Below are 72,089 nucleotides of genomic sequence, written 5' to 3'. Positions count from 1 at the left end.
GAGGGGGGGTCCAAGAGACTTTTTTGTGCATCTTGGGGTGATACACATGTGTGCCAATTTTCGTGACCCTACTCAAAACAGGCCACAGGGGCAGGCAGAAAAACCTATGAAAACACAACATTTTGTGTAGCCAGTAGGTGGCGCTCTGTCAAAGCTTCAATATTGTTGTATAGATGTGTTTAGGGTCAGACTCTGATCATACATGTGACATTTCGTACAGATCGGACAGAAAACGAAGAAGTTATAGAGACTTTCTGTGTCCTCAGAAATGGTCAAACTTTGAGGCCACGCCCCGGCCACACCGTCAGACTTTTGTAAGAGTTTTGGAATGCGTCTATTCCCTATGGTGTCCTGAGTGGACACGGCGAATTTCAGCTCAATCCGTTGAAGTATGCGAGGCGTGAAAAGTTTGGCAGCAGGGTCACACATCGCCAAAAATGGCCACAAACCTTCAAATGGCGGACTTCCTGTTGGGTTTGGAGGGGGGGTCCAAGAGACTTTTTTGTGCGTCTTGAGGTGATACATATGTGTGCCAATTTTCATAATCCTGTGTCAAATCGGCCAGAGGGGCTACGCGTTGGGGGCGCTATAGAGCCATTTTTATATGTGCATTTCAAAAGTCAGCAAATTTCAAAATTTTTCGGGCGAATGAATTTTTCTACCAAGTTTGGTGAGTTTTTGGGCATGTTAAGGCCTCCAAAAATGCGATCTCGGAGGGGGAAAAAAAAAAAAAAAAAAAAAAAAAAAATAATAATCCTAAGGGTTTCAATAGGGCTCTTGCACCATTCGGTGCTCGGGCCCTAATAATCCTAAAGGTTTCAATAGGGCTCTTGCACCATTCGGTGCTCGGGCCCTAAAAATTAAAGCTGCAAGCAGCATTGCGGGCCCTCGCGCACCTTGCGATCCACGGGGCCATCGCTGTCCCCTCTCCTATGCTCTCGTCTCCTATATTCTCCTGTCCTATGCTCTCCTGTCCTCTCATTTTCAGAGATGCACAACAAAAACATGTTTAAAACACAAATTTCCTGCTGCCAGTAGGTGGCACTATGATCATATTAGCATATATATCTGTTCAGGCTCGGGTCCATAGCAGTACTGTAAGATTTTGTCCACATTGCATAAAGTATGTTGGTGATATGGCAGAAAATACAGTGTTTCTTTGTAATGGCGAATGGTCAACTTTGAGGCCACGCCCCCGCCACACGGTAATACTTTTGAAAGAGTTTTGGAATGCGTCTATTCCCTATGGTGTCCTGAGTGGACACAGTGAATTTCAGCTAATTTGGATGAAGTATGCAAGGCGTGAAAAGTTTTGTAGCATGGTCACAAATAAGCAAAAAATGGCCACATAAGTCAAAATGGCGGACTTCCTGTTGGGTTTGGAGGGGGGGTCCAAGAGACTTTTTTGTGCATGTGGAGGTGATACATATGTGTGCCAATTTGAATCAAACTGGCCAGAGGGGCTACGCGTTAGGGCAATAAATACAGTGAGTTCCTTTGTAATGGCGAATGGTCAACTTTGAGGCCACGCCCCCACCCCACCGTCAGACTTTTGTAAGAGTTTTGGAATGCGTCTATTCCCTATGGTGTCCTGAGTGGACACGGTGAGTTTTAGCTCAATTGGATGAAGTATGCGAGGCGTGAAAAGTTTTGTAGCAGGGTCACAAATCGCCAAAAATTAACAGAATTTTCAAAATGGCGGACTTCCTGTTGGGTTTGGAGGGGGGGTCCAAGAGACTTTTTTGTGCGTCTTGAGGGGATACACATGTGTGCTAATTTTCATGAACCTACTCAAAACAGGCCAGGGGGGCAGGCAGAAAAACCTATGAAAACACAACATTTTGTGTAGCCAGTAGGTGGCGTTCTGTCAAAGCCTCAATATTGTTGTATAGATGTGTTTAGGGTCAGACTCTGATCATACATGTGACATTTGGTACAGATCGGACAGAAAACGAAGAAGTTATAGCGACTTCCAGTTTCCTCTGAAATGGTCAAACTTTGAGGCCACGCCCCGGCCACACCGTCAGACTTTTGTAAGAGTTTTGGAATGCGTCTATTCCCTATGGTGTCCTGAGTGGACACGGTGAATTTCAGCTCAATCCCATGAAGTATGCGAGGCGTGAAAAGTTTGGCAGCAGGGTCACACATCGCCAAAAATGGCCACAAACCTTCAAATGGCGGACTTCCTGTTGGGTTTGGAGGGGGGGTCCAAGAGACTTTTTTGTGCGTCTTGAGGTGATACATATGTGTGCCAATTTTCATAATCCTGTGTCAAACCGGCCAGAGGGGCTACGCGTTGGGGGCGCTATAGAGCCATTTTTCTATGTGCATTTCAAAAGTCAGCAAATTTCAAAATTTTTCGGGCGAATGAATTTTTCTACCAAGTTTGGTGAGTTTTTGGGCATGTTAAGGCCCCCAAAAATGCGATCTAAGGGGGGGAAAAAAAAATAATAATCCTAAGGGTTTCAATAGGGCTCTTGCACCATTCGGTGCTCGGGCCCTAAAAATAATAATCCTAAGGGTTTCAATAGGGCTCTTGCACCATTCGGTGCTCGGGCCCTAAAAATAATTAAAGCTGCAAGCAGCATTGCGGGCCCTCGCGCACCTTGCGATCCGCGGGGTCATCGCAGTCTTCTCTCCTATGCTCTCGTCTCCTATACTCTCCTGTGCTATGCTCTCCTCCTCTCATTTCCACAGATATACAACAAACACATGTTTACAACCAAACTTTCCTGCTACCAGTAGGTGGCGCTATGACCGTATCATCCTATTAGCATATATATCTGTTCAGACTCGGGTCCATAGCAGTAGTGTAAGATTTTGTCCACATTGCATAAAGTATATGGGTAGTACTGCATAAAACACAGCGAGTTCCTTTGTAATGGCGAATGGTCAACTTTGAGGCCACTCCCCCACCACACGGTAATACTTTTGAAAGAGTTTTGGAATGCGTCTATTCCCTATGGTGTCCTGAGTGGACACAGTGAATTTCAGCTAATTTGGATGAAGTATGCAAGGCGTGAAAAGTTTTGTAGCATGGTCACAAATAAGCAAAAAATGGCCACATAAGTCAAAATGGCGGACTTCCTGTTGGGTTTGGAGGGGGGGTCCAAGAGACTTTTTTGTGCATGTGGAGGTGATACACATGTGTGCCAATTTGAATCAAACTGGCCAGAGGGGCTACGCGTTAGGGCAATAAATACAGTGAGTTCCTTTGTAATGGCGAATGGTCAACTTTGAGGCCACGCCCCCACCCCACCGTCAGACTTTTGTAAGAGTTTTGGAATGCGTCTATTCCCTATGGTGTCCTGAGTGGACACGGTGAGTTTTAGCTCAATTGGATGAAGTATGCGAGGCGTGAAAAGTTTTGTAGCAGGGTCACAAATCGCCAAAAATTAACAGAATTTTCAAAATGGCGGACTTCCTGTTGGGTTTGGAGGGGGGGTCCAAGAGACTTTTTTGTGCGTCTTGAGGGGATACACATGTGTGCTAATTTTCATGAACCTACTCAAAACAGGCCAGGGGGGCAGGCAGAAAAACCTATGAAAACACAACATTTTGTGTAGCCAGTAGGTGGCGTTCTGTCAAAGCCTCAATATTGTTGTATAGATGTGTTTAGGGTCAGACTCTGATCATACATGTGACATTTGGTACAGATCGGACAGAAAACGAAGAAGTTATAGCGACTTCCAGTTTCCTCTGAAATGGTCAAACTTTGAGGCCACGCCCCGGCCACACCGTCAGACTTTTGTAAGAGTTTTGGAATGCGTCTATTCCCTATGGTGTCCTGAGTGGACACGGTGAATTTCAGCTCAATCCCATGAAGTATGCGAGGCGTGAAAAGTTTGGCAGCAGGGTCACACATCGCCAAAAATGGCCACAAACCTTCAAATGGCGGACTTCCTGTTGGGTTTGGAGGGGGGGTCCAAGAGACTTTTTTGTGCGTCTTGAGGTGATACATATGTGTGCCAATTTTCATAATCCTGTGTCAAACCGGCCAGAGGGGCTACGCGTTGGGGGCGCTATAGAGCCATTTTTCTATGTGCATTTCAAAAGTCAGCAAATTTCAAAATTTTTCGGGCGAATGAATTTTTCTACCAAGTTTGGTGAGTTTTTGGGCATGTTAAGGCCCCCAAAAATGCGATCTAAGGGGGGGAAAAAAAAAATAATAATCCTAAGGGTTTCAATAGGGCTCTTGCACCTTTCGGTGCTCGGGCCCTAAAAATAATAATCCTAAGGGTTTCAATAGGGCTCTTGCACCATTCGGTGCTCGGGCCCTAAAAATAATTAAAGCTGCAAGCAGCATTGCGGGCCCTCGCGCACCTTGCGATCCGCGGGGTCATCTCAGTCTTCTCTCCTATGCTCTCGTCTCCTATACTCTCCTGTGCTATGCTCTCCTCCTCTCATTTCCACAGATATACAACAAACACATGTTTACAACCAAACTTTCCTGCTACCAGTAGGTGGCGCTATGACCGTATCATCCTATTAGCATATATATCTGTTCAGACTCGGGTCCATAGCAGTAGTGTAAGATTTTGTCCACATTGCATAAAGTATATGGGTAGTACTGCATAAAACACAGCGAGTTCCTTTGTAATGGCGAATGGTCAACTTTGAGGCCACTCTCCCACCACACGGTAATACTTTTGAAAGAGTTTTGGAATGCGTCTATTCCCTATGGTGTCCTGAGTGGACACAGTGAATTTCAGCTCAATTGCATGAAGTATGCGAGGCATGAAAAGTTTTATAGCAGGGTCAGAAAACGGTAAAAATTACAAAAAAAAATCAAAATGGTGGACTTCCTGTTGGGTTTGGAGGGGGGGTCCAAGAGACTTTTTTGTGCGTCTTGGGGTGATACACATGTGTGCTAATTCTCATGATCCTGTGTCAAACTGGCCAGCGGGGCTACACATTAGGGCAATAAATGCAGTGAGTTCCTTTGTAATGGCGAATGGTCAACTTTGAGGCCACGCCCCCGCCACACCGTAATACTTTTGTAAGAGTTTTGGAATGCGTCTATTCCCTATGGTGTCCTGAGTGGACACAGTGAGTTTTAGCTCATTTGGATGAAGTATGCGAGGCGTGAAAAGTTTTGTAGGAGGGTCACAAATCGCCAAAAATTAACAGAAATTTCAAAATTGCGGACTTCCTGTTGGGTTTGGAGGGGGGGTCCAAGAGACTTTTTTGTGCATCTTGGGGTGATAAACATGTGTGCCAATTTTCGTGACCCTACTCAAAACAGGCCACAGGGGCAGGCAGAAAAACCTATGAAAACACAACATTTTGTGTAGCCAGTAGGTGGCGCTCTGTCAAAGCCTCAATATTGTTGTTTAGATGTGTTTAGGGTCAGACTCTGATCATACATGTGACATTTCGTACAGATCGGACAGAAAACGAAGAAGTTATAGAGACGTTCTGTGTCCTCAGAAATGGTCAAAGTTTGAGGCCACGCCCCGGCCACACCGTCAGACTTTTGTAAGAGTTTTGGAATGCGTCTATTCCCTATGGTGTCCTGAGTGGACACGGCGAATTTCAGCTCAATCCGTTGAAGTATGCGAGGCGTGAAAAGTTTGGCAGCAGGGTCACACATCGCCAAAAATGGCCACAAACCTTCAAATGGCGGACTTCCTGTTGGGTTTGGAGGGGGGGTCCAAGAGACTTTTTTGTGCGTCTTGAGGTGATACATATGTGTGCCAATTTTCATAATCCTGTGTCAAACCGGCCAGAGGGGCTACGCGTTGGGGGCGCTATAGAGCCATTTTTATATGTGCATTTCAAAAGTCAGCAAATTTCAAAATTTTTCGGGCGAATGAATTTTTCTACCAAGTTTGGTGAGTTTTTGGGCATGTTAAGGCCTCCAAAAACGCGATCTCGGAGGGGGAAAAAAAAAAAAAAAAAAAAAAATAATCCTAAGGGTTTCAATAGGGCTCTTGCACCATTTGGTGCTCGGGCCCTAATAATCCTAAGGGTTTCAATAGGGCTCTTGCACCATTCGGTGCTCGGGCCCTAATAATAATCCTAAGGGTTTCAATAGGGCTCTTGCACCATTCGGTGCTCGGGCCCTAATAATCCTAAGGGTTTCAATAGGGCTCTTGCACCATTCGGTGCTCGGGCCCTAATAATAATCCTAAGGGTTTCAATAGGGCTCTTGCACCATTCGGTGCTCGGGCCCTAATAATAATCCTAAGGGTTTCAATAGGGCTCTTGCAGCATTCGGTGCTCGGGCCCTAATAATAATCCTAAGGGTTTCAATAGGGCTCTTGCACCATTCGGTGCTCGGGCCCTAATAATAATCCTAAGGGTTTCAATAGGGCTCTTGCCCCATTCGGTGCTCGGGCCCTAATAATAATCATCATCATCCTCATCATGCATTACTGACATTTTATAGGCGGAGACGAAACACAGAAACAGAGGTCATTCCATCTGTAGCAGTGAAGTGAGGGAGACAGAGGCATTTTCTAAAGGACCCGAGCTGCTCAAAAGGAACTAGAACCTGGTGTCAAGTTTAAATGGGCCTGTTTAGAGTTAAGGTTGATGCAGCACATTGCAAAATTACCTCCCCTCCAACTTTTAGAGACAGTGCATGCTCTCATGTCACTTCCAACTTTACGCTTGGAGGATAGAAAATGCTCCAGCCTGGGCAATAAAGGGTCGTGACATTCGGCAATTCCAAGATCAGGAGCGCTCGAGAGAGTTGGCTAAAGTGGGAGACAGATTGATCATCCACAGATGAGAGAGAGAGCCAAGTCACTCATAGAGGACTCCTGGGAGAGAAGACACATGACTGGAACAAAAACAAAGGTTTAAAATGTCGGAAATGCATTATTATTATTATTATTATTATTATTATTATTATTATTATTATTATTATTATTACATTTTCCAAAATTATTTGCGAAGAGAAAAAGTATATGCATGTATAAAAGATGTAAAATGAAACATATTTAAATGATAAATGAACAAATTCACATGAAAAATGTTAACATTTGCAAGAAAATACACAAAATTGTACGAATTTGTCCGAAATAAAATATAAGTATGAAAAAGTTTATTGTATATTATATTTTAAAAAATTACAATTAAAATTTCTGACACCAAAATGATAAATTCACATTTAATAATTATTTAAAAATTATCAGAAAGAAAAATAACTAAACCCCCCCCCCCCCAAAAAAAATAAATAATAAATTACAAATAAAATAAAATAAAACATAAATACAGGTATATTAATAAAAAATAAATATCTAATCATATCCATCTACTGATGTACAAGATGTTAATGCTGACAATTGTCGCTGGTGTTAAAAAACTAATAAAATTATTAAACTTTCAAAAACTATTTGTGAAGAAACAATTATATGCATGTATGAAAGATGTCAAATGAAATATATTGAAATAATAATAATAATGCTAATAATAAATTCATATGAAAAATGTACAAATTTGCAACAAAAATACACAAAGTTAACACAAACTTTTACAAATTTGTCCGAACAAAACACTATAAGTATTACAAAGTTTATTGTATATATTATATTTAAAATAAATAGTGATAAGTGATAATAAATTAACATTAAATAATAATTTTTAAAAATTATCGTAAACAATTACAGAAAATGTTACGAATTAACAGTAAATTCGTTTTATTTAAAAAAAAATGCCAAAATGATAAATTTACATTAAATAATTCAAAAATATTCCAAAAAACTTTACAGAACAAAGTTATGAATTCATAGTAAAACAGTAATTATTATATTTTTCGAAAAATACAATATTCGTTTTATTATGTAAGCTTGTAAATATTGTGAGCGGAAGGAAGGAGGATGTCAGCCATGAAGACCTTCTAACACCAGGCATGATTTCCAATCCTTAAATACCTGATATATTACAAGTAGGCTGCTGCTAATAGTAAAACTCCATCTCCCAGAGTGCACCAGACTTTTTTATTATCTAACACTAGCGACAATTGATATCTTGTACGTCACTAGATGGATATGATTACTCTTTCTATATTTATTTATGTATTTATTACGTTTATATTTATTTTTTTGTTCTATTTGATTAGTAAGTTATTATTTGTTTTATTTTTATATTTATGTTTTTTATTTATATTTTTATTTTATATTTATTTATTTTTAATTCAAATTGACTATTAACTCAGCTTTACTGAAAATAGGATCCTAGATTGGAAAAAACGGAATAAAATAATATAAATAATAAATAAATAATAATAATATAATAATAATCTTGTTTGTTATATTTTTTGGATTTTTAAAAACAAAACTTTTAATTATTATTGTTTTTTAAGTTCTTACAGAGCATCTAAGTAAATTGGAGTCCGTTTCTAATAATAATAATAATAATACTAATAATAATAATTGTTTTATTTTTTATTATTATTTTTCCAAGTTCTTACAGAACAGCTGGGTAAATAGGACTGAGTTTTCAATAATAATAATAAGTTTTAAAAAAATCAGAAAAAACTAAATAAATAATAGATTAAAATAATAAATCACAAATAAATAAAAATTAATAAAAAAAATAATAATAATATAAAAACAAATATAAAAATAAAAAATAAAACTAAGTAAATGAACAAATAAAAATATAAATATAAAATAAATTAAATAAAAATAAATACATAAATACATAAATAAATATTGAGTAAATCATGTCCATCGGCTGATGTACAAGATGCTAATACCTCCAACAGGGAGGTAGGGGCTGTGATGAAGAATCTGTCTCGTGATGAAGAATCAGCTTTGATCACCTATTTCTAACCTTTTGTTGACTACCCCCATTGATCAAGCTAATATACATTCCTTTGTTATGGTGTCATTGATCAAGCTAATGCGTGATGAATGTGGAGAAGCGCAAGGGCTTCAGGTGCAGAACACACAGACAGAAGTAGGAAGTACAACTACGATGGACAGTTTAGATGAGCAGCTGGCAAACAGCTCCTGGAAGGAGAAACACGGTGCACAGAGGAGACTGTCTGTCCAAAAGGTGCCGATAAAAATTATTCCCAGTATTGATCACGGTGTTACAGTGGCTCGCACACATTAAACACCGGGAGACGGGATGTATTATTGCAGACAGTCATCCACACGTTCACAGAGTTAAACTCACACAGACCAGAGGTCTGCTACAGTCAGCTACACTGATCTTTTATCTATTGTCATGCTATGCTTTTGGGGACAACAGTGGCGCAGTGGTATAGCAGGGTTGTCTAGTAACCGGAAGGTTGGTAGTTAAATCCCAACTCCTCCCTAGTCACTGTTGTGTGTTCTTGGGCAAGACACTTCACCCTAGCCTGTGGCGCGCCTTGCTAGTCATTGTATGACACTGCTTGGCAGCAGCCGTAAAGAATTTCCCTCTGGGATTAATACAGTATCTAAAATAAAAAAAAAATAAAAAAACATGCGCCCTGTTCCCTGAGCATTATCAGCTCGTTAGGCCAGGTAACCACGACTGTGCTCACAATTTACAATACAACTGCATTGTCAACCTTTTGTGTGTGACGTGCGCTGCGTAGGAGGGCCGTATGAGGAGTTCTGCACACACACGTCTCGCGGAGTATGGTACCTCCATGCCGAAAAGATCTTTTTTTTTACTCTTACCACCCGTGGAGCGAGTTCTCTGTTCTCGTGGAGTATGGAACAGCCTTGACCCCTACCTGTGAACGCACCCACTACCCCCCTACCCCACCTGTATAAAGGCTGTATCTTTCCACTGCTCTGGGTCGGCGTATCATCTCAGACCCACTCTCTGTGATTGTAAGTCCACCGTATACTGGTATGCTATTAAACAACCCACTACAGCAAACTTGGAATACTTTGTTGAGTGAAATTCTTCAACAGCTGCAACGGGTAATGGTTTGTGTATTAAGCTCTTGTATAAATGTGATTCATCAGGACCAAACGTGGTGCATTGTGCTGAATTATCCCCACGAATTGCATTCCAATTCCTCCTGAATACATTAACACTGTCCTCTAGTTCTCCCACAGTGACAAGTGGAAATGATACATATTTATGAGGAGATCAGAAGAGAAGCGGTGCGGTATTACAGATTACAGTGTGATGAATTTTCACACAGCTCCAGATTAAAAGTTAATAGGGGGAAAGCTCAAGATGGGATCTGATGAGGCCATGTTTGCCCGCAGTCCTTCTCCTCCTCCTCGAGGAAGGAGACCATTCTGACTTTGCTCCTTCAAAATCTGTGATTCACAGATTATGACTGCTCCCTCCAGTACTTCTTTGATCATCCGAATCCAGCAGAATCAGACACTGACAGAGCTAATCAGAGATGGAACAACTGCCCATGCAGCTATGAGAAGAGAACACATCCGCACCGACCTCAACACTGCTTACAGCTTTGTATCTGCTCGAGAGATTTATTATTAACCTTCCTATAAGAGCAGGAAGTCGTCCCGGTGTTCTGTGTGAAAATGTGTAAAGGTCAAACGGTGGAGCATTTTGTTAGCGGAGCTAGCATTTTAGCGCTGCTTTAAGCCTTAAGGACTAAGATTCTCTTGTTGCACTGCTAATAAGAAGCATGATGCTAGCACTGAGATAAATAAGCCTATAATTATGATTATGATTTTTTTGTTTTAATTTATTTTAATTTCATTAATGTAATTATGATTATTATTTTTTTTATATGGATTTTTTGTAAAGTTTTAAATTATTTTTCTAAAATAATAATAATTTTTTACATTTTTTTTAAAGTCTCATTTATTTTATTTTGGGGGATTTTAAATTTTGTTTTTTTAATTATTATTATTTTTCAAACTTACAGAACACCTGGGTAAATAGGAGCCAGTTTTTAATAACAATAATGGATGAAGGTTCTCTTGAACCTTCACTGCTAACAAGAATCATGATGCTAGCACTGATAAGTAACATGACGATGATGAAAATTACGGTAAATACGGTAAAGTGGCGCCACAAGAGAAGGAAACTTCACACATATGGAAAACACATTTCTACTGATATCATCAAAACACCCACCATATGTTGAGAGGCAGAAACGCTAGTGAAAGCTTGAGGAAAAATGAAAGATGGAAGAATAAAAACCTTTCCTAATGGTTGACACAGCTGCTCGGCTTTATTTATAGCTGACTGACTGCAATCAGCTGCCTCCTCTCAGCCTGCAGCCACAGGCTGTTAGACAGCTGATCAACGTGACTAACAGGAGCCCGGGCTAGAACTAAAAGGAGGAAGAAGGGCGGGGCTTGCGTTGACCAATTCAATTGACTGTTAATGAACCAATAAAAGTAGGAGGAAACGAATAACCATTTATATATATATATTTTAATTATTATTATTTATATTATTTAGTTCTTACAGAACAGCTGCGTAAATAGGAATCAGTTTTTATGATTAATAATAATAATATTTTTTTAATTACCTTTATTTTTTTAATTATTATTTTTCTAAGTTCTTACAGAACAGCTGGGTAAATAGGAGTCCGTTTTTAATAATAATTTTTTGAAATATGAAAAATGTGTTCCCTTCCATGGACCGCCACCTTACCGTGGTGGAGGGGTTTGAGTGTCCAGATGATCCTAGGAGCTATGTTGTCGGGGGCTTAATGCCCCCAGCAGGGTCTCCCAAGGCAAACAGGTCCTGGGTGATGGGCCAGACTAACAGCGGTCCAAAAACCCCTTATGAAGAAAAGAAAAACAAGGACTGTGACGTCGCCCGGTATGGCGCAGCCGGGACCCCACTCTGGAGCCAGGCCCGGGGTTGGGGCTCGAATGCGAGCGCCTGGCTTAGCCCGAAGGAGCGGCGTGGGGCCGACCTCCCATGGGCCCACCACCAGTGGGAGGAACCTTAAGGGGCCGGTGCAGAGTGGATTGGGTGGGAAGGAGCCTGAGCTTGTGTGGGAGGCTGAGCGGTACCGACTAGATATAGTCGGGCTCGCCTCCACGCACAGCTCGGGTTCTGGAACCCAACTCCTTGAGAGGGGTTGGACTCTCTTCTATTCTGGAGTTGCCCATGGTGAGAGGCGGCGGGCTGGTGTGGGCTTGCTCATAGCCCCACAGCTTAGCTGCCATGTGTTGGAGTTTTCCCCAGTATGTGAGCGGGTCGCCTCCCTGCGCCTTTGGGTTGGGGAGAGGTCTCTCACTGTGGTTTCGGCATATACGCCGAACAGCAGTGTAGAGTACTTGACCTTCTTACAGTCTCTGGGAGGGGTGCTGGATGGCGCCCCAACCAGGGACTCTGTCATCTTGCTGGGAGACTTCAGTGACAGTAACACCTGGAGAGGCGTGATTGGGAGGAACAGCCTCCCCGATCTGAACCCGAGTGGTGTCTTGTTATTGGACTTCTGTGCTGGGCATGGTTTGTCCATAACGAACACCATGTTCGAGCACAAGGTTGTCCATCCGTGCACCTGGCACCAGGACACCTAGGCCGGAGGTCAATGATTGATTTTGTAATCGTGTCATCTGACCTTCAACCTTGTGTTTTGGAGTCTCGGGTGAAGAGAGGGTGGTGAGTTGGATCCGTTGGCGGGGGAAGAGGCTGGACAGGCCCGGCAGGCCCAAACGTACTGTTTGGGTCTGTTGGGAGCGTTTGGCCGAACCCTCCGCTAGGGAGATCTTCAACTCCCACCTCCGGGAGAGCTTCACCCAGATTCCGAGGGAGGCTGGAGACATTGAGTCGGAGTGGACCATGTTTTCCACCTCCATTGTCGATGCGGCTGTCTGAAGCTGCGGCCGCAAAGCCTCTGGTGCCTGTCGTGGTGGCAATCCCCAGACCCGGTGGTGGACACCGGAGGTCAGGGATGCCGTCAAGCTGAAGAAGGAGTCCTATTGGGCCTGGTTGGCTTGTGGGACTCCTGAAGCAGCTGATAGGTATTGGCAGGCCAAGCGTGCTGCAGCGAGGGCAGTTGTAGAGGCAAAAACTCGGGCCTGGGAGGAGTTCGGGGAGGCCATGGAGGAGGACTATCGGTCAGCCTCAAAGAGATTCTGGCAAACCGTCCGGCGCCTCAGGAGGGGGAAGCAGTACTCTGCCAACACTGTATTCAGCGGAGGTAGGGAGCTGTTGACCTCGACTGAGGGGGTGGTTGGACGGTGGAAAGAGTACTTTGAGGGTCTCCTCAATCCCACCAACACGCCTTCCATTATGGAAGCGGAGGCTGATGACTCAGTGGTGGAATAGTTTATCACCTGTGCTGAAGTTGCCGAGGTAGTCAAAAAGCTCCCCGGTGGCAAGGCACGCGGGGGTGGATGAGATTCACCCTGGGTACCTTAAGTCTCTGGATGTTGTGGGGCTGTCTTGGCTGACACGCCTCTGCAACATCGCGTCGGGGGCAGTGCCGCTGGACTGGCAGACCGGGATGGTGGTCCCTCTTTTTAAAAAGGGGGACCGGAGGGTGTGCTCCAACTACAGGGGGATCACACTCCTCAGCCTCCCTGGGAAAGTCTATGCCAGGGTACTGGAGAGGAGAATTAGGCCTATAGTCGAACCTCGGATTCAGGAAGAGCAATGTGGTTTTCGTCCTGGCCGCGGAACGCTGGACCAGCTCTATACCCTCCGCAGGGTGCTGGAGGGTTCATGGGAGTTCACCCAACCAGTTCACATGCGTTCGACCGTGTCCCTCGCGGTATGTATGGGGTCCGTGGCCCTCTGTTGAGGGCTGTTAGGTCCCTGGATGGCCGGAGCAGGAGTTTGGTTTGCATTGCCGGCAGTAAGTCAGACCTGTTCCCGGTGCATGTTGGACTCCGGCAGGGCTGCCCTTTGTCACTGGTTCTGTTCATGATTTTTATGGACAGAATTTTTAGGCGCAGCGAGGGACCGGAGGGGATCTGGTTCGGGAACCATAGGATTTCATCTCTGCTTTTTGCAGATGATGTTGTCTTCATGTTGGCTTCATCGAGCCGGGACCTCCAGTGTGCACTGGGACGGTTTGCAGCTGAGTGTGAAGCAGCTGGGATGAGAATCAGCACCTCCAAGTCTGAGGCCATGGTTCTCGACCAGAAAAAGGTAGTTTGTCCTCTCTGGGTGGGAGGAGAGCTCCTGCCCCAAGTGGAGGAGTTTGTGTATCTCGGGGTCTCGTTCACGAGTGAGGGAAAAATTGAGCGGGAGATTGACAGACGGATCGGTGCAGCTTCCGCAGTAATGCGGTCGCTGTACCGGTCTGTTGTGGTGAAGAATTACAACAGACCGATTTACCGGTCAATCTATGTTCCTACCCTCACCTATGGTCATGAGCTCTGGGTAGTGACCGAAAGAATGAGATTGCGAATACAGGCGGCCGAAATGAGTTTCCTTCGAAAGGTGGCTGGGCGCTCACTTAGAGATAGGGTGAGAAGCTCAGTCACCCGAGAGGAGCTCGGAGTAGGCGCCGCTGCTCCTACATCAACATCGAGAGGAGCTAGCTGAGGTGGCTCGGGCATCTGGTTCGGATGCCTCCTGGACGCCTCCCTGGGGCGGTGTTCCGGGCATGTCCCACTGGGAGGAGGCCCCGGGGAAGACAGTGGAGAGACTATGTCTCTCGGCTGGCCTGGGAACGCCTCGGGATTCCCCCAGAGGAGCTGGAGGAAGTGTCTGGTGAGAGGGAAGTCTGGGTGTCCCTGCTTAGACTGCTGCCCCCGCGACCCGGCCCCGGATAAGCGGTTGAAGATGGATGGATGGATGGAAAAAATTTGTTTTTTTTTGTTTTTGTTTTTTTAAAATGTAAATTTATTTTTTTATTATTATTTTTCCAAATTCTTTAATAGAAGTTGTAGCCACTTCCTGTATATCTGACGCGTCACAATTTGGCCACGCCCACAGCAGGAAGCTAATTAAAGTTGAAGATGCAGCTGCGCAATACATCTTTATACAGGTAGGTGGCGCCGCGACAGCTCTGTCAGGAGGCAAGAGTCATAAGATTTATATATTTCAGAGAATGTCCATATAATTTCGTTTTTTTTCCCAATTGCACTTGAATGCACCATGCTCAAGGGGGAGGATCAGGAGGATTTATTAGTAAAAAAAACCCCTCATTCGTAAAAATAGTTGATGACTTGACCAGAAAAAAATAAAAAATTAAATTAAAGGAAATGTAAATTTTTGGCTGTTAGATACTCATTTAGCTTCTGAATTTTTATTTTTTAAATGTTTTTTTTTAAATAAAAAAATATTTTTATTATTTTAATACCATTTTTTATTTCATTAAAGAAAATATTTTCTAAATTTAAATTTTTATTAAAATAAACTATATATATATATATTTTTAAACTGTATTTAAAAAAATTAAAATTCAGAAGCAGCCAAAAATTTTAATTTTATTAAAATTAAAATATATATATTTCTTTATTTTAATAAAAAATATATTTAAACAATTAAAAAATATATATAAAAAAATTTTAAAAATACATTTAAAAAAATCAAAACAATATTTATTTAATTAAAATTTTAAAAATAAATTGTTTTATTTTAATAAAAAATATATTTTTTATTTCAATCAAAATTTACAGCATGTTTTATTTGAACTGGCTTGATTGATATAAAATGTGCAAATTTTTGCAGTATTATTTAAATGTTTATTTCTTATTTCCAATAAGAATGGATTGCACAGTCTGCGAAATTTAAAATTAATTCATTAAGAAATTAAATTAAATTAAGAAACCTTTATTAGTCCCACAATGGGAAAATTGCTTAAGGCAGCCCAGCAAAGAGCACCATACACCAGTGAGTACGCTGGAGGCAATGCAGGTAAAGTGCCTTGCCCAAGGACACACAACAGTGACTAGGGAGGAGTTGGGATCGAACCACCAACCACTGAGCCACTGCTGCCCTAATAATCATATTGGTAACACATGTGGACACTTATTCCACTGATTGTGACTATCTTTTCAGATTTTTAAAAATAAGAAAAAAAGTAAAAAAATTTTTTTATGTGTTATTATTTTTTTTATTTTATTTAACCTTTATTTAACCAGGTAAAAAAACCCATTGAGATCCAGATCTCATTTACAAGGGTGACCTGGCCAAGTGGTCAGCAGCACACGTCAAGAACATTAGAACAACATTTTAAAGTTGGTAAACAAGATGAAAACAGTTATCCGAGCAGTAAAAATAAGTTCAGCAATAGAAAGATATCTTAAAAACACAGGCACTGATGAATGGATGCTTTTTGCCTAATGTGTAATAAAGAATTAAAAATTTTAAATGAGATAAGCTCAGAAATTTTAAAATCAGTTTGGAGGGTATTCCAGGCTGAAGGGGCAGAGTAGCTAAAGGCCCACTTTCCTAGCTCAGTCCGCACATGAGGGACCTGCAGGTGGTAAATGCCACTGGAGCGTAGGGCATAGCGGCTGGTAGTTTGCTGGAGAAGAGTACACAGATAAGGTGGAGCCAAACCAAGGAGGGTCTTATAGACCAATGCCATCCAGTGGGTGTGCCTCCTTGTGCTCAGGGAAGGCCACTCAGCTTTGGCATACAGTTCACAGTGGTGGGTGAGGCGGGTACAGCCAGTCACAAACCTCAAGCCACAGTGATAAACAGTGTTCAAGGACTGGAGGCATTTGGACGACGCAGTCATGTATACAACATCACCATAGTCAATCAGTGGTAAAAAGGTTGCCGATACCAGAAGTCTGCGGGCTCTAAGAGAAAAACAACATTTGTTCCGAAAATAAAACCCAAGTTTCACCTTCAGTTTGTGGACTAAGTTTGAAATATGTGGTTTGAATGACAGCTCTGAGTCAAGTAAGAATCCAAGATATTTATAGCTGCTGACCAGTTCAATGTGTTTTCCTTGGAGTGTTGTTATTACCGGCAAGTTATCCTGTCCTCTACTTTTGTTTTCTCTGCATTTAAAACCAAGTTCAATGATTGCAGATGTAATTGAACAGTGTTAAAAGCAGACTGTAAAAACTCAAAGGCTTGTGCAAGTGAAGCAGAGCAGCAGTAAATGACATCAGCATAAAAGTGATAAGTGGCTTTTGACAGATTAAAACACATATTATTAATATAAATAGAAAATAAAACAGGTCCTAAAACTGAGCCCTGTGGCACTCCCCTTGTGATCCCAAGAGAAGACGATACAGAACCCGCCATTTGTACACACTGGGATCTATTTGAGAGATAGTTGGCAAACCAAGCAGCAGCTTGGTTTGAGAAGCCTATATTTGACAAGGTTTTAATCAGGAGAGGGTGGTCTACCATGTCAAATGCCTTTGACAGGTCAATAAACAGGGCTACACAGTGTTGCTTGTGGTCCAGAGCATGGATAAAACCATTTAAAACTTTTAAGGTGGCTGTGACAGTGCTGTGCTGTTTTCTAAAACCAGACTGGAAGTCGGTTAAAATGCTGTTAGAGTCTAAAAATGCCTTCAGTTGAACACTGACAAGCTTCTCAAAGATTTTTGCTAAATTGCATAGTTTTGAAATTGGCCTATAGTTGTTTAGTTCCGCAGGGTTGCCTCCTTTTAAAAGAGGAAGTATAAAAGCAGATTTCCATACATTTGGAATTTTGTTAGAGCTCAAACTTAAATTAAAAATGTGTGACAGAGGCTCGGCTATGTAATCTGACGCTAGCTTTAAGAATTTAAGTCAAGCTTATCTGGCCCGGCAGACTTCTTGGTATCCAGATCCTTTAGGCCTTTGAGAACATCCAGAGCAGACACAGGGGAAAAACTGAAAGTGTAATTAGTAGGACTTTTGTCCATATTTAACGTTTCTGCAGTTGTAGTGGGGTTCTTAAAATTGGAGTCTAAACAGTTAACAAGAACCGACAGATATAAAATGTTCATTAAAATGATTTAGCATGGCAGATTTTTCAGTCACATCTTTACCATCTTTGACCAAGAAGTTAGGGAATTCATTTTCATGAGCAAAATCTGAAGTGGATTTAATGATTTTCCAGAACTTCTTTGGGTCATTTAAGCTTTTAGTTGTCTCAGAAAGATAGAAGTTAGATTTTGCTCTTTTGATGAAAGAGGTACATTTATTTATTTAGCAGCATCCCTATCTTTAAGAAGACTTCCAATTTCAGGTGAAAACCAGGGAGTTTTACGCCTTTTTACTCTGAATTTTCTAAAAGGTGCATGTTTGTTAATAAGTCTTAAAAACTCATCATAAAAGTACTGCCAGGCTAAGTCCACATCATCAAAAAGTGACACTCTGCCACACTCAAAGTGGGCAAGATCGTGAATAAAAGCTTGTTCATTAAAGTGCTTAAGATCTTTTTTGACAAGGATACACGGCTTAGTTTTAGGTAGTTTGACAGTAGCAATTGCACAATGATCACTAAGATCATTAGCAAAAATGCCTATTTCGGTGTATTTGTGTGGGGCGATCAAGTCGATCAAGGTTGATCTAGACGGGTGCTTTATGTTTGGCCGCGTAGGACTATCTATTAATTGTGTGAGGTTTATGGAATCACAGAGCGATTTTAAACTGTTTGAGGATGAAGTCAGCCAATCAAGGTTTAGGTCTGCTACCAGCACAAATTCAGAAGAGTTTAACTCTGAGACTTTGTTGAATAGAGTTGCAAGGGCTTCATTGCAGGCTCCAGGAGGTCTGTAACAGCCCATGATTGTGAGAGACTGTCCCTTCGAGAATTCAAGTTTTAGGGTTAAAATTCAAATTGTTTCTGGATTGACAGAGAAGCAAGAACAGTGGCATGGAATTTACTTTTTAAATAAATAGCTACTCCACCATCTTTGTTTGGTCTGTCACAGCGAAAAACATTATATCCCGATATGAAAATATCCTGATTTATTCAACCATGTTTCAGAGAGCACCAGAATGTCGGTATCAGTGGTTTTGAGCCAGATTTTGATCATATCTAAATTGGGTAACATTCTACGAGCATTTATATGTATTATCCCAAGTCCTGATCTGGTTCTGAATTCATCAGGGGAATCAATATGATTATGATTTAGCTTATGCACAAATACACATGTTCCTTTAGAGCCTAGCCTTGATTATAGTGTTCCTACCGCAGTGTGTGTGTGCTGCAGTTAATCAGCTGACCAGGGTCGCATTAAAGATCCATTCATTCATTTCAATGGTCTTACACTGTGTGTACATATGTGGTGGTGTTGTGATGTAGGCACGCATCACCTTGGTGACAGACTTCCTGTTTGAAACACACATTCTGAGTGAACACACAGTGGCTGAGTAAATTATAATGGAGGCTGTCCTTGGACGGTGCATTCAAGAGCGCCGCTGACTTTAAAGGAAATAGAGCTTTTGTGTTGTTAGGGATGAAAATTAGAGCTCTGCTGTGGCACTGCTATAAGAAGCATGATGCTAGCATTGATGATGATGATTTTGTCCCCCATAAACTAATTGGTTAACTTCAGCCATTAAAGCTACTTGGTTAGCTTTAGCCATTGAAGCTACTTGGTTAGCTTCATCCATTGAAGCTACTGGATTAGCTTTAGCCATTAAAGCTACTTGGTTAGCTTCAGCCATTAAAGCTACTTGGTTAGCTTCAGCCATGAAAGCTACTTGGTTAGCTTCAGCCATTAAAGCTACTTGGTTAGCTTCAGCCATGAAAGCTACTTGGTTAGCTTCAGCCATGAAAGCTACTTGGTTAGCTTCAGCCATTAAAGCTACTTGGTTAGCTTCAGCCATTAAAACTACTTGGTTAGCTTTAGTCATTAAAAGTACTTTGTTAGCTTCAGCCTTCAAAACAACTTAGGTTAGCTTTAGTTATAAAAACCACTTGGTTAGCTTTAGCCATTAAAACTTGGTTAGCTGTAAACAAACATGATATTTTGGGTAAAAATATAAAAACAATAATAAAAACAGTCCATTTGACACTCCATCTATTTGTAGCATTTTTGGTGAGTCCGCACAATCATAAGCTACGCTAGCCTGAAAAAACAGAGCTCTTTCTGCTTTCTCTGAATCCCATGTAACCTTTAAAATATGATCCACACCAGGATAGAATGATGCTCAGACATGTCCTTGTGTAGCTAGCGCGGCAGCCAGCCAGAGAGTAGTAATAAGCATGCTTAAAGCTCTGGAATTAGATAAAGGTTCAGTTGTGGCGTCCATGAATAACAAATATTCCATAAAACCTGATTGTTGTGCATCTGTGGAGGTGTTAAGGAGTTGGTTGTAGTAGTCCTAGAGAGTCCTCTCTACAGAAAGGGAGTGTAGGTAGGTCTGAATTAGCTAGTTAGCCAAATAGCCAATGAGCTAACAGAAAAAGTGCTAAAAACCAGCTAAAAAGAAAAAGAGTGCCTCCAGTAATAATATTAGCTACACAACAGCTGGCTAAACTTAGCTTGCTAGGTAATTGATAGTCAAATTGATGCAGTGTAGCTTACTTACACCTAGTTAGCCTGCGCTTACTCTGACATTATTTTGGAGCAGGAAAGCTAAACTAACTTTAGCCAGCTAGCTGTAGCTTAGCATAATAAAATAACTTGCAGACTCTCTTATTTGCTACAGAAAGAAAGGGAGTGTAGGTAGTTTTGAATTAGCCAGTTAGCCAATTAGCTAACAGAAAAACTAACAGTTTCACCAAGCTAATGTGTATTAACACTGATGGCCAGCTAGCTGGAGCTTAGCATCATCGCATTTTGCAGGTTCAAATTAGCCAGTTAGCTAATTAGCTAACAGCTAACTAGCTAACAGTAAAACTAAAAATGTATACACTGCTGGCCAGCTAGCTGAGCAGGGAAGCTAAGCTACGTTTAGCCAGCTAGCTGTAGCTTAGCATCATCGCATTTATCTAAGAATTAAGATTAAGAATACCTTTATTAGTCCCACAATGTGACAATCGTGAAATCTACATAACAAAATAACTTGCAGACACTCGTATTTGCTACAGAAAGGAGTGTAGGTTAGCCAGTTAGCCAATTAGCTAACAGAAAAAAAAAGTTTCAGCAAGCTAATGTGTATCAACACTGATGTGTGGCTAGCTGTAGCATAGCCTTGCTGCATTTATAAATCATTGTCGACTTCAATTAGGGAGCATAAATATAAATATAAATATTAGCCTTAAGCTAATTAGCTCATAATATAAATGATAATAAACACTAAAACAAATAAAATAAAGTATAAAAATAATACATATATAAACAAATATATATATATTGCATACTCCAGCTACTTTGATAACAGTCCCCCCCACACTCTCCTATCTGTCGTCAGCACGGCGGTCCTTGGGAAGCATATCTCTGCTGCAGAAATAACTTCCTTTGCATCGAATTTGTTTGATAAACTTGCACATTTTATTCAGTGAGTGGACCGTTACACACACGCAAAAACAATAGAGAGAAAAGTGTTGTTGTAGCTTAGCTTAGCATAGCTTAGCAAGTTACATTTTTTTATCTGAGTTAAGATTGGCATTTATCTACGGTACATTAGCATTTTAGCTAAGGATTAGCTAAAATGACATGTTATTAGCACCCACATTGCATTCAATAACACGTTTTTATGCATTCAATAACACACCATTGGTTTAAAATGAAAACTGAAAATTAACACTTTTTGTGTAGCTTAGCTTAGCTTAGCATAGCATAGCATGTTTTTGCCATTGACTTAAAGTTAAAAAATGATCATCTGATGTTGTTAGCTACTTTTAAAACATTTCTTGTGAAGCTTAGCTTAGATTGATACAAATTTTTCCTTTCATTTAGATTACATACATTTACCGTATTTTCACGACTATAAGTCTAAAATTTTCTCAAAAGTCGGCTGTGCGCCTTATAATGTGGTGCGCCTTGTGTATGGGTTGAGTGCCAGACGCGGGGACGTGATACGTAAACTACGTACGCTGGCAGCAATTCACCAATCAGCTGAACAGTACGCCATACGTACACTACGTACGCTAGCAGCGATGAACCAATCAGATGGATACTACCTAACACATACACTACGTACGGTGGCAGCAATTCACCAATCAGCTGAATGCTACGGTACTGGCGCAGCAACTTCCAGCGGATTACAAAGAAAAGCTGGCCAGCTTCTGCGTCTACTGCAGTGACAACATTGCCAGCAAAAACATCCAGCCCAGCCACATCATCAGCATGGATGAAGTCCCCCTCACTTTCGACATCCCCGTGAACCAAAATGTGGAGAGAACGGGGACCAGCACGGTATCAATACAGACCACGGGGCACGAGAAATCAGGGTTCGCTGTTGTTCTCGGTTGCCATGGTAATGGACAGAAACTTCCACCTATGGAATAGGAAGATGCTGCCTAAAGAAAGGTTTCCAGCAGGAATCTTCATTAAGGAAAAACGAGGAGACGAGGAGGAAATGGGACAGTGGCTCAGGGAAGTTTATGTAAAGAGACCGAATGTTTTTTTTCACGCATCACCCTCGCTGCTGATCCGCGACTCCGTGGGCGCCTGTCTCACCGCCGGTGTAAAAAAACAGGCGAAGCAGATGAATTCAGAGCTTGCCGTAATCCCGGGAGGGTTAACAAAGAACTCCAACCACTGGACATCAGCGTAAAAGTAAAGTTGCGAGCAGCGTGGGAGCGATGGATGGCAGACAGCGAGCACAGCTTTACTGGGAGGCAGCGCCAGGCGAGTTACATTTGAATGTATTTGAACTCGCATATTTGAATGGATTGTGGATGTGTGGACTCATGTTTCTGCAGTGACTGTTGCCCTAGCTTTTGTGAAAGCCGGCATAATTTCCGTACAGCCGGCATAATTTCCGTACAGCCAGCCGGCAACGTGTGTGACTGTGACTCTGACAGCGATGAGAGGGAAGCTGGCAGGTTTGAACTCGCGCAGTTGTTTCCTGTTTATTGTACATTGTTGTAATAAATATTCTGTAGAGTCAGCCACTGTAAGGGGGATGAATTAGGAATCAGTGTGGTGCATCTGATTAAAATGCGGGACAACATATATCCGAAGTTGGTCTTTATTTATTAATAAAGTGTAAAGATAAAGTTGGAATCACAACAGGCATTCAGCAGCAGCCACTATTCTGCCCATAGAAACACACACACACTGTTTCTCTGTCGCTGCCACCTTCGAGAGAGAGGCTGCACCTCTCTCCTCACTGATATCCAGCCGTTTTTTTTACTGAATCGCTGCTGACAGAGATGTGAGCAGCTTGCGGAGGATGCGGAGCAGTTTCCTGGGTTTTCACTTCTGCAGCGCAAAGTAACTCTGTCTTAAAGCTCAGACGCGAGGGTCGGATCGCACATCACTGCAGCTCAGAGCACAACAAAAAATGTGAAACAGAAAATTGTACATACACATTTCAAATTGTTATGCAGAATAACGTGTAACAAACTGCATCTGTATTATGTAATTATTGCGAGCTACAGCGCTATATGCAGCGAGTAATCAAACATACATATACAAAGTCATTCCTTCATAACAATAAAGTTCGTCTTAACTCAATGTTTTGCTCCCGTTACCTTTTAATTTACGTACTGGTATGTTTTAGCGTAGCATGCACCTTATAATACGGTGCGCCTTGTGTATGTGCTGAGGACAGAAATAGACCCTGTAACTGACACTGCGCCTTATAATGCGGTGTGCCTTATGGTCGCGAAAATACGGTAGTTATTTGTATTCTGGGTTGAGGTGGGTGTTGGTGTTCATCTACGGCACAGCTAGCATTTTAGCTAACACTTATCACTGTCCACCAGCACTCACCTACAACATTGGGAGTTTCCTTCAAATATAAATAATCTGAGTGATTGTTCTCAGTCGAACGCTGGCAGGCCAAAGAGCTGCGGCTGGAACTCCTCCACACTCCTGAGCTGTAGCGTCGCCTCCTGGGTGAGGCCGGGGTCCAGGTTGTCGTCTGGGATCATCACCACCTGCATGCCCGCGGCCAGCGCCGCCTTCACGCCGTTGGGAGCATCTTCAAACACCAAACACTGAGAGCGGTAAAAAACAAATTAAAAATGACTCTATAACACATGGTTAGCATTTTAGCATGTCCGATCCATTTGCTCTGAAACCAGCGGGGTCGTTTGAATGCTATGTTAGCGTAGCATTTGAGCATTGTTTTATAATTGAGAAAAAAAATCTAGAAATTTGTGTACATTAAGTATCATAAGTATACTTTTGCTCATTGTAGTGCTAATTTTCTGACATAATCTAAAACCTAGCAGATGCTAACGTCCATGTCGACCAACAAAAACGTACCATTCCTGCAGCAACTGTGAGTTAGCGCACCACAACTAATTTTTTTATTATTAAATTTTATGGTTGGTTGCTAACATGTAGTTAAATGGGATATTTACTATCTATGATCTATCGTATCGTATCTTAGCTTAGTGTAGCGTAGCTTATCTTATATTAGCATAGCATATCTTAGCTTAGCTTATATCGTATCGCATCTTAGCTGTGTATCATATATCTTATCTTATCTTATTGTATTGTATCGTATCGTAGCTTAGCTTATCATATCTTAGCTTAGTGTATCATATCGTATCTTATTGTAGCTTATCTTATCTTAACTTATCGTATCGTGTCGTACCGTATCTTAGCTTAGCGTAGTGTATCGTAGCATTAGCTTTAATGGTCACGTAGATGAAGATGGTGTTTGTAAATAGGGATGGCAAGATATTGGTTTTTCCATGTCCGATACCGAAATCACAATATTTTATAACAAGTGTTAAATAATATATTTGTATGGATTCATACACACTAGCGTGGCCCTCCAAGTTAAGCTAAACATTTACATGATATTACACATGATGTTGGACTCGAGGGTTGTTTCTTTGGACATTACAGAGGACCAGTTGCCTCCATTTAAACTCCTGGAAGTGAGTACATGAGACATCCACAGACCATTTACATAAGGGTTTAAGCCAATATATCGGATCAGATTTATATGATTAAAGTTTTATTGTCGTTATTAGATCATGATTTTTGCATCTTATCTTATCTTATTTTATCTTAGCTTAGCTTGGCTTATCTTAACTTAGCGTATCTTAGCTTAGCATATCTTATCTGGGCTTATCTTAGCATATCGTATTTTAGCGTATCTTATCGTATTGTATTATATTGTATCTTAGCTTAGTTTATCGTATCGTATCTGAGCTTATCATATCATATCGTATTTTTTGATTTTACATCTCTCCTCTAAGCAACTGTTTTCTTTCTACAGCAGCGATGAAGTCGCACTGTAACCAAAAGCTTTTTTAAAGCTTCCCCAGCTGCGAGGCACAGATAAATAATAGATACTACAGTCGTTAGAATGTGTGAATGGATTCTCAATTCCCACTGAAGGATTGCATGTTGTGCTTTCCTGACTATCTTTAGGCAGAAAAAAAGAAGAAAGTTAATATTATCACAGCATTAAAAAACATTCATGAGTGCTAGAAAGAGGAGACAGATCTTGTACCTCAAAATAGACCTTGTCTGCTGGTCTGATATTCTACTTTGAGCTGGCATAATTTTACATATTTAAATGTAGAGTTTACACTTACAGTCCAGAGAACATTTCTAGTGTAGCTTAGCTTTAGCTAAGAATTAGCTAAAATAGCATCCAGATTTAATTCAGTAACATTTCAAACGTTTTAGTGTAGCTTAGCATAGCATAGCTTAGCATAGCATGCTACATTTGTTTTCTTTAGTTTGTTTATATCTGGGTTAAGATTGGCATTTATCTATGGTATAGTTAGCATTTAGCTAAGAATTAGCTAAAATGCCCTTCTCACTATTTCCCACCAAAAGATGCTACAGAGCCCTAAAGTCCTTTACTGAACCTACACCCCACACCCAACAGTGATACTTGATCCCTGTGAAAATGCTAACGCTACTATTAGCTTATAACGCTATTATAAGGATTAGCTAAAACAACATGTAAAATTAGCATCTGATGTTGTTAGCTACTTTCAAACATTTTGTATAGGTTAGCATAGCATAGCTTAGCATAACATAGCATGTTAAATTTTTTTCCTTTAGTTTGTTTTTATCTGGGTTAAGATTGGCATTTATCTATGGCGCAGTTAGCATTTTAGCTAAGGATTAGCTAAGGATTAGCTAAAATGTTATTAGCACCAACATTGCATTCAATAACATGTTTTGTCATTGGTTTACAATGCATAGGATTAAGGATTAGATACACTCAACAAAAATATAAACGCAACACTTTTGTTTTTGCTCCCATGTTTCATGAGATGGACTTGAAGATCTAAACTTCATTCCAGATACACAATATTACCATTCCTCTCAAACATTGTTCACAAATCTGTCTAAATGTGTGATAGTGAGCACTTCTGCTTTGCTGAGATAATCCATCCCACCTCACAGGTGTGCCACATCAAGATGCTGATCTGACATCATGATTAGTGCACAGGTGTACCTTAAACTGCCCACAATAAAAGGCCACCCTGAAATGTGCATTTTGTTTCTGCTTTATTGGCGGTCTGGGGACTCAGAACCAGTCAGTATCTGGTGTGACCACCATTTGCCTCATGCAGTGCAACACATCTTCTTCGCATAGAGTTTATCAGATTGTCTATTGTGGCCTGTGGAATGTTGGTCCACTCCTCTTCAATGGCTGTGCGAAGTTGCTGGATATTAGTGGGAACTGGTGCACGCTGTCGTATACGCCGGTCAAGCACATCCCAAACATGTTCAATGGGTGACATGTCCGGTGAGTATGCTGGCCATGCAAGAACTGGGACATTTTCAGCTTCCAAGAATTGTGTACAGATCCTTGCAACATGGGGCCGTGCATTATCTTGCTGAAACATGAGGTGATGTTCATGGATGTATGGCACAACAATGGGCCTCAGGATCTCATCACGGTATCTCTGTGCATTCAAAATGCCATAAATAAAATGCACCTGTGTTCTTCGTCCATAACAGATGCCTGCCCATACCATGACCCCACCACCACCATGGGCCACTCGATCCACAACATTGAGCAAAGCGCTCACCCACACGACACCACACACGCTGTCTGCCATCTGCCCTGAACAATGTAAACCGAGATTCATCCGTGAAGAGAACACCTCTCCAACGTGCTAGACGACATCGAATGTGAGCATTTGCCCACTCAAGTCTGTTACGGCGACGATCTGGAGTCAGGTTAAGACCCCGATGAGGACGACGAGCATGCAGTTGAGCTTCCCTGAGACGGTTTCTGACAGTTTGTGCAGAAATTGTTTGGTTATGCAAACCAATTGTTTCAGCAGCTGTCTGAGTGGCCGGTCTCAGACGATCTCGGAGGTGAACCTGCTGGATGTGGAGGTCCTGGGCTGGTGTGGTTACTTGTGGTCTGCGGTTGTGAGGCCGGTTGGATGTACTGCCATATTCTCTGAAACGCCTTTGGAGACGGCTTATGGTGGAGAAATGAACATTCAATGCACGAGCAACAGATCTGGTTGACATTCCTGCTGTCAGCATGCCAATTGCACGCTCCCTCAATGCTTGTGGCATCTGTGGCATTTTGCTGTGAGACAAAACTGCACATTTCAGGGTGGCCTTTTATTGTGGGCAGTTTGAGGTACACCTGTGCACTAATCATGATGTCAGATCAGCATCTTGATGTGGCACACCTGTGAGGTGAGATGGATTATCTCAGCAAAGCAGAAGGGCTCACTATCACACATTTAGACAGATTTGTGAACAATGTTTGAGAGGAATGGTAATATTGTGTATCTGGAATGAAGTTTAGATCTTCAAGTCCATCTCATGAAACATGGGAGCAAAAACAAAAGTGTTGCGTTTATATTTTTGTTGAGTGTATTAGGATTTTTTTTAATTAATTACCAAAGGCAAAAACATTGAATCATTGAACACAATGTGGGTGCTAATAACATGTCAGTTTAGCTAATCCTTAGCTAAAATGCTAAGTATGTACCATAGAAAAATACCAATCTTAACCCAGATAAAAACAATCTAAAGGAAAAAAAAATTAATATGCTATGCTAAGCGACACAAAAACTATGCTGAAATGTATGGTAAAGCAGAGCCCTAAAGTCCTGTAATGAACTTACACCCTTGACTCCACAGCCACCCCACAGTGATCCTTGATCCCTGTGAAAATGCTAATGTTACATGATTTTTCCATATAACATAAGCCACAAATGTGCTTTTAACCCAATTTTAAACATCTCTTTTCAACATTAGAAGGTTAAAACACAGCTTTAACCAGCAATTGTGTGTGTGTGAATAAAGGAAACAGCTATACAATGACTCTAAAGAGCCCTACAGAAGCCACCAGAAGCCCTTTGTTCATCTGGACTCTAATACCCAGGTAGAACAAAGAGGCCTCCTCCACTTTCTTTAAAGCCTAATTGACTTCTGTGTGAAGCCAGAGACTGAAGGGAAGTGGAACAAAGACGGCGGAAGCACTGAGAGACGCACCAAACAGACCAGGGCCCTTTGCTAATTCTCTTGATTGGGAGTAATTAAAACTGGTAATTATCCCGGCGAGCTAGTGAAATGACCTTTTAATCTGCTTCTAGTGGGCTGATGCAACAATGAACCGTTAGTTTATGTGGATTATGGACACACACACACAAAAAGCTTCCATAGTGAAATGCAAGGAAGAACCGTCACCTTTGGGCAACCATCAGTGACCATCGCGCCTAGGATATTATATTATATCATATTAAACACCTAAAACACTTAGCTATGTTAAAGTCAGGATTAGGTCAAAACACATAGTCAGGATTAGGTTTTAAATGCTTGGTCAAGGCACAGAGTAACTTGGTCATACTGAGACATGAAAGTACTTATAGGGTAAGGTTTAGGCATAGAACTGGGCTAGATTAGAATCTAGATTGGATTAGATTAGAATCGCTGGATTAGACTCCTAAAAGCCAGGATTAGGTTTAGAAAAAATTCTTGGGACGAAACTAATACTGCTAGTACAGGGACTAGGCCTTGGGCCTAAAGGTTGTTCCAGAAGTGTCACTTCTACCTCGGATAACCTGCAGCAGTGTCAGCACCTGGCTGACTGCTGCATGTGTCCCAAACCCCATTTCCCTGACAGTGGCAGAGGTGCCGCCAAGCTTGTTAAACACCCGGACGCCTCATAAAAATGTAACAAGGTAAATCCAGAGAGCTGGAGAAAACCAGTTTCATCACACTTTCACTAGCAGCATAAACCCACATAACCCAAATTCATAATGCATCACAGAAACTGCTCTTTATGTACAATATTATATCAGAAGCGGCTGGTTTACACAGTCGGTGTACAAAATTGCTAACTCTAAGTAAAAAAAAAAACGTTTTTTCCTGCTTTAAAATATGTCCTTTGCTCTACTTTTTGTAGCTGAACAGATATTTGAAATGATATCATAAGTAGAAAAGCATAGCATTTTAGCATTTTCCCATTTCGTCATCTTGAGGTTGATGGTGCAATCTAGTAGCTTAAAGGGACTACAGAGATCAACCATACTTTGTTGTGGTGATGCAAAAGTCATGTGACTGTGCCGTGGTGCTTTAATAGCATGATACGAAGCTTCAAAAAACAAATATATATGGTGTTTTTTGGTAAAAAAAAACCCAAAAATGTAGAAAAAAAATTATCCAATCCAATCTAATCCAATCCGTATGGTTTTCTGGTAAAAATCCCCCCAAAACTGTAGAAAAAAATAATTAAATTAAATTAAAAAAAAAAATCTGTATGGTTTTCCGGTAAAGATCAAATTAAATTAAATTAAATTAAAACTGTGTAGTTTTCTGGTAAAACAAATGTAGAAAAAAAAGAATTATATTAAATCTCAGCAGTTTACCCCTTTGTCCAAGGAAATTTTGGTCATGCAAATTGAGGACTAACGCACCTACCAAGGGTCCGTTAAAGGGTTACAAAAGTCCAACATGACACCACGGTCGCCACATGGTCTTTGGATGATACAATCTGGCTAATCCTTGGCGACGGTCGCTCAACTCAAGTGACAGTTGAGGACATGATGCTGAAAAAAAAGGACACTGGAAACCATGTTTTGGACTCAGTCCCTTAAGAGATTGTCCTGCATCCTAAAAACTGACCGCCATACCCAACGCCGGATTGGATTTAGGGGGAAATCTAGAGTCTGGTGTGAGACTGAGGAAAGTACGTAGAAAGTTCCTAGCTCCTAACTTCCCCTCCCAGGTATACCACCCCTCTTCAAAGGGTGCCATTGAAGATTTACAGCCTGTCCACAGGCCTGCACCTCAACACATCTGGGCAGGATCCAGGCCTTGTTGGGCTGCAGACTGGTGGTTTAATAAGTGCACCAGGAGAAGGGGGGGATGTGATCGAGTGCTTGTCCTGCAGATGGATTCGCAGCTCTCACAGAAAGATCGCTTCTTTCCAGACAGGGATCAGACGCAGGACTTAACCCCTCAGGGTTTACTCGGTTGCTGAGCTGTGTGCATTTCCTCCCAGACATGAATCGACGTTTTAATCAAAGTAGAGGATCACAGCTGTAGCTGAACCTCTTTTGGCAGTCCCAGAGAAATCTCGCACATAATATTCCGTCGGAATCCATAAATGGAAAATGCTGTCTTAAGGTCAAATGTGCACATTCACAGGTAAAAAACACAGCGTCGATAAACCCCTCTGCAACTGTTCTCTGTTACTGTGCTGTGATTTTTCAGTTGTGCACGCTAGGAAACATTATGGTGAACCTGTGAAAGCAGGCCTTTGTTTTCAATCCTCCTGAGAGATTACAGAGGAAGGCAATCCTCTGGTTCAAACTCACAAACAGGCAACAATGCCGAGCACCGCACCACCTCAACTAGTCATATAAGTTAAAACTATCTAGCAATATAGCAACAAAAACAGTGATGTTAAAGCACATATAGGGGCTCAATTTGGGGTCCAAGCATCTACCCTTTCCCACCATGCACCATGATCCAGCTGTGTAATAATAATTATAATAATAACAAAATTTAATTACATTAAATTATACGAAATTTAAAAAAAAATAAACACAAATATAACAACAATAATAAGAATTCATTATATGACACCACTGTCGCCACGTGGTCTTTGGATGATACAATCTGGCTAATCCTTGGCGGTCGCCCAACTCAAGTGACGGTTGAGGACATGACGCTGAAAAAAAGGACACTGGAAACCAAGTTTTTGACTCGGTCCCCCAAGAAATTTTCCTGCACCCTAAGAACTCGCCACCATACCCAAGGCCATACCCCATCTTTGATTGGACTTAGGGGAAGTCTAGAGTCTGGTGTGAGACTGAGGAAAGTTCGTAGAAAGTTCCTATTAATTAATTAAATTAAATTATATGAAATATAAAAAATACATATAATAATAATAATAATTAAAGCTGCAAGCAGCGATGATCGAGCCCTCGTACTCCGCGCGACCGCCCCCTCCCCGTCACGCCATCCCTTCCCTGCCTTGCTCCCCCTACGAGCTGCGGCGATTTTGCCAGGGGTGGGAAAAAAGCGGCAGACAGAGGCAGAGACATGTCAGAGCAACAAATCTGTCAATATATGTAAAAATTTTTAGTATGCAGTAACCTCCTGTTTACAGTAGGTGGCGCTGTCCACAGATGTCCACACATGGTCGGGATTGGGTCTGTATCACATGTAAAAAATTTGAGGATTTTAGGAGCATCTGTGGTGGAGTTATATCAGTTGCAGTACCGTATGTGTCCACTGGGTGAAGCCAGACACCATGAGAATAGTGGAGACCTGTCTGTGCATCAAACCTCAAAAAACATTAGATTCATACATGAAAAATGACCAGAAGCAGTTACTTCCGGTTTCCTGTAGGTGGCGCTGTGCAGGTGACTCATGAACATGCAGACGTGTGGGGGGGACGGACCGTTAGGACATAAAAAAAATTTGAGGACCCTAGGACGATGCATGGCAAAGTTATAAGCAGTTGATGTTTCATGGCGAAGGTTCAACAGTCGCCACCGCCACGGGCAGCATGATACAGGAATCCACACAGGTGTCTCTGTGGGACTTCAAATCTGTGATCCTCATTTGGCTGTATAATGACAGGGAAGGATTTAACAGAGTGCATGTCAGTGAAGAACATGGCACTTCCTGTCTCCACCACAAGGGAGCGCCGTAGATCATGATGACATAGAGACGTTCAGGGAGGGGCTCTGACCACGTGCAGAAAGTTTGAAGCCGTTTGGGGCAAGTATGTAGGAGAGAGAGCCGTTCAAAGTTACATGGCGAAATCATGAATTGTCGCCAGACTTTGGCGAGCCACAGCGGCCACGCCCTTTAAGTGAGAGAAAAGCTTTTGATAACTTTTGATCAGCATGGTCTCTAGGTGACCTCCAGCAAATTTCAGGTCAATCGGGAGACACCTCTAGGAGGAGTTCGTCCGCATACCAAAGGTGGAAATCGCCAAAATCGCCAACTTCCACCCAAGATGGCGGACTGCCTGTTGAGTTGAGGTCATGGTGTCAAAGAGACTTTTTGGTGCGTCTCGGTATAATAAACATGTGTGCCGATTTTTGTGCAGCTATGTGAAACTATGCCAAAGTGCAGGAGTTTTGAAAATTCCAAGAGGGCGCTGTAGAGCCATTTTGCCCCGCCCATTTGCAGCGACCACAAAATATTGCAATTTTCGGCACCCCGATGAGTGTGCAAAATTTGGTGAGTTTTCGTGCATGGCAAAGGGGCAAAAAAGGGCGGTTTAGAGGTGCAAATAATAATAATAATACCAGCAATTACAACAGGGCCTTCGCACCACTCGGTGCTCGGGCCCTAATTAAAGCTGCAAGCAGCGATGATCGGGCCCTCGTACTCAGCGCGACCGCCCCCTCCCCGTCACGCCGTCCCTTCCCTGCCTCGCTCCCCCTACGAGCTGCGGCGATTTTGCCAGGGGTGGGAAAAAAGCGGCAGACAGAGGCAGAGACATGTCAGAGCAACAAATCTGTCAATATATGTAAAAATTTTTAGTATGCAGTAACCTCCTGTTTACAGTAGGTGGCGCTGTCCACAGATGTCCACATGGTCGGGGTTGGGTCTGTATCACATGTAAAAAATTTGAGGATTTTAGGAGCATCCGTGGTGGAGTTATATAAGTTGCAGTACCGTATGTGTCCACTGGGTGGAGCCAGACACCATGAGAATAGTGGAGACCTGTCTGTGCATCAAACCTCAAAAAACATTTGATTCATACATGAAAAATGACCAGAAGCAGTTACTTCCGGTTTCCTGTAGGTGGCGCTGTGCAGGTGACTCATGAGCATGCAGACGTGTGGGGGGACGGACCGTTAGGACATAAAAAAATTTGAGGACGCTAGGACGATGCATGGCGAAGTTATAAGCAGTTGATGTTTCATGGCGAAGGTTCAACAGTCGCCACCGCCACGGGCAGCATGATACAGGAATCCACACAGTTGTCTCTGTGGGACTTCAAATCTGTGATCCTCATTTGGCTGTGTAATGACAGGGAAGGATTTAACAGAGTGCATGTCAGTGAAGAACATGGCACTTCCTGTCTCCACCACAAGGGAGCGCCGTAGATTATGATGACATAGAGACGTTCAGGGAGGGGCTCTGACCACGTGCAGAAAGTTTGAAGCCGTTTGGAGCAAGTATGTAGGAGAGAGAGCTGTTCGTGTATGAATGGCGAAGTGACGCCACAGCGGCCACGCCCTTTGACTTAGAGAAAAGCTTTTAATAACTTTTGATCAGCATGGTCTCTAGGTGACAGCGACCGAATATGAAGTCAATCGATCGAATTCCCTAGGAGGAGTTCGTCCGCATACCAAAGGTGGAAATCGCAGAAATTTGACCGCCAAAATCAAAATGGCTGACTTCCTGTGTGGTCTAGATCAATGGTGCAAGAGACTTTTATGTGCGTCTGGACGTGTTCTGTGTGTGTGCCGATTTTTGTCTTCCTACTCTAAAAAAACCCCTATGGAGAGGGTTTTTTTAAAAATTCAAGGGGGCGCTATTGAGCCATTTTGCCCCGCCCACTTACGAGACCCCCATCAGTTGCTAGGTCACACCCCCGTGAACGTGTGTATGAATTTTCATTATCATAGAAGGTCGTTAAGGTCATAAAAAACTCAAACGTACTCTTATGGCGAAGGATCGACAGTCGGCGCACCGCCACACAGATGCCATTGCACGCAGCTTCACGGCCTTCATAGTGTAGCTTCACCAACTAGTTGGGAAGGTTCTAGAGGTGAAATGAAGTTGATGCTGTCAACTATGTAGGAGCAGTACATGTCAGAGTAAAAAGAGGTCATTTCCTGTTACCAGCAGGGGGTGTCACGAGTAAGTCAGGGTTTCAACATATGGAGGCGTTCAGGGCGGAGCCCTCATCATGCTCATAGAGTTTGAAGACGTTTGGATAAAGTATGCGAGTGTGAGAGCCGTTCAAAGTTACATGGCGAAATTATGAATTGTCGCCAGACTTTGGCGAGCCACAGAGGCCACGCCCTTTAAGTGAGAGAAAAGCTTTTGATAACTTTTGATCAGCAGGTCCTTTAGGTGACCTCCAGCAAATTTCAGGTCAATCGGGCGACAGCTCTAGGAGGAGTTCGCTCACATACCAATGGTGTAAATCGCCAAAATCGCCAACTTCCACCCAAGATGGCGGACTTCCTGTTGAGACTTTTTGGTGCGCCTCGGTATAATAAACATGTGTACCGATTTTCGTGCAGCTATGTGAAACTATGCCAAAGTGCAGGAGTTTTGAAAATTCCAAGGGGGCGCTGTAGAGCCATTTTGCCACGCCCATTTGCAGCGACCACAAAATATTGCAATTTTCGCCACCCCTGATGAGTGTGCAAAATTTGGTGAGTTTTCGTGCATGGCAAAGGGCGGTTTAGAGGTGCAAATAATAATAATAATACCAGCAATTACAATAGGGCCTTCGCACCACTCGGTGCTCGGGCCCTAATAATAATAATAAACACAGCAAATACAATAGGGCCTTCGCACCACTCGGTGCTTGGGCCCTAATATTAAACACTACAATTACAATAGGGCCTTCGCACCACTCGGTGCTCGGGCCCTAATTAAAGCTGCAAGCAGCGATGACGGGCCCTTGCAGCCCTTGCGGTCCGCAGGACCAGCAGACGCCGCCTCCCCTATCGTCCCACGACCTCTCTCCCAGCTGTACCGGTAGGAGGTGTGGTCCGCAGGCCAGAAGAGTACAGCAAAACACACATGTACAAAAGACAGGTCCTCCGGCCAGTAGGTGGTGCAGTGACTGTAGCCTATCAGGAGGTCAATCTGTGCAGTGTCGATGTCCAGCATGACTGTAAGATTTCATCCACACAGGATGACCTATGTGGGAGACACAGGCAAAAACATGTATTTCCTGTGGGTTGGCGAAGGGTCAAATTCGTGGTGGCGCCACGGCCAGACCGTGTGATGAAGTGCTGCGTTTTTGATAACTTTTGGTCCCTAACGCCTTAAGAGTAAGCAGAGCAAGTTTCAGGTGGATTGGAGAAATCCTCTAGGAGGAGTTCGTAAAAGTGTGGGGAGAGAAAACTGCAAAATGGCGCAGGTTTTTCAAAATGGCGGACTTCCTGTGCGTTTTAGAGGATACCTCCAAGAGACTTTTTTTCTTGTCTAGAGGAGATACATATGCGTACCAATTTTCGTGTCTGTCGGTCAAATGGGGAAGCAGATCTCATTCCAGGTGGCGCTGCAGAGCCATGTGGCCACACCCACATATGACGATGAGGTGATATGAAAAGGTGCACAGGGGCTGATGTCATGATAGAGTAAGAGGCAGGTAGGATGAACAAATCAAGAAAGACATCAGCTTTCTCTATGGTGGCGAAGGGTCACCTTTGTGGCGATGCCCCGCCCACACGGTGTAACATAGAGCTGCGTTTTTGATAACTTTTGCTCGACCATGTCTTCAGAACCAGGTGACAAAATCTCAGGTCCGATAGAGTATTTCCCTAGGACGGGTTCGTTGAAATACGAGGTGTGGAACATGGATAATCAGCCTGAACACAATCCATACCGCCAGTAGGTGGCGCTATGAGAGTTTTTGGTCATTAGCGTATCAATCTGTTCAGAATGACAGGCTCAGCATGCCTGATTTTTTTCATCCACATTGGATGAAGTATGTGGGAGATACAGCCACAAACACATCCATTTTGTGTGCATTGGCGAAGGGTCAACTTTGTGGTGGCGCCACGGCCAGACCGTGTGAGGAAATGCTGCGTTTTTGATAACTTTTGGTCCCTGACCCCTTAAGGGGCGAGTGCACCAATTTTCAGCCGTATCAAGCAATTCCACTAGGAGGAGTTCGCAAAGCTGCGGGGTGTGCAAATTGGAACAAGGCATGTTTTTTTCAAAATGGCGGACTTCCTGTACATCGTGGAATTTTTGTCCAAGAGGCTTTTTTTCTTGTCACAAGGCGATACATCAGTGTACCGAGTCTGAAATCTGTAGCACTTGCGGTGAATATTTTCACACGTTAGGGGGTGCTGCAGAGCCATGCAGCCAGACCCGCAAACGGCGACAGTGTCAAGTCGCGATTTTCGTCGGGGGACAATTTTGTGCCAAATTTGGTGAGTTTTTGAGCACGTTCAGGGGGTCAAATTCACAATACCGTGGGCGGAACAAGAATGATGTATAATAAACGCTTGCATTTCAATAGGGCTCTTGCACCTTTCGGTGCTCGGGCCCTAATAATTAAAGCTGCAAGCAGCGATGACGGGCCCTCGCAGCCCTTGCGGTCCGTTGGACCAGCAGCCGCCGCCTCTCCATATGGTCCCACGAACTCTCTTCCCCCAGTGCCGGCAGGAGCTGTGGTCTGCAGGGCAGAAGAGTACAGCAAAACACACATGTAGAAAAGACAGGTCCTCCGGCCAGTAGGTGGCGCAGTGACTGTAGCATATCAGCATGTCAAGCTGTGCAGCGTCCGATGTTCAGCATGACTGTAAAGTTGCATCCACATAGGATGAAGTGTGTGGGAGATACAGCCAAAAAGACATCTATTTCCTGTGCGTTGGCGAAGGGTCAACTTTGTGGCGGCGCCACGGCCAGACCGTGTGATGAAGTGCACCACTCGGTGCTCGGGCCCTAATAAATGCTTGCATTTCAATAGGGCTCTTGCACCATTCGGTGCTCGGGCCCTAAATAGAAACGCTTGCATTTCAATAGGGCTCTTGCACCATTCGGTGCTCGGGCCCTAATAATAATATATGGCGGAGTATATGAGTGTGGTGGACAGCTTTGTGGAGTGGTGCGGACAGAACCACCTGCAGCTGAATGTCACAAAGACAAGAGAGCTGGTGGTGGACTTCAGGAAGCACCAGACACTCCCAAACCCGGTCAGCATCAAGGGTACCAACGTGGACATTGTGGACAGCTACAAATACCTGGGTGTCCACATTGACCACAAACTGGACTGGTCCACAAATGCAGAGGCAATATACAGGAAGGGACAGAGTCGCCTGTATCTACTGAGGAGACTCAGGTCCTTTAACGTCTGCCAGACCATGCTGCAGATGTTTTACCACTCGGTGGTCTCCAGCGTCATCTTCTACGCTGTAGTGTGCTGGGGCAGCAGGATGAAGATGGCCGACACCAACAGACTCAACAAGCTCATTAAGGAAGGCTGGCTCGGTGCTGGGAGTGGAGCTGGAGTCTGTGGTGGAGGTGACGGAGAGGAGGATACTGAGGAAACTCCTCAGTATTTGTAACAACACGTCTCACCCCCTGCACGACACACTGCTGTCCTACAGGAGCACATTCAGCGGTAGACTGAGACTACCGAGGAGCAGCACAGAACGCCACAGGAGGTCCTTCCTGCCAGTGGCCATCAGACTGTGGCCATCAGACTGTATAACTCCTCTTTCTGTAGGGAGAAGCGCTAGATAATCATGTCAGGCATCACTGTCATTCCCTCCACTTGTCTATATTATGTTTACTTAGCACCTTACATCTCCATATTTGTATCCATCCATCCATCCATCTTCTACCGCTTATCCGGGGCCGGGTCGCGGGGGCAGCAGTCTAAGCAGGGACACCCAAACTTCCCTCTCACCAGACACTTCCTCCAGCTCCTCTGGGGGAATCCCGAGGCGTTCCCAGGCCAGCCGAGAGACATAGTCTCTCCACCGCGTCCTGGGTCTTCCCCGGGGCCTCCTCCCAGTGGGACATGCCCGGAACACCTCCCCAGGGAGGCGTCCAGGAGGCATCCGAACCAGATGCCCGAGCCACCTCAGCTGGCTCCTTTCGATGTGGAGGAGCAGCGGCTCTACTCCGAGCTCCTCTCGGGTGACTGAGCTTCTCACCCTATCTCTAAGGGAGCGCCCAGCCACCCTTCGAAGGAAACTCATTTCGGCCGCCTGTATTCGCGATCTCATTCTTTCGGTCACTACCCAAAGCTCATGACCATAGGTGAGGGTAGGAACGTAGATTGACCGGTAAATCGAGAGCCTCGCCTTCCGGCTCAGCTCCTTCTTCACCACAACAGACCGGTACAGCGACCGCATTACTGCGGAAGCTGCACCGATCCGTCTGTCAATCTCCCGCTCCATTTTCCCCTCACTCGTGAACGAGACCCCGAGATACACAAACTCCTCCACTTGGGGCAGGAGCTCTCCTCCGACCCAGAGAGGACAGACTACCTTTTTCCGGTCGAGAACCATGGCCTCAGACTTGGAGGTGCTGATTCTCATCCCAGCCGCTTCACACTCGGCTGCAAACCGTCCCAGTGCACACTGGAGGTCCCGGCTCGATGAAGCCAACAGGACAACATCATCTGCAAAAAGCAGAGATGAAATCCTATGGTTCCCGAACCAGATCCCCTCCGGTCCCTCGCTGCGCCTAGAAATTCTGTCCATAAAAATTATGAACAGAACCGGTGACAAAGGGCAGCCCTGCCGGAGTCCAACATGCACTGGGAACAGGTCTGACTTACTGCCGGCAATACGAACCAAACTCCTGCTCCGGCCATACAGGGACCTAACGGCCCTCAACAGAGGGCCACGGACCCCATACTCCCAGAGCACCTCCCACAAGATGCCGCGAGGGACACGGTCGAACGCCTTCTCCAAGTCCACAAAACACATGTGGACTGGTTGGGCGAACTCCCATGAACCCTCCAGCACCCTGCGGAGGGTATAGAGCTGGTCCAGTGTTCCGCGGCCAGGACGAAAACCACATTGCTCCTCCTTAATCCGAGGTTCGACTATAGGCCTAATTCTCCTCTCCAGTACCCTGGCGTAGACTTTCCCAGGGAGGCTGAGGAGTGTGATCCCCCTGTAGTTGGAGCACACCCTCCGGTCCCCCTTTTTAAAAAGAGGGACCACCACCCCGGTCTGCCAGTCCAGCGGCACTGCCCCCGATTGCCACGCGATGTTGCAGAGGCGTGTCAACCAAGACAGCCCCACAACATCCAGAGACTTAAGGTACCCAGGGCGAATCTCATCCACCCCCGGTGCCTTGCCGCCGGGGAGCTTTTTGACTACCTCGGCAACTTCAGCACAGGTGATGAACGAGTCCACCACTGAGTCATCAGCCTCCGCTTCCATAATGGAAGGCGTGTTGGTGGGATTGAGGAGGCCCTCGAAGTACTCTTTCCACCGTCCAACCACCCCCTCAGTCGAGGTCAACAGCTCCCCACCTCCACTGAATACAGTGTTGGCAGAGTACTGCTTCCCCCTCCTGAGGCGCCGGACGGTTTGCCAGAATCTCTTTGAGGCTGACCGATAGTCCTCCTCCATGGCCTCCCCGAACTCCTCCCAGGCCCGAGTTTTTGCCTCTACAACTGCCCTTGCTGCAGCACGCTTGGCCTGCCGATACCTATCAGCTGCTTCAGGAGTCCCACAAGCCAACCAGGCCCGATAGGACTCCTTCTTCAGCTTGACGGCATCCCTGACCTCCGGTGTCCACCACCGGGTCCGGGGATTGCCGCCACGACAGGCACCAGAGGCCTTGCGGCCGCAGCTTCGGACTGCTGCATCGACAATGGAGGTGGAAAACATAGTCCACTCCGACTCAATGTCTCCAGCCTCCCTCGGAATCTGGGTGAAGCTCTCCCGGAGGTGGGAGTTGAAGATCTCCCTAGCGGAGGGTTCGGCCAAACGCTCCCAGCAGACCCGCACAGTACGTTTGGGCCTGCCGGGCCCGTCCAGCCTCTTCCCCCGCCAACGGATCCAACTCACCACCAGGTAGTGATCAGTTGACAGCTCAGCCCCTCTCTTCACCCGAGTGTCCAAAACACAAGGTCGAAGGTCGGCTGACACGATTACAAAATCGATCATCGACCTCCGGCCTAGGGTGTCCTGGTGCCAGGTGCACCGATGGACAACCTTGTGCTCGAACATGGTGTTCGTTATGGACAAACCATGCCCAGCACAGAAGTCCAATAACAAAACACCACTCGGGTTCAGATCGGGGAGGCCGTTCCTCCCAATCACGCCTCTCCAGGTGTTACTGTCACTGCCCACGTGGGCGTTGAAGTCTCCCAGCAAGATGACAGAGTCCCCGGTTGGGGTGCCATCCAGCACCCCTCCCAGAGACTGTAAGAAGGTCAAGTACTCTACACTGCTGTTCGGCGCATACGCCGAAACCACAGTGAGAGACCTCTCCCCAACCCGGAGGCGCAGGGAGGCGACCCTCTCACATACTGGGGAAAACTCCAACACATGGCAGCTAAGCTGTGGGGCTATAAGCAAGCCCACACCAGCCCGCCGCCTCTCACCATGGGCAACTCCAGAATAGAAGAGAGTCCAACCCCTCTCAAGGAGTTGAGTTCCAGAACCCAAGCTGTGCGTGGAGGCGAGCCCGACTATATCTAGTCGGTACCGCTCGGCCTCCCGCACAAGCTCAGGCTCCTTCCCCCCCAGCGAGGTGACATTCCATGTCCCCAGAGCCAGTTTCTGTGTCCGGTGATCAGGTCGCCGAGGCCCCCGCCTTCGACTGCCACCCAATCCACTCTGCACCGGCCCCTTGCGGTTCCTCCCACCGGTGGTGGGCCCATGGGAGGTCGGCCCCACGTCGCTCCTTCGGGCTAAGCCCGGCCGGGCCCCGTGGGGAAAGGCCCGGCCACCAGGCGCTCGCATTCGAGCCCCAACCCCGGGCCTGGCTCCAGGGTGGGGCCCCGGCTGCGCCATACCGGGCGACGTCACGGTCCTTGATTTTGCTTGCCTCATAAGGGGGTTTTTGGACCGCTCTTAGTCTGTTTGTATCCATGTATCATATATTGTGCTCATACTGCGTACTGTACTCTTTTTTGGATTATAGTGACACTTATACTTATACTCTGTACTTAACTGCATTTATTGTGACTTGATATCTCTGGCACAAGAATTTCCTTCGGGATTAATAAAGTTTTATCTTATCTTATCTTATATACGCTTGCATTACAATAGGGCTCTCCCACCATTCGGTGCTCGGGCCCTAATAAGAAACGCATGCATTTCAATAGGGCTCTCGCACCGTTCGGTGCTCGGGCCCTAATAATTAAATTAAATTACACAAATCACAAAAATAATTGCATGTTCTTTTATAGTAATTTTGAACTTTAATATATGCTTTTTTATTTGCCCAAGCACCGAATGGTGCAAGAGCCCTATTGAAATGCAAGCGTTTCTTAATATTATTCCCTATTCTTGTTCTGGCTACGGTATCGCAAATTTGACCCCCTGGACATGCTCAAAAACTCACCAAATGTTGCACAAAATTGTCCCCCGACGAAAATCGCAACTTGACACTGTCGCCATTGGCGGGCGTGGCTGCATGGCTCTGCAGCGCCACCTAAAGTGTGAAAATATTCACCGCAAGTGCTACAGACATGAAACTCAGTACACTGATGTATTGCCTCGTGACAAGAAAAAAACCCTCTTGGATAAAAATTCCACGACGTACAGGAAGTCTGCCATTTTGAAAAAAAAACATGCGTTGTTTCAATTTGCACACCCCGCACTTTTGGGAACTCCTCCTAGGGGAATTGCTTGATACGGCTGAAAATCGGTGCACTCGCCCTTTAGGGGTTAGGGACCAAAAGTTATCAAAAACGCAGCACTTCGTCATACGGTCTGGCTGTGGCGCCGCCACGAAGTTGACCCTTCTCCAACGCACAGGAAATACATGTTTTTGATGCTGTATCTTCCTCATACTTCATCCTACGTGGATGAAACTTTACAGTCATGCTGGACATCGGACACTGCACAGATTGACATGCTGATATGCTACACTCACTGCGCCACATACTGGCTGTTGGACCTGTCTTTTGTATATGTGTGTTTTGCTGTACTCTTCTTCCCTGCAGACCACAGCTCGTGCCAGTACAGGTGGAAGAGAGGTCGTGGGACGATAGGGGAGGCCGTGGGTGCGAGTCCCGCGGACCGCAAGGAGTGCGAGGGCCTGTCATCGCTGCTTGCAGCTTTAGTTCATATTATTTTTGGTGTGTTTTTTGCTTTCCCTTACACAACAAATAAAGTAAAAGCTGTGTAATCTATGCACACAAGAGGTGAATATAATGCATCACCTTCTAACTCTGTCATGACATCTCTATTAATAGGGAACATATTCCAAACAGAGCCACGGAGGGAAGATGATACGACATAAGACTGACTTTAACAAGCTGACATGCCCATAACAGTTGAGACTGAGAGCAAGCGAGTGAGTGAATAAGAGACAGTGACAGATTTCCCATCACATTTTCTAAATGAGCGTGAGGGATGGATATGGAACATTTCATCATTCCTGTTGCAGGAATAAACAATATGACCATATTTTGCTTTTTAACCACGCAATTACACGAAATAATTTGCTGAATTTTTGCAACGTGATTGCTGGTCACAACTGAGTCAACCATGGTTTTCTAGTTGTCTTGAATTATGCAGAATTGTATTTTTTTTTACAGAATATTTATTTTGTATTTATTTATTGCATATCTCAGATTTGATTAAATTAGCATGCTAACCAGATATCTGGCATTTAAAAAACAGCAGAATTTTGTGTTTTAGACACAATCTTGCCAAGTAAAAATTTAAATTTAGGCAAATAAATGTCATGATTTTGAGCTTAGATTTGCGGGGGAAAAAACACATGTAACTGCTAGCTCCACACAAATTCAACATGGCTTCCTAGTTGCAATGGAAAATGAAGAATTTTTTAATTTATTTATTTTTTTTAACACAAATTCGAATTTAGGCATGATTTTTAGCTTAGATTTGCTAAAATATACATTTAAGTTAGCATGCTAACCTGGCCTCTTAGTATGGCTACAGGTCTATTTTAAAAGCCCTTTTATCAACCAAAAAGATTTTGCTGAATTTTTGTCATTAGACTGCTGGTGCCACACAAATCAAACATGGCTTCCTAGTTGCAATGGAAAGTGAAGTGTTTTTTATTTATTTATTTTTTACACAAATTTGAATTTAGGCATGATTTTTAGGGCCCGAGCACCAAGTGGTGCGAAGGCCCTATTGTAATTGCTGTGTTTATTATTATTCTTATTATTTGCCTGCCTGTTTAACTGGCTTAGTTTGGCTTAGTTTGGAGTAGGTGCACGAAAATCGGTACACATGTTTATCATACCAAGACGCACCAAAAAGTCTCTTGACACCATGACCTTAACCCAACAGGAAGTCCGCCATCTTGGATGGAAAATGGCGATTTTGGCAATTTACACCATTGGTATGTGAGCGAACTCCTAGAGCTGTTGCCCGATTAACCTGAAATTTGCTGGAGGTCACCTAAAGGACCTGCTGATCAAAAGTTATCAAAAGCTTTTCTCTAACTTACAGGGCGTGGCCTCTGTGGCTCGCCAAAGTCTGGCGACGATTCATGATTTCGCCATGTAACTTTGAACGGCTCTCACGCCTGCATACTTTATCCAAACATCTTCAAACTTTATGAGCATGACGAGGGCTCCGCCCTGAACACCTCCATATGTTGAAACCCTTACTTACTCGTGGCGCCCCCTGCTGGTAACAGGAAATGGCCTCTTTTTACTCTGACGTGTACTGCTCCTACATAGTTGACAGCATCAATTTCATTTCACCTCTAGAACCTTCCCAACTAGTTGGTGAAGCTACACTATGAAGGCCGTGAAGCTGCGTGCAATGGTGTCCGTGTGGCGGGGCGCCAACTGTCGATCCTTCGCCGTGAGATTACGTTTGAGTATTTAATGACCTTAACGACCTTCTATGATCATGAAAATTCATACACACATTCTCGGGGGCATGTACTAGCAACTGATGGGGGTCTCGTAAGTGGGCGGGGCAAAATGGCTCAATGGCGCCCCCTTGATTTTTTAAAATACCCCTCTCCATAGGGGTTTTTTTGGAGTAGGAAGACAAAAATCGGCACACACACAGAACACGTCCAGGCGCACATAAAAGTCTCTTGCACCATTGATCTAGACCACACAGGAAGTCAGCCATTTTGATTTAGGCGGTCAAATTTCAGCGATTTCCACCTTTGGTATGCGGATGAACTCCTCCTAGGGATTTCGACCGATTGACTTCATATTCGGTCGCTGTCACCTAGAGACCATGCTGATCAAAAGTTATCAAAAGCTTTTCTCTAAGTTAAAGGGCGTGGCCGCTGTGGCGTCACTTCGCCATTCATACACGAACAGCTCTCTCTCCTACATACTTGCTCCAAACGGCTTCAAACTTTCTGCACGTGGTCAGAGCCCCTCCCTGAACGTCTCTATGTCATCATGATCTATGGCGCTCCCTTGTGGTGGAGACAGGAAGTGCCATGTTCTTCACTGACATGCACTCTGTTTAATCCTTCTCTGTCATTACACAGCGAAATGAGGATCACAGATTTGACGTCCCACAGAGACACCTGTGTGGTTTTCTGTATCATGCTGCCCGTGGCGGTGGCGACTGTTGAACATTCGCCATGAAACATCAACTGCTTATAACTTCGCCGTGCATCGTCCTAGCGTCCTCAAATTTTTTTCATGTCCTAACGGTCCGTCACCCCACACGTCTGCATGCTCATGAGTCACCTGCACAGCGCCACCTACAGGAAACCGGAAGTAACTGCTTCTGGACATTTTTCATGTATGAATCAAATGTTTTTTGAGGTTTGATGCACAGACGGGTCTCCACTATTCTCATGGTGTCTGGCTCCACCCAGTAGACACATGCGGTACTGCAACTGATATAACTCCACCATGGATGCTCCTAAAATCCTCAAATTTTTTACATGTGATACAGACCCGACCCCGACCACGTGTGGACATCTGTGGACAGCGCCACCTACTGTAAAGAGGTTACTGCACACTAACAATTTTTACATATATTGAGAGATTTGTTGCACTGACACATCTCTGCTTCTGTCTGCCGGCTTTTTCCCACCGCTGGCAAAATCGCCGCAGCTCGTGGGGGGAGCAGAGGAGGGAAGGGACGGCGTGACAGGGAGGGGGCGGTCGCGCGAGGGCCCGATCATCGCTGCTTGCAGCTTTAATTCAGCTTAGATTTGCTAAAATATACATTTAAGCAAACTCTACAAGTCCAGACGCCTTGCTTCAATCTTCTCTACGTATTTAAGCTAGCATGCTAACCAGGCCCTCTTACCCTAATATATGGCACCCTACAGTGGCTAACATTATTCGACACCTAACCAAGTAGTTTTAATGCCTAAGAAGAAGTCAAGTGGAGTTCATGGTGGGCTGTGGAAGCACGCACAACAGGATCCTCAGCCTCCAGTCCTCCAAAAGTCTGGACCATTAGAGTGTATTTTCCTCTATAGCAGATAAGGTAATGGGTGTAGCCAAACTGACAGTGCTCTCTACAAGTTGGGGGAATTGACTTTCCTCTTTTGTGAAAGCAGCCTGGCATGTTTACCTGACAATACATCCACAACAGAGGCAGCTCTTACCTAGCACGTTTTTTATAAGGACGTAATTTACCAGACTGTCATTGGCTCGAAGCAACGCTCAGTGGACTGCCTAGGGACTTAATCTAACAAAAAAAAAATCACTGTTCACTCTGGAGGAGGCTGAAGGAGCCTACAGCAGGCTTAACCCGCACATCTGAACGTCTGTGGTGATGAAGTATCCAGCTAGGACGGCACGAACAGGGGTTTGTGTATGTGGTTGTGAGTCCAGAGGATTGCAGAGTCTATGCTAAGTGCTTTTTAAATCAACTAGGCCCCCCTTCGATGATAATTTGTTCAGTTTATTGCCGAACAACGTGGTAAACCTCTTGTGTCTGTTGGTTCAGTCCTGTTACGCCTGTTCGTGTCCGTCTTGTGACCGTTCTCTTCCACCTCGTGCAACAAGGACCTCACCCGGCAACAAGGATACAGTGTTATTTTCTGATTGGTCAATGGGTAGATGACAATGTTTCCAAGTTCCCCCTAAATGTCTCAAAGTAGGCTTTCAGGGTAGCTCGGCTCCCCTTAGTTCCCCTGTAATTCGAACGGGGGAAGCTAACCCTAACCTCTAACCCAACCCCAACCCTAACCCCTAATTATCTAACCCCTAACCCCGAACCCTAACCCCTAACCCCCCTAAACCATCTGAGAACTGAAGCTGTTCTGTCCCAAAAAATGAGGTACGAACGAAACAAATGTGACCGGAGAGGCAATACAGCGATCGAACTGAAATCCGGGGGGGGGGGGGGGGGGGGTTAATGACCTCTAAAATGCGTGTAAGGGTTTTAAAAGCGGTCAGCTCTGTCGGAGCGCCGATTATAATAGGCCAATTTAGCGCTCGGGTAGAAAAGTTCACATCTTAATTGTACCTGATTTGAATATCTGGATTATAAAGCCCTCCCCAGGTGTAATGCTTTGTATGATTAATGACGGGAGAACTAGTTCTCTCTGCCTCTCTCCCGCCCCCTTATCAGCACCAGCTCACTTTCATGTTTCATTAATCTTATTCAGGCCTGCCAAGCACACCTTGAGTAAAAATCTCCTGTCTCATCAATGGTGTTACTTTAGAGTAGTGAAAAATGTCTCTGCTCTTTCCACGGAGAAGAGAGAGACAGTGCACTGCTTTTTTTCTTTCACTTTTGGTCAGCTTAGACAGCAGTGCCGACACCACATTACTCACCACGTGAGGCCGGTGAACCCCGGTGTGAGGACATGAGGCCTTCTCTGCTTTGACCGATTGTATAAAATTGTATCTACTAACAAGTTTTACTTGCTCGGTGCTACCTCAAGTCTTGGGTTTGTGATCACATCATGTTTGACTCTCTGGCTGGCTGGCCCTTCCTCGACCATCCACTCTTTATGACATGGTGATTGGTGGAAGACTGAAGGCCAACATGGATGAATCTTTAAGGTTTGAACGGGACGCTCCAACTGCAGCCATGTTGGCAGTGTCACAGCCCACCCAAAACTCCAAATAAGGACAAATACGGGGACCACAAGCGGAGTTTAGGGGGCCCTGCGATCCCGGAAGCAGGAAACTCAACAACCGGCTGTCACTCAAAGCGGTAACGCCCATAATTATGCGCAAATACGGTGTCAACTACGAGTTCTGACACTTCCGCATAGGCTTCAAGTCTGAGCCCCGAAGATTGCAGCTTGGACCATACGCAATTGACAAGAGCTCTACATAACCTGCTTCCAACCAAAGGTAGGGTCAGGATCCGAAAGTAGGCCACAGTAGATTTTATTTGGGTCAGCCATATTGTTTTTTGCAAGACGGGCCTTGTTCACACTGGAGAAAGTCAATCCAGTTAGAGTGGAATTGAATCCAGCTTATAAACTGGATACGTTCAGACCTGTTTTCAATTCTGTGTCCGCGCTCAATAAAGCTTAATCCAGCTTCTTTTTATTGATTTCCCCAGTGTGAATGGGGTCTAAAGTGCAAACCTGATCGAAGTCATTCGTTAACACTTTATTATCCAGCTTGACTTGCTAGCTTAGCATCGTTAACCCTGCACTGCTTTCCAGTGAAACCCATTACACACACACACACACATTACATTCTTGCCCACCTCTTCGCTGAGCAGTTATTGCATGTTGCGAAAACATAGAAGAGACCATTGTACTGTCTTTTGTGAGTCTTGTTGTCTAACGCATGGCTCGGCGGAGACATGGAAATCCTTTTATAACAGAAGCCGTCTCTGTGGACCTTAAATGTGTGTCACGCATCGCCCTCGCTGAATTTAAAAAAGATGGTGTTTCGCACATCAAGAGTGTAGATTAGGGCAGGAAGAGCTGACAATTGGATGTGTTATTACCATATGACTGCTGCTTCCTCCTCCCCCTCCCCCCTCTGTCCGCTCTCTTTCTCGCTCCCTCTGTCTCCCCTCCTCCACACTCTCTCGCTCTCTCTGTCACGCAGTGGGGTTAGCCAGGGAGTGACGCATCATCATTCGTTATTCCACTGAACACTCTGTCGATTCCCCCTGTGAGCCGCCGTTTCATATCTCATCAAGAAAAATGCCAGCCTTAACCGTGGCTGGCTCCAGATTAAATCAGAAAATCAGGTGCTTCGTGGATCTATTTGCAGCAAAAAGCCTTTAAAGTCAGGTATCTATGCGATGCATCAAATTTACCTGTTAAATTTGGCCATAAAAATGTAACTTTTTGAACGATCCACACTTTACTTTTACTCATTAGACACCAATGTTACGAACAGTATGGTCCTTGTCTAATCTGGCCTCACAATATTACTGAACGTTCTCGACCTGTATGTTTTTGCAGAGTTTGAGCTGCTGCAATGTGATTGGTGCACTGAGTGTAGCACATAAATACACATCATGGCGGAGCAAAGATCAATATTAGGGACCATAGACCATAGATACGTCCCTTGAGTCAGAGTCATTTGATTTTGAGCATCTCCATCTGATCGGGAGGGTAACATCCGATTCAGACTCCTGAGTCTGACATCACACAATCGGGCCCAATTTCCGATTACGCGATCGGATGGTGCTGGTGGTGACGTTACTTCCTACTTTTTTTTTTTTTTTTTTTACAAGAAAGTACAGGAAATTCTCAAAGGTAAAAACTAAAACTACAAAAAAAATGCGAGAAAGAAACACCAGTAACGTAGACAGCAGCGCAGGGAGAAATGACATGCTGCTGTGCAAATAAGATAAATAACATGAGCTGTTTGTTTAATAAAGGAGCAAGGTGTAGACCTGTTCTATAGTAAAGGTTATCTTAAATGGCTTCTGTTATGATCTGGTGCTATATATAAATTAAAAAGAAATAAAATTGACTTGACCTGATATAATGATATGGGAAACACTGAACTGATTCTTAAATATGTTGAATGTTGGATAAATAGGCTATGTATTTTATGCTCATCTAGTATTTGTTAAAAGTAGAAAAAACCTCAACAATGTAAACCAAACCGAACCGAAAACCGCGACCTCAGAACCGTGATACGAACCGAACCGTGGATTTAGTGAACCATTCCACCCCGTTTTTACTATTTGGATTTCCATATAGCATTTATTTTGTAGTTCTAGGTTTGCATTTTGTAGTTTATTCACTAGCATTTCTTGCAATTTTTTGGATTACCTTTTAGCATTTCCTGTAGCTTTTAGTTTTTGCGCCATTTGTAGCATTTCCTGTAGTTTTTAGGACTGACTTAGCATTTCTTGTAGTTTTTTTAGACTGCATGTTAGTTTTTTTTTTAATTTAAAAATGTGCCCTTAATTTGAAAATTTTCAAATTAAGGGCACATGGAATCAAATGTATGACTCCATCTTGACCAGCTAACTTAAATCCACTTTCAAAATAAGATATGTAATTTAGCTTTAAATACAAGAGGAGTATAAGTATAAGTAGGGTTTCAAATAGGGTTTATTTTGAAAAATGTTCACATAAGCAGTTAACTTGAAAGGTGGGTCAGAGTCATCTGTCTTGATCGAGAATGCATGGAACCTAACATATTTATCTACACTCAACAAAAATATAAACGCAACACTTGTTTTTGTCACAATAGACAATCTGATAAACTCTATGCGAAGAAGATGTGTTGCACTGCATGAGGCAAATGGTGGTCACACCAGATACTGACTGGTTCTGAGTCCCCAGACCGCCAATAAAGCAGAAACAAAATGCACATTTCAGGGTGGCCTTTTATTGTGGGCAGTTTAAGGTACACCTGTGCACTAATCATGATGTCAGATCAGCATCTTGATGTGGCACACCTGTGAGGTGGGATGGATTATCTCAGCAAAGCAGAAGTGCTCACTATCACACATTTAGACAGATTTGTGAACAATGTTTCAGAGGAATGGTAATATTGTGTATCTGGAATGAAGTTTAGATCTTCAAGTCCATCTCATGAAACATGGGAGCAAAAACAAAAGTGTTGCGTTTATATTTTTGTTGAGTGTATTTGAGTTGCCATTAAATCCATGAGTGATCACGTTTAATAAATCCAGAATAAAACATTATTTTACAGAGATGTGAATGTGATGGAGGAGATCGCATTATTAGGGCCTGAGCACCGAATGGTGCAAGAGCCCTATTGAAATGCAAGCGTTTATTAGGGCCCGAGCACCGAAAGGTGCAAGAGCCCTATTGAAATGCAAGGAATTATTAGGGCCCGAGCACCGAGTGGTGCGAAGGCCCTATTGTAATTGCTGTGTTTATTATTAGGGCTCGAGCACCGAGTGGTGCGAAGGCCCTATTGTAATGCTGTGTTTATTATTAGGGCCCAAGCACCGAGTGGTGCGAAGGCCCTATTGTAATTGTAATGTTTTTTATTAGGACCCGAGTACCGAGTGGTGCGAAGGCCCTATTGAAATTGTAATGTTTTTTATTAGGGCCCGAGCACCAAGTGGTGTGAAGGCCCTATTGTAATTGTAAGTGTTATTAGGGCCCGAGCACCGAGTGGTGCGAAGGCCCTATTGTAATTGTAATGTTTTATATTATTAGGGCCCGAGCACCGAGTGGTGCGAAGGCCCTATTGTAATTGTAGTGTTTATTATTAGGGCCCGAGCACCGAGTGGTGTGAAGGCCCTATTGTAATTGTAATGTTTATTAGGGCCCGAGCACCGAGTGGTGCGAAGGCCCTATTGTAATTGCTGTGTTTATTATTAGGGCCCGAGCACCGAGTGGTGCGAAGGCCCTATTGTAATTGCTGTGTTTATTATTATTCTTATTATTTGCCTGCCTGTTTAACTGCATTTTTCACCCCTTTGCCATGCACGAAAACTAACGAAACTTTGTACACTCATCAGGGGTGGCGAAAAATTTTATATTTTGTGGTCGCTGCAAAGGGGCGGGGCAAAATGGCTCTACAGCGCCCCCTTGAAATTTTCAAAACACCCTCGCATTTGGCTTAGTTTGGAGTAGGTGCACGAAAATCGGTACACATGTTTATCATACCAAGATGCACCAAAAAGTCTCTTGACACCATGACCTTAACCCAACAGGAAGTCCGCCATCTTGGATGGAAAATGGCGATTTTGGCGATTTACACCATTGGTGTGAGCGAACTCCTCCTAGAGCTGTTGCCCGATTGACCTGAAATTTGCTGGAGGTCACCTAAAGGACCTGCTGATCAAAAGTTATCAAAAGCTTTTCTCTAACTTACAGGGCGTGGCCTCTGTGGCTCGCCAAAGTCTGGCGACGATTCATGATTTCGCCATGTAACTTTGAACGCCTCTCACGCCTGCATACTTTATCCAAACGTCTTCAAACTTTATGAGCATGACGAGGGCTCCGCCCTGAACACCTCCATATGTTGAAACCCTTACTTACTCGTGGCACCCCCTGCTGGTAACAGGAAATGGCCTCTTTTTACTCTGACGTGTACTGCTCCTACATAGTTGACAGCATCAACTTCATTTCACCTCTAGAACCTTCCCAACTAGTTGGTGAAGCTACACTATGAAGGCCGTGAAACTGCGTGCAATGGTGTCCGTGTGGCGGGGCGCCAACTGTCGATCCTTCGCCGTGAGATTACGTTTGAGTATTTAATGACCTTAACGACCTTCTATGATCATGAAAATTCATACACACATTCTCGGGGGCATGTACTAGCAACTGATGGGGGTCTCGTAAGTGGGCGGGGCAAAATGGCTCAATGGCGCCCCCTTGAATTTTTAAAATACTCCTCTCCATAGGGGTTTTTTTGGAGTAGGAAGACAAAAATCGACACACACACAGAACACATCCAGGCGCACATAAAAGTCTCTTGCACCATTGATCTTGACCACACAGGAAGTCAGCCATTTTGATTTAGACGGTCAAATTTCAGCGATTTCCACCTTTGGTATGCAGACGAACTCCTCCTAGGGATTTCAACCGATTGACTTCATATTCGGTCGCTGTCACCTAGAGACCTTGCTGATCAAAAGTTATCAAAAGCTTTTCTCTAAGTTAAAGGGCGTGGCCGCTGTGGCGTCACTTCGCCATTCACACACGAATAGCTCTCTCTCCTACATACTTGCTCCAAATGGCTTCAAACTTTCTACACGTGGTCAGAGCCCCTCCCTGAACGTCTCTATGTCATCATGATCTATGGCGCTCCCTTGTGGTGGAGACAGGAAGTGCCATGTTCTTCACTGACATGCACTCTGTTTAATCCTTCCCTGTCATTACACAGCCAAATGAGGATCACAGATTTGACGTCCCACAGAGACACCTGTGTGGATTCCTGTATCATGCTACCCGTGGCGGTGGCGACTGTTGAACCTTCGCCATGAAACATCAACTGCTTATAACTTCGCCATGCATCGTCCTAGCGTCCTCAAATTTTTTTAATGTCCTAACGGTCCGTCCCCCCACGCGTCTGCATGCTCATGAGTCACCTGCACAGCGCCACCTAGAGGAAACTGGAAGTAACTTCTGGACATTTTTCATGTATTAATCAAATGTTTTTTGAGGTTTGATGCACAGACAGGTCTCCACTATTGTCATGGTGTCTGGCTCCACCCAGTGGACACATACAGTACTGCAACTGATATAAGTCCACCACGGATGCTCCTAAAATCCTCAAATTTTTTACATGTAATACAGACCCGACCCCGACCACGTGTGGACATCTGTGGACAGCGCCACCTACTGTAAAGAGGAGGTTACTGCACACTAACAATTTTTACATATATTGAGAGATTTGTTGCACTGACACATCTCTGCTTCTTCCCACCGCTGGCAAAATCGGCGCAGCTCGTGGGGGGAGCGGGGGTGGGAAGGGACGGTGTGACGGGGAGGGGGCGGTCGCACGGAGTGCGAGGGCCCGATCATCGCTGCTTGCAGCTTTAATTATTATTATGATTCTCCCGCGTCTTTGGATGCGATTGTGACCCCCTGAACGTGCTCAAAAACTCACCAAACTTTACCCACAATTGTCCCCCAACTAAAATTTTTACTTGACACTGTCGCCATTGGCGGGCGTGGCTGCATGGCTCTGCAGCGCCCCTAAAGTGTGAAAATATTCACCACAATTGCTACAGACCTGAAACTCGGTACACTGATGTATCGCCTCGTGACAAGAAAAAAAGCCTCTTGGACAAAAATTCCACGATGTACAGGAAGTCCGCCATTTTGAAAAAAACACGCCTTGTTCCAATTTGCACACCTCGCACTTTTGCGAACTCCTCCGAGGGGAATCGTTTGATACGGCTGACAATTGGTGCACTCGCCCTTAAAGGGTCAGGGACCAAAAGTTATCAAAAACGCGGCACTTCATCACACGGTCTGGCCGTGGCGCCGCCACAAAGTTCACCCTTCGCCAACGCACAGGAAATAGATGTATTTGTGGCTGTGTCTCCCACATTTCATCCTATGTGGATGAAACTTTACAGTCATGCCGAACATCGGACACTGCACAGATTGACATGCTGATATGCTACAGTCACTGCGCCACCTACTGGCTGGAGGACCTGTCTTTTGTACATGTGTGTTTTGCTGTACACTTCAGCCCTGCAGACCACAGCTCGTGGCGGTAGAGCTGGGAGAGAGGTCGTGGGATGATAGGGGAGGCGACGGCTGCTGGTCCCGCGGACCGCAAGGGTTGCAAGGGCCCGTCATCGCTGCTTGCAGCTTTAATTAATATTATTACTGTCGTATAGATATTTGTGGAAAATATCCCACATTTTTGTCTCTGTGATAAACAGTGAGTCCATGTTGTTGTTGTGGAGGGGGGTGGGGGGGAGGGAGGGCTCAGGCATGGAAAAACAGGGAGCACTCTAGGCTAACAGCGTTTCACAAACATCACTAGAGTGCCTCATAAGCACTCGCGCTCTCCATGCGCTCTCCTCCACAGCCATTTACAATGATGGATACTTAAAATCTCAAGCATATAAATGGGAGGTACTACTACAGTTGTTCAAAACTAACAACATGAATTGGATTCCTGTGTATTTGAGTAAAAATCTTTTTAATGGAGTTAAAAGTGAACTTTTTTATATAAAGTCAGGACAAGGCCTTAAGATAAACATGTGTGCTACAGTAAATTTAATGCCATTTATGTGACAGCAGAATATTGGCACACATAATATATAAAAATGGATGACATGACAGCGTCCCCTAGTGGCCGACTGCAGCATTGGTCATAACCCATGAGCAGATAGGACATAGGATCATAGCATGTTAGCTAGTGCTACCTAATGCTACCTAATTATTGTTAGGAAATAAAATGTTTTTTGCATTTTTTTGTAGTTTTCAAGGTAGGGTAGGAGATTTCATTCTGATGCACTTTTTGTTAAGTAAGTGTAACTTCTCTTTTCAATCCGATAGCAACCAATTAGTTCGGCAGAATATTAATCACATGACATCCGTGGAAGCTATAAAACGCTAAAAACATCAGCCAATCCTGCGAGCTGCCCCTGCGCGTAGAGTTGGTTGGTTGTCACTCTTTTCCTGCTCAGCATGCACCAGAGAGGTACGTGCATGATGGCCGAATTCACAGACTGGTTGGGAGGCGTGGCTTCGGGGTGAACTCCGAGAGAAAGGGGCGTGTGTTTACTTTCAAAATCTGGCTGACTCTCACTGAGTTTTTAAAATCTCCTACCCTACCTTTAAGAATGCATTTTGTAGTTTTTAACCTTTTAGTATTCCCTGTAGCTGTTATGGTTTCTATCTAGCATTTTTTGTAGTTTTAAAACTAGGGTTAAAACTACAAAAAATGCTAGAAAGCAACCATAACAGCTACAGGGAATAACGAGTAAAAACTACAAAATGCATCCTTAAAACTACAAAAAATGCTAAAAAGAAATCATAACAGCTACAGGCAATACTAAAGGGTTAAAACTACAAAAAAAATGCATTTTTTCTAAAACTACAAACAAACGATGCATTCAAAGACCAACTGGGTCGTGACAAGGCTTCATGCCAGCAACACAAAATCCCCAAAGAGCTGAGAAGGAAACAACGTGGATGTAGAGGGGGCAAAAGATGGCAGCTGAGGAAAAGAATTTACAAACCGTATCTTCCTCCTATCGTCATGGGTAATGTTAGATCACTGGGTAATAAGATGGATGAGTTAACGTCTCTCACAAAGAGTGAGTGTGTTTTCGTGAGGCATCTGTAATGTGCTTTACAGAGACATGGCTGCACGACAACATACCGGACTCTACCGTGAGTAGAGTTGACGCTCACGGTGAGGATGTAGACACACTCACAGACTGTATTACAGAATATGTTAATTTTTGTACAGATTCTTCAATACCCACCAGGTCAATACGCTGCTTTCCAAACAATGAACCATGGGTAACAAAGGACATCAAGGCATCACTCAACAGAAAGAAGACAGCCTTCAGAAGTGGTGACAGAGGAGATGAAGAGGGCCGAGGCAGAGGTGAAGGAGAAGATCGGAGAGGGCAAGGAGAGCTACAGGAGGAAGCTGGAAAACCAACTTGCCCGGAACAACTTGAGGGAGGTATGGAGTGGCATGCGAACCATCACCGGCCACAATAGGATCTCTGACCAGCTGATTGACGGAGATCTGCAGGAGGCCAACCAGCTGAACCTGTTTTTCAACAGGTTTGATAGGTTTGATAGTCCACTCCCTGACCCCCCTCCCCCTCACCCCTCCTGTGATGCACCATTAACACCTGTCTATAACAATGAACCTCCTCCTCCTCCCCCTCCCCCTAACCACACTAACCAGTCTCACCTCCCCATCACTAACATCACCCTGCCCACCTTACCCCACCTTCTATTAACAACCCCCCAGCCTTCCTGCCTCCCTCCCCCATCAGATCTCTCTCTCTGCTCTTCTGTGTCCACAGTTAAGGCTGTTCCATACTCCATGAGAACAGAGAACTCGCTCCACAGGTGGTAAGAGTAAAAAAAAAAAGTTCGTTTCGGCACGGAGGTACCATACTCCGCGAGACGTGTGTGTGCAGAACTCCTCATACGGCCCTCCTACGCAGCGCATGTCACACATAAAAGGTTGACAATGCAATTGTATTGCAAATTGTGAGCACAGTCGTGGTTACCTGGCCTAACGAGCTGATAATGTTTAGGGAAGAGGACGTACAGCATGACAATAGATAGAAGATCAGTGTAGCTGACTGTAGCAGACCTCTGGTCTGTGTGAGTTTAATTCTGTGAACATGTGGATGACTGTCTGCAATAATACATCCCCTCTCCCAGTGTGTAATGTGCGTCGAGCCACTGTAACGCCGTGATAAATACTGGGATTAGTTTTTATCGCCACCTTTTGGACAGACACTCTCCTCTAGGCGCCGTGTTTCTCCTTCCAGGAGCTGTTTGCCAGCTGCTCATCTAAACTGTCCATCGTCGTTGTACTTCCCCATCTGTCTGTGTGTTCTGCACCTGAAGAAGCTCTTGCGCTTCTCCACATTCATCACGCCCACAATAAATTCCGACCAATCACAGCATGGTTGACGCACAGCCTTGAGAGAAAAAGTTCTGCCTGGGCCATGTGTCCCACAGCGCTGCACAATGAGCGGCCCAAGAGAAAAATGACGTCATTTTGTGGTAGTAACGTCGGCAGGGGGAAGGGAGTTCTCTGTTCTCATGGAGTATGGATCCAGCTTTACCATCACCACAGAAGATGTGAGGAGGGAGTTCAGTCGTCTACGACCGGGAAAGGCTGCAGGACCGGATGGACTCAGCCCCAAAGTACTCAAGGACTGCGCCACACAGCTGTGTGGGGTCTTCCAGCACATCTTCTCCCTGAGCCTGAGCCTGATAACTGTCCCTGCCCTGTGGAGGACAACATGCCTTGTTCCTGTGCCCAAGACCAAACATCCAAGCACAAACATCTACAGACCAGTTGCCTTGACTTCACATGTGATGAAGTCTCTGGAGAGGCTGGTCCTGAAACACCTGCGTGCTGCTGTGGAACCATCGCTGGACCCCCTGCAGTTTGCTTACCAGCCCCGTATTGGAGTGGAGGACACCATCATCTACCTGCTGCACAGAGCCCACAACTACTTGAAGAAGGCAGGCAACACTGTTAGAATCATGTTCTTTGATTTTTCCAGCACGTTTAACACTGTGCAGCCTGCCCTTTTGAAGAGGAAGCTCCTGGACATGCAGGTAGAGACCCCACTGGTCATCTGGATCACTAACTATCTCACAGGTCGACCACAATTTTTGAGGCTGAGGAACACCGTCTTGGACACGATAGTGAGCAGCACGGGGGCACCCCAGGGCACAGTACTGTCTGCATTCCTGTTCACACTCTATACATCGGACTTCAGACACTGCTCACAGTCCTGCCACCTGCAGAAGTTCTCGGACGACTGGTCTACAAATGCAGAGGCAACATACAAGAAGGGACAGAGTCGCCTGTATCTCCTAAGGAGACTTAGGTCCTTTAACGTCTGCCAGACCATGCTGCAGATGTTTTACCACTCGGTGGTCTCTAGCTTCATCTTCTAGTGTGCTGGGGCAGCAGGATGAAGACGGCCAACACCAACAGACTCAACAAGCTCATTAGGAAGGCTGGCTCTGTCCTGGAAATCGAGCTGGGGTCTGGCACAACAATTTCCTTCAGGATTAATAAAGTTCTGTCTTATCTTATCAACTGCTCTTTAGACATCCCAAGATTCATAGCTGGCATGATTTTTGAAAGAGCCCTTAAATAATTATAGATGCTGGTTACCAAGCAACTGGTGGATTGTGATAAACAGGAAGTCTTCCCATACTAGCTAATAGTTGATACTTTTCCACACTGCATAAAGAAAAATATAGGACGACTGTTCTTATCCAAAATATCCACCTAATCTCTCACTTGAGTCAATCTGTCTGATGTTACAGAATATATTCTAATCCTAATACCTCATTTAATTACATAACCATCTAACAGTCTGTCTTCTGAATAATGATCAACAGTAAATTTGTTAAAATTAGCATCACACTAGCATTTTCTTTTGTAAAACCTGGCCTACAGTGTGATCATGAATCTAGGTCAGACCTCACACTGTTATTTGCTTCTTTTAGAGAGATATTTGGCAGCTATTTTAGACTGACTCAATGCTCTGAAAGGCTTCCAGAGTCTCTGAAAATATATCTTAAACAGCCTGTGAACCCTGAAAGCTCACCGCTTTTTGATCAAAGTGCTGCAGGAGTAGGTGTGTGTGTGTGTGTGTGTGTGTGTGTGTGTGTGTGTGTGTGTGTGTGTGTGTGTGTGTCAGAGCAGAGAGAGTGTCTGACATGAGGTCCTGCCTGCATTACTGCAAATGGCACATTAGCTGCAAATGAAAAAACTACTGACTGACATACAGGGCAGCTTAATGCATTTTGTCTGACATGCTGTTGACAAGTAGTTCTGCGTCACCGTAAACTGATGCGATTTACTTGTTGATTTGTGTGATGGGGGCATCTTTTATGCCAGAAAGGAAACCTAAAAACTACAGGAAATGCCAAATAAAATGTTAACTACAAAATATAATCAAATGTAACCCTACAAACTACAGGAAATGCAAAGGAAAACTACCAAATATGCTAAAATGTAACCCTAAAAACTACAGGAAAAGCTAAAGAAAACTACAAAATATGCTAAAATGAAACCCTAAAAACTACAGGAAATACTAAAGATAACTACAAAATCTGCTAAAATGTAACCCTACAGACTACAAGAAATAGCAGAAAGGAAACCTAAAAACTACAGGAAATGCTAAATTCAACCCCCTACAAAAATGCAGAACTTCAATGCTAAAAGTAAACCTACGAACTACAAAAAAAACTACAGAGAATAAAAAAACAACAATTTATGCAAATAGGCAATAAAAGAAAATACAATAAATGCTAAAGCTTAATCTTGAGAAACTACATGGAATGTTAAAAGTCAAAATAGTTCCAAACAAACTACAGAAAACTACTGATCATGATGAGTAGACATGTGGCGTCTGTTGACGAACTGTTCCACAGATCCCATCAGTCATCGCTGGTGTCAGCACAGCTGTGACATATTAGTCACGCAGCAGGTGACGGTGCCTCCAGCTCATTCATTTTCAAATATACATAATGAAATTACACAAAACAGACAGTAATTTAACTATACTGTTACTATAGTAACAGCTCTTACCTTCTCTGGAAGAGCCGGAGGTTCGAATCTGCTGGTGCACACCAGGAAGGAGTCAGGCTGAGGTTTGCCGTTCTTGACATCGGGATCGTCGCCCAGGACGATGTGATGGAACAGAGCGAAGAAGTCTCCGTGCTTGCTCGTCTTCAATTCGAATGTCACGCCGGCTGAGCTGGTTGCCACGGCTATGGGGATGTCGTGCTTGTGCAGGTGATGGACAAGTTTTTCCACACCTGGTGGTGCACACAAAAACAGACTAATAATAATATTAGTACATGTGACAGATGTGACAGAGTCTGGAGACTCTGCAACATCCTCTAGCATGACCGGTTTGGTGGTGGGTCAGTAATGGTGTGGGGAGGCATTTCTTTGGAGGGCCGCACAGCCCTCCATGTGCTAGCCAGAGGTACCCTGACTGCCATTAGGTACCGGGATGAGATCCTCAGACCCATTGTGAGACCATTTGCTGGTGCAGTGGGCCCTGGGTTCCTTCTGGTGCATGACAATGCTAGGCCTCATGTGGCTGAATTGTGTCAGCAGTTCCTGCATGATGAAGGCAAGGAACTTCCACTCAAGTTGGGTCAGCCTGTAATGTGATTTCCCACTTTTATTTGGAGTATGGTTCCAAATCCAGCCCTCCATGAGATAATCATTTTGATTTACATTGAGCAATTTTATGTTATTTTGTTCTCAACGTATTCCACTATGTAATTAATGAAGATTTTCAACTGGAATATTTCAATCATTGAGCTCTAGGAAGTGTTTTGAGCAGTGTAGATGGTAGAAATATATATACCTGGCATGAGCTTGGCAGAGGGAAAGATGCACTCTTGTATGCGCCTGCTTTCAGCCAGCAGTTCTTCCGGCGTCATGGGGAGCTCCAGAGCATCATGGATAATCCGGGCAGCATCCAGAGCCTTTTTACCCATCACCGATGACTTCACAGCCCACGTGTACACCTTTCCGAAGCGGTCACATATTTCCTGGAAGGACACAGTGTAAAGACGTTCTGTGTCTGCAAAGAGAAAATAATTATTTGTCAACTTAATGGCATATGACTACTATGCTACTATTATACAGCCAAACATCATTCAAACAATAAGTTATTTAACATATTTATGTTTAAATGTGGATATATATATAGTCAATGAGGACAACGGAATTCATGTTACAATATTCAGTGAGTTATAAACTATTTTTCGGCAAATATTTGAACAATAGATACGTCATAGCTTTCGGTAAAATTGTAACTTTCAGCAACAGTCACCCTGTGGTGTCTGTTTAAAACCGTGAATTGTAACGTTTGTAGCGCTTATAACTATTTAAGACGTCAGCCGAATTATTAGTTACACTAAAACACAATAAAAGTCAAAGTTAAATAACGTTCGAGGCATTATCTTCTTCCTTTATGTGCGAAAACAATATAATTAACTACTTTCTCGACGGAGTTCGGTATAGGTTGACCACGCGACGAGCCCCCGAGACAAACAAAGCGTTTCGGTGTCAACAAAAGTTTGAAAAAGGTGTAACAAACAATACCACAACATATAAAAATACTTTTAGATACCTAATAATAGTCCATCCATGTCGAAAATGATATGGCTAACAGGCTTGAAGCTGCTGTTTGACACAGACATGTTTCACTCCTGTGTTTACTTCCGGGTTTGCTTCGTCTGTGCGTGTGACGTAGTACGCGTTTGGAGAAAGGATGAAAGAAAAAAAATGCAAGCAGCGATGACGGGCCCTCGCAGCCCTTGCGGTCCACGGGACCAGCAGCTGCCGCCTCTCCTATCATTCCACGACCTCTCTCCCAGCTGTACCGGCACGAGCTGTGGTCTGCAGGGCAGAAGAGTACAGCAAAACACACATGTACAAAAGACAGGTCCTCCGGCCAGTAGGTGGCGCAGTGACTGTAGTGTTAGCCGTTCCTGTCCTCATCCAAACCGTGGTCGGGAACACAGGGGAGCGCGGTCTCCAGGGCCGAAGGCGGTGTCCTCCGGGGCTAACTCCCTAACCCCAACTTTGTTGCCAAACAACGAAGGATGGTGGTGATACACCAAATAACGGAGGTTGATGGTTGAAGGATGACTTTATTTTTGCTAGTACTGCACATGAAAACATGGGAGTAAACTAAACTTTCCTCCGGTCGCCAGCTAAAACTTCACCCGGTTCCTCTCTCTCCAGCTCGTACCCGAGCCTTCTCTCGCACACAATCCCTCACACACCATTCACTCTGACCTGCCTGGCTTACACATAACACTACACATCTCACAACACTACCCCCACCATGGAATAGCAATTAATACTAATTCCATCTATCCAAATAACATCAACACATAATCTGGCACACAATCTCTATATCTGTAGGCCTAAGAAAAGAAAATAGAAGAGATAGCTGTGTCCAACATATTACAGGGAGTAAATAAGCAGGTATGTTGTACTACAAATATTAGTGTCTAGTCAGTGATAAACTTAGCCCATTTAGCAGTGAACAGGTGTATATATAAAAAAAGGAAATGCATGGACATGCCATTGTCATATATTAAACAAAATACATTGCAACTCCTATTCTCTGGTGACCGGATATAATACTAACTGATAAATCCCATAATCCACATACAACATACAATCAAACCAAAATAAAGTGCAAGTATAGAAAGCCATTACCTCTAGCTTTTGTTCCCTTTTTTTTAACAATACACAATGAAAAAGGTACTTATTTTTAGCAACTGCATAGAACATTACAAACAAGACTAGAGTCCAATGTAACTATGAAATCTCTAGTACCCGCATGAGCGGTTATGATTCAGTGACCCAGTCCCCGTACCAGACCGGTCTTCTGCGCTGACGTGCAGGCCGCGGGGCGCGTGGAGACTGCTGTTGTGGCTCTCCCACCGCACCCCCACCAAGGTCAAGTATCATATGGGAAGGAGTGGATGGAAGAGAGCCGATGTTTGGTCGCCCTGTAGGCCATAACTGCATATGGAATCATCAGGTCCCAATCCCAGTGACAGCAGTAGAGGCCAGGATCTTTTGAAGGGTGGCATTGAAACGTTCGACCTGCCCATCGGACTGAGGTCTGAATGGCGTAGTGTGGGTTTTCTCAATGCCAAATAGGCGACACATTTCCTGGAATACTTCTGATTCAAAATTGCGCCCCTGATCGCTGTGCATAGAGTGAGGCATTCCGAAGCGACACACCCATTCAGTTGCAACCACCTGCACCACTGTCATGGCCTTTTCGTCTGGGATAGGAAACGCTTCAGTCCATTTTGTGAAATATTCCTGTATTACGAGCACATAGGGGTTTTTGCGCTCTGTCTCATTCAGTGGACCCATAATGTCTAGTGCAATGCGCTCCATGGGCGCTCCAACTCTGACAGTTCCCATGGGGGCTTGTGGGGTCTTGTGGGGCCTGGCTCTGCAGGCACAGTCAGCACAAGTCCGGCACCAGAGGGCCACATCTTCTCTCATGTGGTACCAGTAGTATCTGGTCTGAAGTCTGGCTACAGTCCGTTCGATACCAAAATGTCCTCCTACTGGCCCTTCATGCATTTGGCACATGACATCTGGTTGCATTTTGCGTGGCAGGACTATTTGGGGATAAAACTGTGTGTCATCCAAACAATAAAAGCGGTGGACCAGAACTCCATCTCTGAGATACAGTCTTTTCCATTGACTCCAGTACGTTTTGGTGGCTGGACTACATGGGGAGGCTGTGGTCCAGGGGGGGCGCTCACTGCTGGCCTCTAACCATGTTCTGATTGGTGCAATGTCTGTGTCAGCAGCTTGGGCCAGGCGCAACTCCTCCATTGTCCAGCCGGAAAACAGTGTGGTGTCATTTGTGTTTGTCACATAAACAGTCTCTGTTAGTTTAAAACTCTCTGCATTAGTCAGGTTGTCTGCGCTTACCCCCACCGGACTCACAGCTGTAGTTGTTGTGCGTGTGCCCACCCCCACCGGACTCAGCAACAGGGAACAGTTATCGGAGTCCAGATCACACTGAATGGCTTGGTGACTTGTGGGTCTCAGCTGGGAGGAGGGGTCCTGCAGGTTACACGGACAGGACTGGCGGACAGGACTGGCGGCAAGGCCTGCGGGAGAGACTGTCAGCATTAGTGTGTAAGCGACCTGGGCGATGAATGATTTCAAAGTCGTACTCCGCTAGCTTTTCCAGCCACCGGGCTAACTGACCTTCTGGTTCAACCACTACAGTTCTGGCTACTCTCACAGCATGTGACCTTTGTGCATTCCCTGAGCGAAAGTAGGGCACTTCCTCTCCAAACAGAACTATACGGTGTCTACCAAAATCAAGGCGGGCCTCAGCTTGGGTGAGAAAAGGGTGACCAAGCAGCGCTTCATTACCTGCTATGTCAGCCACAAGGAAATTCACTTCAACTTGGCGGTTGTTGATACTGACAGGTAGGTTGGTCTCACCAAGCACCGGTACATCCCCTGGTCCCACCCCGCTCAGGGTCTCTACACTGGGTGACTGAAGTGGGGGTCTCATGTCCTGGTGAATGGCATTGTAATGATGAAGGGGTAGCACGCTCCTCCGTGCTCCACTGTCCAAGACTGCACACACCTCCACCTCAAACATGCGCATATGAATGCTCATTTCACGATTTTGGCCTTTAAAGTGGAGCACATTGGGCTGCTGGCTTTCATGGGGGGTGCTTTGGGTAAAAGTCTTTGTGCCTTTTCGAGGAGATGGGCACTGATTCTGCTTATGACCACAACCAGTACAGTGATGGCAGCGAATGTCACTCTTTTTAAAGTTCTTGCGCTGCTCTGGTGTTTTTGTAAATGTGTGTGGAACAAAACGATCTGGTGAGGGGCTAGCTGCAGGTGTAGTAGTGATTACAGCCTCATCCCCATCTCTCTCTCTGACAACAGCAGTCCGGGGCCTGCGTTCAGTGAGGTTGCGGGCTCCCGGTTGCATGATGCTGGTGACATATGATGCAGCTCTTCTAGTGGTTTCATAGCGGTGAGCTATCTCATAAGCTCTGGCTAGTGTGGCAGGGCGTTTCTCCAACAGTCTCTGAACTAGCCCCGCATCACCCAGGCCATTTGTGAAAACTTCAACCGCTATAGCATCTTGCTCAGCCTCTGACCAGTCACCATAAGCAACAGCTACTTTCCCATAAATATCGTCTCTGAACACGTGAAGAGCCTCACCAGTTTTGCGTACCCTTTGCCTCAACTCCACGGCAACAGCTGCTGCGTGATCTGAAGAAGGGCCATATGCAGTCTCGAGTTCCTCCAGCAGGCGGCGGTAGTCCCACTTGGATGAACGAGGGTTTCTGTGGACAATGGCACCTGCGGCTCCAGAAAGACAGAATCTGAGCTGGATGGCCTTTGTCTTAGTGGACCAGTGATTTGCCTCTGGCAGCTCTCAAATCTGTGCAGAAACTCTCTCCATGGCGTACTGCCATCGTACTGGCCAGGGCGTAGAGTGGGAACTCTCTCTCTGGGGTCGTAGTCCTCATCACTGTCCGATGGAGGAGGTTGAAAAGTAGTTTTAAACTGGGATGTCCAAATTTAACAGTCTTTTCTGTATTGATGAAAGAATACATGGGACGTGTATCTGCTTCTGGCTTGGAAGTGACTGGTGTACTATGCACAAAACTTCCCATGTGAGCAGTGGAAAATGGGTTCGTGTCCGCATAGTACACCTTAGGTGGCACATTTAGAGCAGGAGAGGGGGACCTGTAGACACCTTGTCCGTGACTTTGACTGTCGGCTCCGAAAAAGGGTTTGATGGGAGCAAACTGAGCGGAGCTGAAGGTTACAGTACAGTGACTCGGCTTCAGCCGTTATTGTCCTCTTATGTTTGGTGCTCACCACTTCCTTTCCTTCTTTTCTTTTTGCAATGAGAGGGTCCCTTCATGGTCGCCAGTGTTAGCCGTTCCTGTCCTCATCCAAACCGTGGTCAGGAACACAGGGGAGCGCGGTCTCCAGGGCCGAAGGCGGTGTCCTCCGGAGCTAACTCCCTAACCCCAACTTTGTTGCCAAACAACGAAGGATGGTGATGATACACCAAATAACAGAGGTTGTTGGTTGAAGGATGACTTTATTTTTGCTAGTACTGCACATGAAAACGTGGGAGTAAACTAAACTTTCCTCCGGTCGCCAGCTAAAACTTCACCCGGTTCCTCTCTCTCCAGCTAGTACCCGAGCCTTCTCCGGCGCGCCCCCGGGCGCGCACACAATCCCTCACACACCATTCACTCTGACCTGCCTGGCTTACACATACATCTCACAACAGTAGCATAGCAGCATGTCAAGCTGTGCAGCGTCCGATGTTCAGCATGACTGTAAAGTTGCATCCACATAGGATGAAGTATGTGGGAGATACAGCCAAAAATACATCTATTTCCTTTGCGTTGGCGAAGGGTCAATTTTGTGGCGGCGCCACGGCCAGACCGTGTGACGAAGTGCTGCATTTTTGATAACGTTTGGTCCATAATGCCTTAAGATTAACCAGATCAAGTTTCAGATGGATTGGACAAATCCAGTAGGAGGAGTTTGTAAAAGTGTGGGGAGAAAAAAATGCAAAATGGCGTGGTTTTTCCAAAATGGCGGACTTCCTGTGCGTTTTAGAGGATACCTCCAAGAGACTTTTTTTCACGGCTACAGGTGTTACATATGTGTACCAATTTTCGTGGGTGTAGGTGAAAGTGCAACCCACATGTCAAAGTAGGGGGCGCTGGAAAGCCATGTGGCCACGCCCACATGTGCATATAATAATATCAATCTGTTCAGAATGTGGATTTTTTGATCCACATTGGATGAAGTATGTGGGAGATACAGCCACAAAAACATCCATTTCCTGTGTGTTGGCGAAGGGTCAACTTCGTGGTGGCGCCACAGCCAGACCGTATGACGAAGTGCTGCGGTTTTGATAACTGTTGGTCCTTGAACACTTAAGGGCAAGCACACCAATTTTCAGGCCAATAGAGCAAGTCCCCTAGGGGGAGGGCACAAAACCGCGGGGAGTGCAAATTGGAACATGGCGTGGTTTTTTCAAAATGGCGGACTTCCTGTACGTTGTGGAATTTTCGTCCAAGGGGCTTTTTTTCTTGTCACAAGGCGATACATCAGTGTACCGAGTCTGAAGTCTGTAGCACTTGCGGTGAATATTTTCACACTTTAGGGGGTGCTGCAGAGTCATGTGGCCACGCCCGCCAATGGTGACAGTGGCAAATTGCGATTTTCGTCGGGGGGCAATTTTGTGCCAAATGTGGTGAGTTTTTGAGCACGTTCAGGGGGTCAAAATGGCGATACCGGAGCCGGAAGAATAATCAAGTATAATAATAATAATAAACGCTTGCATTTCAATAGGGCTCTTGCACCATTCGGTGCTCGGGCCCTAATTAAAGCTGCAAGCAGCGATGACGGGCCCTTGCAGCCCTTGCGGTCCGCGGGACCGGCAGCCGCCGCCTCCCCTATCGTCCCACGACCTCTGTCCCAGCTGTACCGGCACGAGCTGTGGTCTGCAGGGCAGAAGAGTACAGCAAAACACACATGTACAAAAGACAGGTCTTCCGGCCAGTAGGTGGCGCAGTGACTGTAGCATATCAGCATGTCAATCTGTGCAGCGTCCGATGTTCAGCATGACTGTAAAGTTTCATCCACATAGGATGAAGTGTGTGGGAGATACAGCCAAAAAGACATCTATATCCTGTGCGTTGGCGAAGGGTCAACTTTGTGGCAGTGCCACGGCCAGACCGTGTGACGAAGTGCTGTGTTTTTGATAACTTTTGGTCCCTAATGCCTTAAGAGTAAGCAGACCAAGTTTCAGGTGGATTGGAGAAATCCTGTAGGAGGATTTTGTAAAAGTGCGGGGAGTGAAAAATGTAAAATGGCGCAGTTTTTTCAAAATGGCGGACTTCCTGTGCATTTTAGAGGATACCTCCAAGAGACTTTTTTTGATGTCTAGAGCTGATACATATGCGTATCTATTTTCGTGTCTGTAGGTCAAACGGGGAAGCAGATCTCATTCCAGGGGGCGCTGCTGAGCTATGTGGCCACGCCCACATGTGACGATGAGGTGATATGAAAAGGTGCACAGGGGCTGATGTCATGATAGAGTAAGAGGCAGGTAGGATGAACAAATCAAGAAACACAGCAGCTTTCTCTATGGTGGTGAAGGGTCACCTTTGTGGCGATGCCCCGCCCACACGGTGTAATATCGAGCTGCGTTTTTGATAACTTTTGCTCAGCCATGTCTTCAGAACCAGGTGACAAAATCACAGGTCTGTCAGAGTATTTTCCTAGGAGGAGTTCGTTCAAATACGAGGTGTGGAACATGGATAATCAGCCTGAACACAATTCATACCGCCAGTAGGTGGCGCTATGAGAGTTTGTGGTCATTAGCATATCAATCTGTTCAGAATGACACGCTCAGCATGCCTCGGATGCATGCTGAGCACTGATACATCGGATGAAGTATGTGGGAGATACAGCAACAAACACATCCATTTCCTGTGCGTTGGCGAAGGGTCAACTTCGTGGTGGCACCACAGCCAGACCGTATGACGAAGTGCTGTATTTTTGATAACTTTTGGTCCCTGACCCCTTAAGGGCGAGTGCACCAATTTTCAGCTGATTCCCCTAGGAGGAGTTCACAAAACCGCGGGGTGTGCAAATTGGAACAAGGCGTGGTTTTTTCAAAATGGCGGACTTCCTGTACATCGTGGAATTTTCGTCAAAGAGGCTTTTTTTCTTGTCACGAGGCGATACATCAGTGTACCGAGTTTTAGGTCTGTAGCAGTTGCGGTGAATATTTTCACACTTTAGGGGGCGCTGCAGAGCCATGCAGCCACGCCCGCCAATGGCGACACTGTCAAGTAAAAATTTTAGTTGGGGGACAATTTTGGGTAAAGTTTGGTGAGTTTTTGAGCACGTTCAGGGGGTCAAAATCACGTCCAAAGACGCGGGAGAATCATAATAATAATTAAAGCTGCAAGCAGCATTGCGGGCCCTCGCGCACCTTGCGATCCGCGGGGTCATCGCAGTCTTCTCTCCTATGCTCTCCTGTCCTATGCTCTCCTCCTCTCATTTCCACAGATATACAACAAACACATGTTTACAACCAAACTTTCCTGCTACCAGTAGGATGGCGCTATGACCGTATCATCCCATTAGCATATATATCTGTTCAGACTCGGGTCCATAGCAGTACTGTAAGATTTTGTCCACATGGCATGAAGTATATGGGTAGTACTGCATAAAACACAGCGAGTTCCTTTGTAATGGCGAATGGTCAACTTTGAGGCCACTCCCCCACCACACGGTAATACTTTTGAAAGAGTTTTGGAATGCGTCTATTCCCTATGGTGTCCTGAGTGGACACAGTGAATTTCAGCTCAATTGCATGAAGTATGTGAGGCGTGAAAGGTTTGAAGCACGGTCACAAATAGGCAAAAAATGGCCACAAAAGTCAAAATGGCGGACTTCCTGTTGGGTTTGGAGGGGGGGTCCAAGAGACTTTTTTGTGCGTCTTGAGGTGATACACAGGTGTGCTAAATTTCATGATCCTGTGTCAAACTGGCCAGCGGGGCTACACGTTAGGGCAAAAAATACATGGACTTCCTTTGTAATGGGGAATGGTCAAGTTTGAGGCCACGCCCCCACCACACCGTCGGACTTTTGTAAGAGTTTTGGAATGCGTCTATTCCCTATGGTGTCCTGAGTGGACACAGTGAGTTTTAGCTCAATTGGATGAAGTATGCGAGGCATGAAAAGTTTTGTAGCAGGGTCACAAATCGCTCTCTCCTATACTGTTGTCTCCTATACTCTCCTGTCCTATGCTCTCCTCTCATTTGCAGAGATGTACAACAAACACATGTTTACAACCAAACTTTCCTGCTACCAGTAGGTGGCGCTATGACCGTATCATCCTATTAGCATATATGTTTGTTCAGACTCAGGTCCATAGCAGTAGTGTAAGATTTTGTCCACATTGCATGAAGTACATGGGTAGTACTGCATAAAATAGAGCGAGTTCCGTTGCAATGGCGAATGGTCAACTTTGAGGCCACACCCCCGCCACACGGTAATACTTTTGAAAGAGTTTTGGAATGCGTCTATTCCCTATGGTGTCCTGAGTGGACACAGTGAGTTTCAGCTCAATTGCATGAAGTATGCGAGGCATGAAAAGTTTTATAGCAGGGTCAGAAATCGCCAAAAATTACAAAAAAAAAATCAAAATTGTGGACTTCCTGTTGGGTTTGGATGGGGGGTCCAAGAGACTTTTTTGTGCATCTTGGGGTGATACACATGTGTGCCAATTTTCATGAGCCTCCCCAAAAGAGGCCAGGGGGGCAGGCAGAAAAAACTATGAAAACACAACATTTTGTGTAGCCAGTAGGTGGCGCTCTGTCAAAGCCTCAATATTGTTGTATAGATGTTTTTAGGGTCAGACTCTGATCATACATGTGACATTTGGTACAGATCGGACAGAAAACAAAGAAGTTATAGCGACTTCCTGTTTCCTCTGAAATGGTCAAACTTTGAGGCCACGCCCCGGCCACACCGTCAGACTTTTGTAAGAGTTTTGGAATGAGTCTATTCCCTATGGTGTCCTGAGTGGACACGGTGACTTTCGGCTCAATCCGATGAAGTATGCGAGGCGTGAAAAGTTTTGCAGCAGGGTCACACCTCGCCAAAAATGGCCACAAACTTCCAAATGGCGGACTTCCTGTTGGGTTTGGAGGGGGGGTCCAAGAGACTTTTTTGTGCGTCTTGAGGTGATACATATGTGTGCCAATTTTCATAATCCTGTGTCAAACCGGCCAGAGGGGCTACGCGTTGGGGGCGCTATAGAGTCATTTTCCTATGTGCGTTTCAAACGTCAGCAAATTTCAAAATTTTTCGGGCGAATGAATTTTTCTACCAAGTTTGGTGAGTTTTTGGGCATGTTAAGGCCCCCAAAAATGAGATCTTAGGGGGGGAAAGAAAAAAAAAATAATAATAATCCTAAGGGTTTCAATAGGGCTCTTGCACCATTCGGTGCTCGGGCCCTAATTAAAGCTGCAAGCAGCGATGATCGGGCCCTCGCACTCTGCGCGACCGCCCCCTCCCCGTCATGCCGTCCCTTCCCTCCCCCGCTCCCCCTTCCAGTTTCCTGTAGGTGGCGCTGTGCAGGTGACTCATGAGCATGCAGACGTGTTGGGGGAATGGACCGTTAGGACATGAAACAAATTTGAGGACATTAGGACGATGCATGCCGAAGTTATAAGCAGTTGATGTTTCATGGCGAAGGTTCAACAGTCGCCACTGCCACAGGCAGCCTGATACAGAAAACCAAACAGGTGTCTCTGTAGGACTTCAAATCTGTGATCCTCATTTGGCTGTGTAATAACAGGGAAGGATTGAACAGTGAGAGATAAGTGCATGTCAGTGAAGAACATGGCACTTCATGTCTCCACCACAAGGGAGCGCCATAGATCATGATGACATAGAGACATTCAGGGAGGGGCTCTGACCATGTGCAGAAATTTTGAAGCCGTTTGCAGCAAGTATGTAGGAGAGAGAACTGTTCGTGTATGAATGGCGAAGTGACGCCACAGAGGCCACGCTCTTTAACTTAGAGAAAAGCTTTTGATAACTTTTGATCAGCATGGTCTCTAGGTGACAGCGACCGAATATGAAGTCAATCGGTTGAAATCCCTAGGAGGAGTTCGTCCGCATACCAAAGGTGGAAATCGCTGAAATTTGACCGCCAAAATCAAAATGGCTGACTTCCTGTGTGGTCTAGATCAATGGTGCAAGAGACTTTTATGAGCGCCTGGACGTGTTCTGAGTGTGTGCCGATTTTTGTCTTCCTACTCCAAAAAACCCCTATGGAGAGGGGTGTTTAAAAAATTCAAGGGGGCGCCATTGAGCCAATTTGCCCCACCCACTTACGCAACCCCCATCAGTTGCTAGGACACGCCCCCATGAACGTGTGTATGAATTTTCATGATCATAGAAGGTCGTTAAGGTCATTAAAAACTCAAAAGTATTCTCATGGCGAAGGATCGTCAGTCAGCACGCCTCCACACAGACACCATTGCACGCAGCTTCACGGCCTTCATAGTGTAGCTTCACCAACTAGTTGGGAAGGTTCTAGAGGTGAAATGAAGTTGATGCTGTCAACTATGTAGGAGCAGTACACGTCGGCGTAAAAAGAGGCCATTTCCTGTTACCAGCAGGGGGCGCCACGAGTAAGTCAGGGTTTCAACATATGGAGGCGTTCAGGGCGGAGCCCTCATCATGCTCATAAAGTTTAAAGACGTTTGAATAAAGTATGCAGGCGTGAGAGCCGTTCAAAGTTACATGGCGAAATCATGAATCGTCGCCAGACTTTGGCAAGCCACAGAGGCCACGCCCTTTAAGTTAGAGAAAAGCTTTTGATAACTTTTGATCAGCAGGTCCTTTAGGTGACCTCCAGCAAATTTCAGGTCAATCGGGCTACAGCTCTAGGAGGAGTTCGCTCACATACCAATGGTGTAAATCGCCAAAATCGCCATTTTCCATCCAAGATGGCGGACTTCCTGTTGGGTTAAGGTCATGGTGTCAAGAGACTTTTTGGTGCGTCTTGGTATGATAAACATCTGTACCAATTTTCGTGCACCTACTCCAAACTAAGCCAAATGCGAGGGGTGTTTTGAAAATTTCAAGGGGGCGCTGTAGAGCCATTTTGCCTCGCCCCTTTGCAGCGACCACAAAATATCAAATTTTTCGCCACCCCTGATGAGTGTGCAAAGTTTCGTGAGTTTTCGTGCATGGCAAAGGGGTGAAAAATGCAGTTAAACAGGCAGGCAAATAATAAGAATAATTAAAGCTGCAAGCAGCGATGATCGGGCCCTCGCACTCCGTGCGACCGCCCCCTCCCCGTCACA

At 44.8% G+C, this 72,089-nt stretch overlaps 1 protein-coding gene across 1 annotated transcript; it reads right to left on the bottom strand.

Annotated features, from left to right (window-relative positions):
* Positions 1 to 23,187: 23,187 nt before the first annotated feature.
* Positions 23,188 to 60,873, bottom strand: pudp (pseudouridine 5'-phosphatase). Its single transcript, XM_028400901.1, has 4 exons — positions 60,767 to 60,873; positions 59,996 to 60,214; positions 59,203 to 59,432; positions 23,188 to 23,812 (listed from the first exon to the last, which is right to left on the bottom strand). The coding sequence occupies exons 1-4, from the start codon at positions 60,834 to 60,836 to the stop codon at positions 23,636 to 23,638; spliced, it is 696 nt and encodes a 231-aa protein (XP_028256702.1). The 5' UTR covers positions 60,837 to 60,873; the 3' UTR covers positions 23,188 to 23,635.
* Positions 60,874 to 72,089: the final 11,216 nt, after the last annotated feature.

The sequence above is a fragment of the Parambassis ranga genome, chromosome 2, assembly GCF_900634625.1.
Source record: "Parambassis ranga chromosome 2, fParRan2.1, whole genome shotgun sequence".
In the NCBI taxonomy this organism is placed as follows: domain Eukaryota; kingdom Metazoa; phylum Chordata; class Actinopteri; family Ambassidae; genus Parambassis; species Parambassis ranga.
Note: the sequence above shows the minus strand (reverse complement) of the source record. Positions and strands in the feature narration are given on the sequence as shown.

Bases quoted from the DNA above. Each gene is read 5' to 3' on its own strand.
- pudp (XM_028400901.1), bottom strand. From the start codon at position 60,836: ATGTCTGTGTCAAACAGCAGCTTCAAGCCTGTTAGCCATATCATTTTC. The intron at 59,433-59,995 runs GTATATATATTT...GTGCACCACCAG, and splicing joins CTCTGCCAAGCTCATGCCAG to GTGTGGAAAAACTTGTCCAT. The intron at 23,813-59,202 runs GTAAGAGCTGTT...TACCGCTCTCAG, and splicing joins CTCCGGCTCTTCCAGAGAAG to TGTTTGGTGTTTGAAGATGC.